The sequence below is a fragment of the Salarias fasciatus genome, chromosome 22 (assembly GCF_902148845.1).
Source record: "Salarias fasciatus chromosome 22, fSalaFa1.1, whole genome shotgun sequence".
In the NCBI taxonomy this organism is placed as follows: Eukaryota; Metazoa; Chordata; class Actinopteri; order Blenniiformes; family Blenniidae; genus Salarias; species Salarias fasciatus.
In genome coordinates, this window is record NC_043765.1 from 15,451,912 (window position 1) to 15,520,449 (window position 68,538).

At 42.6% G+C, this 68,538-nt stretch overlaps 7 protein-coding genes across 9 annotated transcripts; 1 reads left to right on the forward strand and 6 right to left on the reverse strand.

Moving 5' to 3' along the window:
* The first annotated feature begins 7,908 nt into the window (after window positions 1-7,908).
* sp4 (sp4 transcription factor) lies at window positions 7,909-15,242 on the forward strand. 3 transcript variants are annotated; one of them, XM_030120622.1, is made up of 7 exons: window positions 7,909-8,487; window positions 8,768-8,838; window positions 9,768-10,118; window positions 10,221-11,433; window positions 11,761-11,959; window positions 12,234-12,433; window positions 12,821-15,242. In XM_030120622.1, the coding sequence occupies exons 1-7, from the start codon at window positions 8,481-8,483 to the stop codon at window positions 13,090-13,092; spliced, it is 2,313 nt and encodes a 770-aa protein (XP_029976482.1). In that variant the 5' UTR covers window positions 7,909-8,480; the 3' UTR covers window positions 13,093-15,242. The 3 variants fall into 3 exon arrangements, with proteins under 3 accessions (XP_029976482.1, XP_029976483.1, XP_029976484.1); XM_030120623.1 differs by having other exon boundaries at window positions 12,240-12,433; XM_030120624.1 differs by lacking the exons at window positions 7,909-8,487; window positions 8,768-8,838 and adding an exon at window positions 9,188-9,592.
* Window positions 15,243-16,263: 1,021 nt separating this feature from the next.
* LOC115409693 (cell division cycle-associated 7-like protein) lies at window positions 16,264-21,804 on the reverse strand. The gene is made up of 10 exons (XM_030120961.1): window positions 21,670-21,804; window positions 19,115-19,255; window positions 18,875-18,978; window positions 18,315-18,543; window positions 18,167-18,229; window positions 17,267-17,452; window positions 17,027-17,185; window positions 16,799-16,948; window positions 16,566-16,702; window positions 16,264-16,468 (listed from the first exon to the last, which is right to left on the reverse strand). Exons 1-10 carry the CDS (start codon window positions 21,685-21,687, stop codon window positions 16,447-16,449), a joined length of 1,209 nt encoding a protein of 402 aa, XP_029976821.1. The 5' UTR covers window positions 21,688-21,804; the 3' UTR covers window positions 16,264-16,446.
* Window positions 21,805-22,058: 254 nt separating this feature from the next.
* LOC115409781 (galactose-specific lectin nattectin-like) lies at window positions 22,059-24,058 on the reverse strand. The gene is made up of 2 exons (XM_030121057.1): window positions 23,617-24,058; window positions 22,059-22,108 (listed from the first exon to the last, which is right to left on the reverse strand). Exons 1-2 carry the CDS (start codon window positions 24,056-24,058, stop codon window positions 22,059-22,061), a joined length of 492 nt encoding a protein of 163 aa, XP_029976917.1.
* Window positions 24,059-26,187: 2,129 nt separating this feature from the next.
* LOC115409591 (lactose-binding lectin l-2-like) lies at window positions 26,188-26,676 on the reverse strand. Its single transcript, XM_030120830.1, has one exon. The coding sequence runs from the start codon at window positions 26,674-26,676 to the stop codon at window positions 26,188-26,190; it is 489 nt and encodes a 162-aa protein (XP_029976690.1).
* Window positions 26,677-39,665: 12,989 nt separating this feature from the next.
* Window positions 39,666-40,181, reverse strand: LOC115409782 (lactose-binding lectin l-2-like). Its single transcript, XM_030121058.1, has one exon. It carries the CDS (start codon window positions 40,179-40,181, stop codon window positions 39,666-39,668), a length of 516 nt encoding a protein of 171 aa, XP_029976918.1.
* Window positions 40,182-56,724: 16,543 nt separating this feature from the next.
* On the reverse strand, window positions 56,725-57,240 carry LOC115409783 (galactose-specific lectin nattectin-like). The gene has a single exon (XM_030121060.1). The coding sequence runs from the start codon at window positions 57,238-57,240 to the stop codon at window positions 56,725-56,727; it is 516 nt and encodes a 171-aa protein (XP_029976920.1).
* A 10,761-nt stretch (window positions 57,241-68,001) lies between these two features.
* On the reverse strand, window positions 68,002-68,487 carry LOC115409878 (ladderlectin-like). The gene has a single exon (XM_030121172.1). It carries the CDS (start codon window positions 68,485-68,487, stop codon window positions 68,002-68,004), a length of 486 nt encoding a protein of 161 aa, XP_029977032.1.
* Between the last annotated feature and the right edge of the window lie 51 nt (window positions 68,488-68,538).

Here is a 68,538-nt window from a genome sequence, read left to right on the forward strand (position 1 = left end):
AAATGTACAATCTTGTTTACGAAACTTTAGCAAAAAACTAGTTGAACTAATTGTCAATATGAGCTGAACTCACAAAGAAGTACGTTAAAAAAAAAAAAAATCAACTCGTCATTTTTTAAATTATAGACCCGGCAACTTTTGCAAGTTTCTTTGCAAAAAACCAATTAAATTATTAAAAAGCATTTAAAATGAGCAATTTTGTGTCAATGTGCAGTTAAACTAATTACCGCAGGACGGCTGCTCATTAGACGAAAGTGAACGGCTGTGTGTTTTTTGGTCACATGGAAAAATGCAGTAAAATTATACTGAATGAAGCATTTCAATCCATGTAACTCTGAATGAAGTGAAGAAGGTACAGACTTAACGCGGGTCATTCTCTTGTTTGATTCATCACAAATTTTTTAGACTGTTATAATTTCATGAGAATTTGTAAATCAAATGTTTCAAGAATCAGATCCTCATGTTCCATTGTCCTTTTTATGGTTGAAATTGTTAAAAATCTGATCTGTGATCTGGATCCATGTAAGACTGGGGGCTCTGTGAGACATTATCAGTGTTTTCCTGAACAGGCAGCCACAGGTGACATCCCAACGCAGCCCCCTCGTAGTCTTGTTATAACTTTTATTTCAAGTTTCCCCCGTTTCTTTGACTCAGTTTACTATTTTATGCATTATGAAGTTGAAGTGAAGAAAGTGGTTGCAAAGAAGCTCTGAGTTTGTCCCTGAGGGTGTGAAAGCGAGTCAGAGTTGATGCTTGGCCTCTGCTGCTGTCCGGCCTCTGATTGGACGGCTCTCATGTGGTTACCATGACAACTTCGGTTAACATTCCCCTCTGCACGCCAGTGCTGCAAAAGCATTCCTTCAAACACACTTCGGCCCTGAGTTTGGCTTCACACACCTCTCTTTTTGTCTCTGTCTCTCTCTCTCTCTCTCTCTCTCACACACACACACACACACACACACACACACACACACACGCGCACGCACACACACACACACACACACACACACACACACACACACACACACACACACACACACACACACACACACTTTGAATGACAGACGTTCACTTTCTAGGGATCAAATGGTTATTAGTTCAGGTAATTAAAACATATTCAAAAAAATATTGCGTGAGCTGACAGACTGTGTCTACAGCGTGCCAGAACTCCTGTGTCACACATGCACGCCCACACACGCACACACACACACACACACACACACACACACATTCACCTGCAGTAGTTTGTCATTTGCCATGACAAGAGTACACTTCTGTCAGACTTATTAACATTTCTTGTAACATTTCCAGCAGAGACATGCAATTATGAAGGGCGTGACAGCCAGACTCTAATGTCACAAAACTGTTCTCTGTATTTGGACAATGTCAGTCGAGTGAGTTCGCAGCTCATCCATTCATTCTTAATTGCTCGATGTCCGAGAGCCACGACACGCCCCTGTTTCCACCCTGCACTGTGTTTAGAGCTAAATGCATTGTTGTCTGATTGTGGGAGGATAGTTTATTAGGCTATGGCGAGTTTTTCTACAGCTACATACACACCTCACAAAAATGTATTTCTTCTTATAGAAGCCATCCTACCTGAAGATCCATCATATATAAAATATCTTTGGCACACATGTACAGAAGAATCCCAACTTCATGTACATATATGGTAAAAGATGAAGTATAAATATAAGGAACGTGGACACATGTTTTTACACATGCACTGAATATGAAGACTTTTGAAAGGTTTTATTATACTGTGGTGTTGCATGTGTTTAATAGAGATTCCTCTCTTGTGAGAACCAACGTGAAACTGACAGACAAGGACACTGTAATGCTGGAAGGTTGGTGTTGGCAGAAGTTGACGGTGACAGCTTCATTACAGTCTGTTACAAAGAATTTGATACAGAAATAAATCCTCACTGTATAAACTCAACTGTGTATTTACATTATTCTCGTGTGTAGATTAAGGTGATATAATTGTTAGTTAATTTCAGAATATTGTTTCTACTCGGGATGACTTTTTATGCAACATTTAGCGAAGACTATTGCGGTTGTTGTATTCGAATGGCACTTCTTGTTGCCTTTAAGTGTTGCGTCATGATTGACACTGTGGTTTGCTCATATGTGCATGTCCCAAAAAAAAAACAAACAAATAACTGGTTTGCATGTCCCGTCCACACCCTGACCTGGCACCATGCCCACTGAGACACTCCAACTGTGTTCCACTGCTTGATTGAGACACCAGAACAGATCAATCACTCAGCTCCATTTTCACCCAGCGTCGTGCAAGGTTAGCTGTTTGGAAAATAAAGAAGACATCTTGATGCAGATCTCCTTAGATTTCTATGCCCCTTACTAATGTGGCAGAAAATTCACAAAAACTGTGAGTAAAAATCAGTCTGTGGGTGCTGTTGGTTAACTAAGAGGAAAGTTATGAGACGAGTCATTGCACAACAGTGACACAACCTGCTGTCATGCATATTTACAGGCAAGAAAGATGAGTAAGTATCCTTCAATCCATCCTCTCTCTCTCTCTTTTATTTCAACCAGGATATCTATCTATCTATCTATCTATCTATCTATCTATCTATCTATCTATTCACCCATAAATCTATTGTCACAGCTATTATCTCATTATAGTAATTAGGTGAATCATAGCTGTTATCACTTGTCCACAGGTTCTTCAGATCTAGAGAGAGAGAGAGAGAGAGAGAGAGAGAGAGAGAGAGAGAGAGAGAGAGAGAGAGAGAGAGAGAGAGAGAGAGAGAGAGAGTTGGTATGAACAACTGAGTCAACTGCCAAAACATTAACTCATGGCAGAAGTCATAAATCTTTTTGTCTTTACAGCCTAACCTTTGAAAGACGGAGACATCCTGACGCCAAGGCTGCATGTGACAAACGCACACCTACGCATACATGTGTCTGCCCAAACTCTGTGGATATGTAACGCAAAAAAAAACACGACCGCACTCAAGTATGTGCTTACTCACATCTGCAAATTTACTCACGCATAGATGCACCATATCGTAGTCGCATATGAGCCGTTACAAGTTACAACTCAGTGGTCTCGCCACATATCAAATCCTCCAGAGTTGGGTCAGATCTGTTGTCTGATCATTCACTGGGGAAAAACCCTCAACGATTTCCTGCACAGTTATTTGTGCTTTTACAGTACATTAATTAAAGCAATTTGTATGAAGTTCTGAACAATTTTCTTCATGTTGTAAAACTTTTGAAATAAATTACATTTGTATGTTAAGCCTCAAATTTGCTGTTATGTTTTCCTTCAGTTATTTCAAGAGGTGGAAATGCACTTAAAAGACTAGAGTGTGACATTTAGGAAGCAAACTTGAATAACAGCATTACGCTAAATATGTTAAAGTGGTGAATAGTCAGTTGGAAAAAACATTGTTTGCTCAATAGCGTGTTGCCCACAATGACAACAACACCCGTCTGTTTGGTACTTCTGCTTTTAAGCACATGTTATTTTTAAAATCAAAAAAAAAAAAAAAAAAAAAACACCAGATGCTGCTGTGTTATGGAATCCTTCACAAAGATCAAAAAGTGACACATTGCAATTTAAATGGACAAATGAATAATGTTTCACAACTAATGTACTTTAACATCGTGTTTTCTATTTGAAAATAATTAGAAATTGTGACATTTCTGGTTACTCAATACTCAAAGAAGGATGACTTCATGACTGTCAAACATTAGAACTTATGGTAAGATCATAACGTTAAAACAAGTTTAAAGGTTTTACAGCCTGTTTTATCTCATTAACATTAGCACAGTGAAAATAGTTCTGCATTTCTATTCAGAAATAACATCGTCTCTCTCATTTTGAAATGTATAATAACAGCTTTTTACACTGAGATATTTTTCTTCTGCTTTCAATGCAAAATGATTTTATATGTGCCAATTTTTTTATTTCATGAATTAAAGTTCTAATTCATCTTCACTTTCATCTACTTTTTCATTTGCTTTTTTAAGAAAAAATACAGTCTTGGCTTTTTGGGTGAACTGTAAAGCAGTTCAGAACCTCAAAATCAGGGTGAAAATAAACCTCCTTAAAATATATATTTATGCCTTATAAGTAAGACTTCTGTCAGTCAATAACCCAGCACAAACACATATTCACTAACAAACCGCCTGTTTTGATAATTCAACCTTGTCACTGTACTCCGAAGCCATTACATCAGGTCAACTGCAGCATGAAATGATGAATCCACTTGTCTTCGATGACATCTCAAACATTATCCCGGTCCAGTTAACAGGATTCAATCAGTGTGAGACATTTCCTTCTTAGACAAAGGAGACTGTGGCGGTACTTACTTTACCATAGTAGTTACTTTTAAATCAGACTGAGTGGCGTGTAAGACTCAGGCTCAGACACCAAAGAGGTTAAATTATTTTTCAGGAAAAATCAACACAGTCACACGCAAACACAACAGGTTTGTATTAAAAAGCAGCTAAAATATTTGAGTAGCAATGTGTTGCATGTACTCAGACAACACACCTCTTATTTATACAGTCACATCCAGTAGCATAAATCAATCAGTTGATAAATGGATTAAAAAACATGCACAAGCTTGCAACAAAACTATAGTTGATGAATGCATTAGTTGCAACCTTTTGTTTACAATGACATGGTTGCTAATTTTCTGTACCAGTTAAACATGGATTGGAAGCATTTTCTCAAAGATGTATGTTGTTGGACAGATATTGATGAGTCACTGAGCAAACTGATCATTTTGCATGTGGTGGCTAAGAAGATGGCTCCATGCTTTGAAGTGTATGATTGAGAATTAAATCATGCGTTCTGATCTGTGATGGATATGATTACAGTGCAAATACAGACATTTAATTGCTGACTAAAGGTGTACAATCTCCTTAAAATCAGAGAATGATGTTGTGAACGATCAACTAGTTTAGTTAGTTGTTTGAAAAATAAACAATATTTAAAAGTAGAGGGACCTGAATGATGTGCCCATGGCATGGCCGTTCCTCACTGCTGTGTACCTTTATTTATAACACTAAAAGAATGATTTACTGTACAATTTTGAGAGTTGTGGATTATTTATTGATTCACTGAATCCCTACGCATGAGTAATGTAGCATTACAACAAATGTATTGATTATACTTGGAATATACCAATCGGAGATATATGAAACACGGAATGCCACATAATTATTCATATTTTCTCTATTTATGACAGAGCTGAACTTTGAATCAATTATCCTCATTATTTATTTCTCTACTCTCGAGTGATTAACTTTATCCTTCACTAATCTATAAGGACAAATAAGGCAAAAAACAGTACTAATGTGAGAGCTGAGCGTGTAGTTTGACGTGAAGAAGTAAAAGTTCACCTGAAACAGGTGTAGGTGTACTTTATATGGAATCCCAGCTGGTGTGTGGCGCCCTCTAGCGGCTACATCCAGAACTTCTACACCAGCAAACACGTATGCCTCGTGCCCTTTTCTCCTAAAATTGCAGGTACAATAATTTATTCACTGCTCATAATGAGTTGGTTTTACTGAGATATAATGCATGTAGAATTTACCAAGTTTCTAAGACACTCAATATATTGCAAAATGTTTAAGGTGGTTTAATAAAAATTGATGTAAAGGAATCTCACTATAACATACAAACAGGCCAGAATGGGAATTATCTCAATGTTTACAGTTATTCTTCTTTATAAGAGCCTGTTCTCCACCACTCCTCTCCATTCCAGCATGCATACAAACACAGGCTACACCCCTTCAACAGACCAGAGCTCGTTGCCTAGCAACGCGCTGCAGAGTGGCCCAGGGGGCGGGAACCAGGCAGGCGGCTTCCGCAGTAATTACAGCGCGCGAGGGGGTATGTATGTATGTTTCTGGGCCACCTCAGGTGCGTGCGTGCGTGCGTTCGTGTGTGTGTGTGTGTGTTTCATTTTTCATACAGTCTCACGCACATGCTTCTGAAGAGAAATGTGCAAGCATGGAAACACTTCTGAATGAAGTTATGACCTTTTTAAATATATATTGTTAATGTGAAAACTTTTAACCCACTTCATCAGTTTTTGCTTAATAAGACCAAATCAGTGTCTTTTTTAATGCCATCCTGTCTGTGTGTGTGTTTCCCCTCAGTGCATTTGACTGACAGTCTATAAACCTAAATATTCCCCCTGTGTGCTGGAGGCATATCCTCCGTTGGCTGGCTGCTAATGATGTTTTCTACTCGGTGAACTGGGGCTGTCAAGACAGGACTGGAGAAACCCTTCCTGGGACCAAATGTGCATCAACACTTTGCTTGGTTTGCTGAATTTAGAGTATGATCTCCTTTTGGGACACGGAAATAGTTTTTTTGTCACACGAGTGGGAGACCACAATTCTGTTCCAGCTTGTTGCACAAGCAAAACAAAACAAAAAAAAACTTTTGTGCATTTGCCACCACTGCATGAAAAAACAGTTTCAGTTGTGTTACTGGCTGCCCATCTCCTGCTGAACACGGAGTTCATTTCTAATGTCTTTACCACTCATCACTCAGTTATTCTTTAGACAAAATATAGCATGCAGGTTATTTAAGTCATTATTTCATATGCATCGACTTCATGTTCATTTCTTACTTTGACTACAGTCACGTAAAGCAGGATTATGTGGACTGGTGAGGAGATACTGACAATGAATATTAATTGGTAAGTTACAAAGACTTTCCTACAAGTTATAGCTATTATTGAGATAATATTTTTCAAAAGACAAAAACGATTCACCACCATTTTCTCAAGTAAAAGACTGTTAGGTGTTTGCTAACGTGTGATGAAAAGTTCCAAACCAATATGAATTAGATTTATTGTAATAAAACCACAATATTTATCAATTTAAAAGCTGACATTGCCTTTTTTTTTTTGCTCATTATTGAAGAAGGAAACTTGAAATCAAGTTTCTGTGTGCTCCCATATATATATGTATTTTTTTTAAAAACTGAAATTTAAAAACAGTGTTCAAAGTAATGAAGGGACCAACTGTGCATCTGCCATCCTTTGTCCCTCTCAGGGTCAGGGTGTCGGAGCCCAGTGCAGCTGGGATGAGCAAACTATAACACAATTCTACAGTTAACCTCAAGTGCATAGTTTTGGGGAGTCAGAGGACAATGGGCCCCCTGTGGAGAATATGCAAACACAACACAAAACCTTCCCCAACCATACTCAAACTGGTGACCTTCTAGGAGAGGAAGTGCTCACCACTACTTTTCAGATCACAAACCCTCAAAAGGTTTTGACAAGTTTTTGCTTTATTATGTCTCATTACCTATTTATACGGTATTATTTAACAGCACAGAAGTAAATTCTCTTTTCACTGTGCAATGGTGTACATTCACACCTAGATGTAGAGCTTTATGGAGTTTTCATTAAAGTTGACTTGACTAGGAGAGACAAGGACAAGGCAAATTAAGGTATGATATTGTGAAGTACCATTGTTAAGTTGTTTTTTTAAGTTAGTGTTTATTTTCTTGTAATACAAATTAAAAAAAATTAAGTGCTTTCTTTAATAAAAAAAAAGGAACTGCAGTTCTCGAACACGAACACGAACACACACACACACACACACACACACACACACACACACACACACACACACACACACACACACACACACACACACACACACACACACACACACACACACACACACACCGCCCTTTCCCGTTCGCCCAACCCCCCATAACACAGAAGTCACCGCCCCTCCCTCTCGCTCTCACAGCAACATGACTACCACCGCGGCCGCCGCGGAGCATCATGGGAAGTGCAGTTCTGGCCGCCCTAGCGGGCTCGGGAAGGCGAGGCCTCACCAAAATACAACTCCCATCTCGACCCTCGCACGCCGAGCCCCGTCGTCCAATCTGAATAAGTGGGAGGAGCGCGTCCGCCCACAAAAGCCACGGCTATCTCCCGTGTCTCCCCCTTTAAAAAAATCAATTGAGCACGAAAAAAAGGGAATACGCTCAAAATACAAACACTGGTGACGGTTGGGTTTCGGCGCGCGACGGACGGCGACGAGGCGTCCTCGCGACGTGTGGCGACAGGAGCGGCGGTGACAGGCAGGAGCAGCGAGGAGGGTGTTGTCCTGATGCTTAAATGGAAGTGGGTGGGCCTCTACGGTCACACACTGCCAAGTTCTCTGTGGATATCAATCTGACAAGCGCCAATTTGCTCGTTTATGGACTGTCTGTCCGTTAAAAGGAGCGTACAACGGGGCAGAGGAGCGTCCGACGGACCGGGGACGGTCACCGCGCTCTCCGTTGTTTCCGTTATTTGGAGCTGCTTGATTGTGCTGGCGCTTGGCACCGCCCTTCCTGGCCGGTGGGTGGTTTCGTCAAACGGGCAGATCCGCCACGGCCCAGAAGCCGAACATATAGGCCGTCCTCCGCCTCCGTACCCGGCCGGCCTTCTACCGTGAACTACACCCTCTCGGTATATTAATGCGTTATGAGTGGTAGGTACCCTCCCCCCTCTCCCTCTCCGTCTCCACCCCTCTTCCCCTCTCTCTCTCTCTCTGCCAGTCTGACAGATAGGAGGCTCCATGCCCCCTTTGATATTGATGATGAGGTTACTGATTTTTCCTCTGCATTCATTGATCACCTGTGTGGGGACGTGTCTGCTGGATGCTTGGCTTTTCTTGACCGTGCCTGCACGGGACTCCACAGTACTGAGCAACACTCATGAGATATAACAACAGCAGGTGATATTCTAACACTTTGTCCTCCTTTTCACAGACTCGAAGAAGGAATCATCTGGAACTGAAGGAGGGAAAGCATCTAAAAGGGGGAAAAGTTCTGGATCGCAGGTAAAGGGAAAGAAATTAAGAGTTTGTTATAGTTCATTACTTTTTGCTTTGCCTGAAGGCCAAAAATGTGCTCCCTCCCTCGCTCCCTCCCTCCCTGCCAGCCAGCCAGACACCTCTGGGGGCGTTTCTCTTGTGAATTCACTTCCTGCTTCTGTGCAGCCCTGTGGTGAGCCAACCCAGAGTCTCATGAATAGGCTGTCACACTTCAGCCGCAGCACTTTTGAATTGTCTGTCTGCATTATGATCACAATAATTTAATTCTCCGAATGGATTTATTCCAAAGACCTGCAGCACTGTGGTATGGGGCCCTGCAACTATGGACCTTCTATTTTTAGCAGGTTGTATTATTTTTAAGCCAAGCAGTTATTCTGAACCGGATCTTTTGTTGTTAAATGTGTATGACAATCCTTCTTCCTATGTTATGTCCCATGCTTAGTGAGGTTGTTGCAACAATCTAGGCTGTTGAATGTGCTGTCTTGAGAGGTGTTTGGCATTAAAAATTTGCTTGCGACCTAGTTCCTTTGAAAGGGAGGAGAGAGAGAGAGAGAGAAGGCGGCATTTTCTTCCAGTGTTCTCAGAAAAGAGAAATGTGGTTCTCACACGCCCACCCACTCGCTTCCTGTAATACCGCCCACTTCCACTGACAGCTCTCTCTCTTTCCCTCAGCTTTTAGTGTTTCTTTTTTCTGCACCATGTTTTTCTCCACCCCTCGCTGTTTTACTCTTGCTCTTCCTCGCTTTAAATCCTTCCTTGTGTAAGCTGCCTCCTTATTCTTGATCTCCTTTTACTTACATGCACTTATTTTGTTTGTCTGTGTGTGTTTATAATCCTTGATTTCTTCTTTTCCCTTCCCCTTGTCACTCCTTCTCTGACCGTTTTTCTCTCCACCCCTCCCTTTCATTCCTCCCCCACCGTCGTTTGTACTCCAGGATTCCTCTCAGCCCTCTCCGTTAGCTCTGCTAGCGGCTACCTGCAGTAAAATCGGAGGGCAGGGGGGTGCTGAGGGGGCCCAGGCCCAAGCAGGAGCCCAGCAGATCCAGGTTCAAGCCGGTCAGATCCAGTTGCAGGCAGGTCAGCTCCAAGGTCAGATAGTGGTGGACGCAGCTGGGGGTCAGACCCTGGTGCCCCAGCAGCTGGAACTGGTCCCAGCTCAGTTCACGGGGAACGGCTGGCAGATCATCACTGCAGCCCCCACCATGGCCAAGGAGAACACCAGTCAACCTGTTGCTGTGACGGTTGCCACCACTTTAGCGAACGACAGCTCACCTGTTGGACGCAAGGTAAGGAAGTTGGAGGGAGTCTGGAGGAAAACTTTTCTTTTTTTGAAAAGTCACTTTTTTTTGTGCATTTAAATGAATTGCTGCTTCTTTTCTGTTGCACAGGTGAAGGCAGTAGGTGGGACCAACAGCGTTGCAGCCAGTCAGCAGCAGCAGCAGCAGCAGCAGTTCCAGATCATTCAGGTTCAGAACCTGCCCAACGCTGGGGGAGGTGTCCAGTATCAGGTCATACCTCATCTGCAGACCGCAGATGGACAGCAGATCCATATCAGCCCTCAGACTGCCTCCATCGGGGGTCTGCCTGAACAAGTTCAGCTAATACAAACCCCAAGTTCAGGCCAGACCCAGGCTATCCTCCAACCAGCCAACCAGCAGGCCATCTTGACAAGTACAGCCAATCAGACGGTCCCGTTGCAGATCCGTCCTGCACAGTCTTTTCCGCTTCAGCTGCAGACTCTGCAAGGCTCCCAAACGCCTGTTATGACCACAGTTCCCATAAACCTTGGTGGTATGACCCTGGCTTTGCCCGTGATAAACAACGTAGCGGGGAGCGGAGCTGTGCAGCTGATCCAATCGGCGGACGGCACGTTCTCTGTTGCTAACGGCAACCAACTGGTGACAACAGCAGTGCCTGGAGCTACTCCTCCTACACCTGGTTCTGGATCAACAACAGCAGTACCCGAGGGTGAGAGCGTGCCTGACGCGGCTCAAGTGGTCTCTGCCGGATCAGAGGGTGGATCATCGGAAGCCCAGGTGCAGAGCAGCGAGGCAGACTCTCAAAGCCAGAACCAAGCCAACGGTCTGCAGAGTCAGACAGACACAGCGGGAGCCATTCAGCAGGTGATCGTGGGCCAGGTGGGGCACCAGTTGGTGCAACAGATCCAGCTGCAGCCCCAGACTCAGAGTCCGGGTCAGGCTCAGGGCCAGCAGCAACCTCAGCACATTCAGACGCTCCAGCTGGCCCCAGGACAAACCCTGCAGCCCATTCAGGCCTTCCAGAACCCAGCCCAGGTCCTTATCCGTACTCCAACCCTGTCCCCCTCCGGGCAGATCACCTGGCAGACGCTGCAGCTGCCCGGAGGAGTCTCCCTGCAGGGCGGCCTCGGAACAGCTGTGCCACAGCAGCTGACGCTGGCCCCGGTGGCCGGCGGCACAACAGTAGGGAGCGGAGGCCTGGTCTCCCTGAGCGGAGCGCCTCTGACTCTGAGCGCAGCTCAGATCAACCCGGGATCCGGGGTACAGACGGTCAGCATCGCAGGACTGGGCACAGCTGGGGTTCAGGTGCAGGGCGTGCCCCTCACCATCACCGGTCTACAGGGTAAGGATACCTCGACAGGCACAGTGCTGTTATAGCTGTGTTGTGATCACTCACTGACTCCCAAATATGTGCAGACAGAACAGCAGTGTTTATTTCCTGTGGTTTAAGCTTCAAATTTTCTCAGTTTTGTATATCTCTTCATTGATAAATGTCTCAGTCAACTTTGATTAGTATAAATTTGTCCTGCTCTGCTATTTTCACATAATGTGATTGATGCCAGTATTAGAGCCATTTAGCTTTTTCCCCCCAGCATCTTTCACTTTCCTACCATACTTGATTTAAATACAAACATTTACTTAGTGTCAATCATTTTCCATCACCTTTCAGGTCAAACACAGGGTCAGGATGGGGTCAAAGTTCAGTCGTCTCCTGTGACCGTCACTGTAGGCAATGTGGCGTCAGGTTCATCCATGAGTCCGGACCAGCTGGGCTCCGTTCAGAGTTCTTCGGACCAGGAGGGGCCGCCCAGCAAGAGGCTTCGACGTGTCGCCTGCTCGTGTCCAAACTGCAGAGACGGAGAGGGCAGGTATGAAGGCATTACAAACACATAGTGCACTGCATCGGAAAACATGTCGTCAATGGGGAAATGAATGACTCTGCCTTACATTTATAATGTGACTCTTAACCAAAACTGCAGAGGAAACTGTTTCGGTATTGTTCGCTCTGAGCCCACAGCTGTGTCAATTACTCAAAATAAAGAAACTTGAACTGAAATGTACCACATAAAATATTGCAAGCCCATTTGACGCATCCACCCCTCCCCACCTGTCGCTCGCCGCTAATTCTTGCGTGTGCTGCAGGAACAGTGGGGACCCCACAAAGAAAAAACAGCACATCTGCCATATGGAAGGCTGTGGGAAGGTTTATGGCAAGACGTCCCACCTGAGGGCTCACCTGCGCTGGCACACCGGTGAGAGGCCGTTTGTCTGTAACTGGATCTTCTGTGGCAAGAGGTTCACCCGGAGCGACGAGCTGCAGAGACACCGGAGAACGCATACAGGTAGGACGCAACATGGACCGGGGGGGGGGGATATGCACGTTCACTCGTGTTGTGGGTCAGAGTGGTAGGAAATCTCTCTGTGGTTCCAGCTCTGACTGTGAATATTATATCAGCCTCACCACACACTGATGTTTGGCATTGTAATTAAAAAGCTGTGGCGGAGATCAGAATGGAGACGGTAATGTAGGAGACTGGCTCAGGCCTCGGTGTCGTAAAATGTTGTAAACAGACTTAGATCTCTCGTTTAAATATACTTAATTACATAATTGCTTATCTTTCTTTTATTATTTTCCATAACCTGAAGCATTATAAAAGTAATGATTTCTTTTTTTTCCCCTCTAACTCCGGATAATTAATTTCTGCAATTGTCCGTCTTCTCTCCCTCAGGGGAAAAACGCTTCGAGTGTCCCGAATGCTCCAAGCGCTTCATGCGCAGCGACCACCTTTCCAAGCACATCAAGACGCACCAGAACAAGAAGAGCGGCGCCGCGGTGGCAATCATCACCACCGACGACATGGAGGAAGACGCCCCGGAAGGCCTGGAAGCCTCCCCGCAGATCGTGGCCGTCGCCACCCTCTCACGTGACTCTGACCCCGCCACACCCACCACCTCCAATCACCTAGAGGAGGAGGAGGAGGAAGAGGAAGAGTTTGAATAGGTGAATGCCTCGTGCGTGCACGCAGAGGGCCGACTTCCTGTTTTTTTGGAGGTCTTTGCAGGGACTGTTTGGGTGTGTTGTTTTTTTTTTTCTCTCTCTCTCTCTTATTTTGAAATTGCTTATAGAGATGGACTTAAGAGACAAAACGATGGGATGGACAGAAACCGAAGAAAGCTTCACAATCTAGAAAAAAAACTAACATATAACAAAAATTTAGACAGAATGTATAAAAGATTAGTTTGGCATTTATAAAAAAAAAAAACTCGATTATGATAATTCCATATGCGGTGGGGAAATGAAACGTAAGAAGATGAGCACAAGACAGGGACACCTGCTGAATCAAACCATCCGCGATTGAGAGACGTTTTCCTAACTGCAGCAGAATCTAACTCTATGCACAAAGTTGTGTTCCTGTTTCAACCTGTCAGACAGCGCTGAGGGTCAATCATGGTACAAGGCTGTTACCGAGCAGTGACAGCTGGGACAGTCTGGGGACGGCGTGTGCGAATGTGTGTGCGAGTGTGTGCGTATGTATGTAAAAGCAATAGCTGTTGGAATGGCTGTGCGTTCCCCTGCTGTCCCGCGGAGGATCTACCTAATTTGAGTTTTATTTATGGTTCCGGTTTCAGGTTCAGTGCTCAGATCAGATTCAGGGGTTGATTCCTGTGTGACCAGTCGACGAATAAACTATTCTTGAATATGATGATGGATCATTTTAAGGAAATTTAAAAAAAGAAAAAAAGAAAAAATGAGAGTAGAAAAAAAAGCACATATATGGAGATTTATAAATAATGCATTCCTATTGAGGCGAAGTGGCCATTAAAAAAAAAAAAAGGTTTCTATAGAGAAAAACAATCTAGCTTTCTACAACTTTGTTTGTGTTAGTGAAAGCAATACTATAATGACAATCCTAGTGAAACCATGTTTACATTGTCAGGGGGGCGGCGTTTTCTCTGTTAATAGGACAAGCCAGTTCACTCTAACCTTCTAGGGAAGACATTGGAGCACAGTGCTGTCATCTTCACTAACCAGCTTACTGAACAGGCGCCTCACGGTCGCACCGACGTCCCTGCTGCCGCAGCTCCAGCCAGTGCGCCATACGACCCTCTCCAACACTGTGAGGTGGCCGGTTTTGTCGGACGGCACTGTCGTCACTGATGCTGCTCTCCGTCCTCTGGTGACAGCCCCCCCCGTTTCCCCCCCCAACCGCTAATCCCGTAACGTGACCGACGTACCACAATTGCCTTAACACAAGCTGTTGTACGGAGGGAACTTCAGGCCGAGGTGGACGGAGAGGCGGAAGAGGAGGTGGAGGGAGGGAGGGGGGGGGTCATGACCCAGAGAGCAGAGCACGGCGCAGGCAGGCGGGGGTCAGATCAGGGTGAGCAGATCTGCGGGCGGGAGCGGGGTCAGGCCGTTTTGCTATGTGGATATTCCGAGATGTTTCCTGGTGATGTTGCTCTGTGTTAGTTCAGTGCGTACATTCTTTTTAAATTAAGGAAAAAAAAAAATCTTTATTTTGAAGAATTTATCAATCGTTTCAGTCCTACCACCCCCCCCCCCCCCCCCCCCTCCCCGGTATGTTAACACACACAGGACTCCACTGTGTATGGCTAATTTATTATTTATCCTTGATTTGTAAGATTTGCCTTTTACTGGATTCGTATTTGTGTGCGTTGATTCTGAGGTTGTGTACAGCATGTTTCAGTTTTTTGCCGTAGTGCTGCTTCTCTCTTCTTTACTATTTGTGCTTCTCTTTTCTTTTTTCTACGTCCGATCATTGCTGTTAATTTCTTTTTTTTTTCTCTTTGCGCCATAACGTGTTTTTAGAGAAAAATAAATAACAAAAAAAAAAAAAGAGGAAGAAAGCAAAAAAAAAGTTAATATTGTTTAAAAAGGATGATACCAAACAGATTTAGATGTTTTTGGTAATATTTTGTGTGACAACCGACTTTTTGTTTTCTTTGATATTTTGTAGTGACATCTCATTTGTAAATCTTTTTCTAAAAGATGTTTGTCCGTCTCCATGACATTTGATAATGGGTTTTTGCCGGGTTAGCCTCAAAGGCTCCAGTTTATCAATATTTTTAAAACTGGTTTGTACAAATGTGTTATGTCGAAATTGAGAAGAAAAAAAAATTTAAGCATAAAACATGCTTTGCCTGCATAACACTTGACAATAAAGTGATTCTTCAAGTGGGACTTGAGTTTGGATGTCGCAATAACTTGTTGCCGACACACAGTAGTTATTAAAACTTCCTTAAATGCAACCCTCTTATCTTTGATACCTCTTCAAAAAGCTGATCTCAGCTATGAGACTTGATTTTCCACTAAAATGACGAATCCCATACGGACAGTTTATAAACAGATGTGGCTCCCCACAACAGTGACGAACACACACACACTGGAACTCGTCCCGCCTCCTCGTCCCTGGGCTTTCTGTCAGCTGTGTTGTGACTGCAGTGATGGAGCATCGGCCCTCCCTGAGGGAACAATTACAGCTCCCAGTATTTCTCCCTTTTCTCTTCATCTCAGCCGAAGCAGCGGAGATCAGACTTGTGGCCACAAGAGTCACAAGACCCGAGTGTTACTGCTAGCGCTAAGCCGCAACCGAATAAAAATGTCACCAGGCAGCTTCCTCTCCTCACACTGCTGAGTAATAGTACCTGGTGAGGATCCGGCGACCTCTGCTCGACCTCTGACCGTGCTGGGATCTGCCCCGCGGCCGAGGCTCCTGCTCATTATGTAAGACCGGCTGACCTGTCCGCGGTCACCTCGGGGGGGTCAGGGCCCACGACGGCAGACACACAGCAACTGCAAACACACAGTACACGCAGGCTGGCTGTCCTGACGCACGCCGGGCTTCGTTTCCTCTGCGGGAGCGTCGAGAAATACTTAATCGAGCGTCCATTAGCCAACACGCCATGTGGAGCCACGTCTGCCTTCAAGAAATAAACGAGCAGGATCATTTAAACAAAAGTGTGGTTTATTAACATTTACAGTGAACTGACAGGAATGCAGCGAAGTTTCTCAGATTTAGTGAAGAATTTTGTATAAAACCCTCGTTTGTATCTGCAGCACAATTAAAAACATTTTCCCAAGAAAAAAACAAAACAAAAAAAAACACCAACCACCATTCCCAACAAAATACAAAACTTAAAACTACGCATGTCTGCGTCGATGACGCAGCCTAAAAATCAGGATATAATTACATACATAAAACGTTGAACATTTTTAACGGTGACATCAAAACAACCTAAAAATTGGTCTAAACCTAAAAATGTGCGTTAAAACAGTTTCTACAGTACTGTGCAGCAGGGAGCAGCGCCTCCTCTCCGGTCTCTTCTGAGGACTTCACCGCAACTCTTTCTGAATACTGAAAACAAAACAGACGCAAGACGCAGAACATGAGGCCGTGTGGGAGAAATCTGGCTGCTTAACGGACGCCCCCGCAGGTCCAGACAGGTTCCCACCTCTCCAAATACTCGTGGACGTTGTCGTGGCCGTTGAAGCGAGCCAAGCCCACCAGGATGCCGGTGGCGCAGCGGCCCTCCCTCTTACGACACAGGCTGCAGTTACACACGCCTCTGCAGAGCGGACAGGACCAGCTCTGCCGGGAAAAACACAAACGGAATGAATGAAAGAATGAATGAATGGAGGGACGATGGGCGTTCTGAGATCGCCGCGTGACGGCTGGAAGACTGACCGGGTCGAGCAGAACAGTGCGCACGTCCTCTCCGTAGCGGTTCTTCAGGCACGGCCCGCAGAACTGGCCTTTGGACCCGAAGCAGAAGCCGCTGCGACACACCGTCTTGGTGTCCAGAGTCTTCTGCCTGCACTGGTGGCAGGAGCTGCCCTGGAGGACGAGGCACACACGGTGAAGAGACGTCACAGAGGAGGAAACAGCGACGAAACAGCAGCTGGTGAGACTCACATTCTCTTTGTCCCAGATCTTGTCTTTGCTGCGGTAGGCGATGTTCTCCAGGTCTTCTTCTGTGATCTCGTCCACAGACTTCACCACCTGCCGGCTCCTCCTGCCGTAACTCTTCCTCTTCCACGTTTTCTTCTGCTGATCAACCATTTCCTCGTCAATCTGCAAAGTTTCAACCAACAGCTTCACGCCACACGCCTGCAATAATCTTTCCTAAAGAGTTCAACGCGCTGCATCTCGTACCGCCACCAGACGTTTCAGGTCTACGATCCGGGGGCCGGAGGGTTTCCGGGTGGTCTCGCTCTTCTCCTCCACCGCAAAGTTCTCAGGAGGACGGGCTTTGCGGGACGGGTTCCTCCTTTCGGACACGGCGCCGGCGTCGAGCTTGCGTTTGCGTGGCGTCACCTTCTCTGAAGCCCGTCTTTTCTTCTGCGGAGTGAAAACTGAGTCAGCACATCTGACGAGGAAGAGAAGCAATGTGCACGTTGGACTGCTTACAGTGAATTTCTCAGTCAATATAAACAGATGTCTTATTTTAAAAAACAGTGTCTCCACCTTGTGTCTAAGCCACTGAGAAGAACCCAGTACTGCAAAGGTACACCTAATAAAGTGTTTTAGTTTATATAAAAACTGTTAAAAAGGCACTATGGAGATGTTTTGATTCACAGAAGTGCAAAGAAATTCTCTACAACACACATGCTATGTGCAAATAAAGTAATGTCTTTTGGCTTTTTATGCGATCGTCCACCTCAAACATCAGACGACAAACAGGAAAAACTCACTGCATTTATCTCAGAAAAATAAAACATTTCCTCGTTTTGCCAATAGAGGGCAGTGTTTTAGTGTCAATTCAGTCATTTTCTCCATTGAAGCACAGGGAACTCAAGCAAAACCACACTCCCAGTATCTGGTTAACAAAGAGATGATCTTCATCCAACACAAAAAAAAAAAAAACAACTGCAAGTTAAATATCTGTTCAAACCTTTCTGCAGTTTATAAATTCAATATTGCAGTATTAGGAGCAGCGATTTTCCCTACACCTGGATCTGAAGCAGAAAAATGTCAAACAGACAATACTTCAAACAAACAATAAAAAAGAGGCTCTTGTGTGTTGTTGAGAGTTTAGGAGGGAGACGTTCTCACCTGAGGGGTGGACGGCAGCGTCAGGTCAGCCATGGTGTCCAGATCAGCGAACAGCTTCGCCAGCTGAAAGCAAAGAGAGGAAGGAGGTCAGGAATCTGACGAGGAGAAGGTCGAGGTGTGAGAGAGCGGGACTGAAGGGGTTCTTCACCATGGCCTTGTTCTCCTGGATGTTCTTGTCTCGTTTCTTCAAGCTCTGATACAGAACCTCCTCGCCGTCGTCCTCCTCTTCCTCCTTGTCCTCCTCTTCATCCTCCTGCTGCTGCTGCTGCTTCTTCTTCGTCGGCCCCCGACATGCTCTCTTTGAACGAGGGTTTTCTTTTACAGGTTTTTTAGCGTTTTTCTTAGGTGCTTCCTGTTTAGGAGTTTTCATGGGAAACCTAGGATGTGAAAAAAGATTTTAAGTTATTTATGACTGTCATATTTCGACTGATTTGTTTTGGGTGTTTCAATAGTTCCGACTATTTAACCCCTCTAAAAGGAAAAAAAATCACTCAACAGGTGAATAAACAGAGATAATCTGTATCTAGAGCATGTCCGACTGAATTGTCTTTATATTTCTGCTTTGCTGTAATTCAAGATTACCTCCATTAGGACAACGTGAACAGGCAGAAAAAAGTCCTGATTTCACCTCAGTGCATTTTCACCTTTTCAAAACCGAAGCAACTCTTTTCCAGTCAGTTTCTCCTTAAGACACAGAATCCTGCTCACCTTATGGCCACTAGGAGACTCCTCCTCCTCTTCGATGGCGGTCCCGCCTCTCCATCCGAGTAGAAGCCTGTGTCCACGTCGCTGTCGTCCTCCGAGTCCAAAACCTGAAGAATCCAGGGAGAACAAAGCGCCACGTTCACGAGCAGACCGAGCAGAGGACAACAGTCCAATGAAATGGCTTGGTTAGATTTGAATTCCTCGGCACGCTTGGTGAATAACTGATAATAAAGGGCTTCATACCTTGGTTTTGAGCTGCTTGTTTGAACACCTCATGTTTTCTTCTTCATTCTCGCTGAAGCCTTCGAAGTCCTCCTCGCTGTCCGACTGGCTGAACAGACGGGCCAGCTCAGCGGTGATAAACTTCGATTTGAAACATGGAGCCTGTTGGGAGAAGTATAGTTTTAGTGGAATTAATTAGTTCTATCAAAAATGTATACTGCATTTTTTATGCAAGTCGGTACCAAACACAGCGACAGAAACAGTGATAATATGTGACAAGACAAAGACAGGGCAACAGTCAACGCATGAAAACCATTTAAAAAAACATTTGAAAGATAAACCTGAGTCATTATTGGAATTTTGTGTACAAATCATTGAATAGTGTAGTTCAAGATGAATAATAAGAGAAGAAATCAGGAGAAACGACAAATCAAAACAAGATAAAATACTAATATAAGCAAAATAAATGCATAAATTAAATGCATGAAAGCTGTGGATGGTTTCTCGCAAGCTTCTGTCTACACGTCTCAATATTCTACCATGCTCCACAGCTCGTCCTGCATTTCCAAATATTTACATTCGTATTTAATATCTACAGCTATGTGGACAATGATGATAGTGTGGCGAGAGGTAGAGGCATGCCCAACAAGTTTGTGGCTGGAAGGTCAAAGGTCAAGAAGGGCATCAGGCTGCACTTGAACAGTACAATGTGCATTTACAACTCTGGGCCCGACTATAAAGGCGGCAGACAGAAAAAAATACCTTCACACTGATATGTTTTCTACGCCAGAGGGAGCCCCATTCGCTCTTTAGATATCTGTCACAGCTGAGTGAAAGTAGTGAGAGAAATACAGCCTGCTTGAACAGAACTGCAGCTGGTTGTAAATTTATCTTTCTGTGACTAGGGCGACAAACCGAATCGAAGCAGAGCGCGCTGTTATCGCCACAGACCTTCTGAACCCGGCAGAACACAGTCATTTATTAAAAATGACAGGACCAAGTGGAAAAGGAACGGACACTTAACTCCTGCAGTTTACTGATATGGGACGTGCTTCCTCTTTGTTTGGGTTCCCACAGACCCCAATGCTGCATACCAGACCATCGGTATTAACTCTTTAAAGAGCCAACGATGTGCTTGAAATATAATGCGAGACATCATTTCCATTAAACTTCTGGGACCTTTTTAGTGTTAACTTCAAAAATCAAAACCGTAGGTATCCATTAGGTGTACTGATGCACTGACGAGGAGGAATGGATGCTTTCAACATCATTTTATGTGGGAGTTCTATGAATAATAAGGACAATTATTTTAAACCAGCATCAAACTCGTGTACAGTATTGTACAACTGTAATTAGAGTGTAAAAGCGAGTGTTTCAATGAACTCAATCCATGAAAAAGAAGTGTATCTTTAATCATCCTCTTCAGCTTAAGGCACAGATTGAACTCCTTATATACACCTGTTGACATTTATAAAAATGTTTGCATTTCTCTGTTTATATGGCATTTATACACTCACGTAAGTTCATCATTCAATAGTGAGGATGAATCTTGAGACTGGAGACTAACATGAAGCGCATGGTTATGAAGCACATTTGAACAAATACACAAATGCACATCTTTCAACAAAAGAGTTTTTCACTATTTCATCAATTCTGGGATGTTGGTGGGAGTATCTGAAGAACCAAAACACAGAAGGTAGATAACCAAGTCAGCGTTTTTTGAATCCTGCTCCCCTTTCACGGGAAAAGTCTGGATTAAGGCTGGCATTCACACCAATGGGAAACCAACACAAACAAAAATTGGGGTAATATATGTCAGAAAGTCCCATTTCAGCTACTTTTTTTTTTTGGAAATAATACTATATACAGCAGGACAGTTGTACTGAATAGCATGCAGTACATTATTTGCACTAATCCAGAGATAATATGACTAATTTACACATTGTTTTATTAGAAACGTGATAAACTGTTTACTGTTAAGCAGTTCTGTGTACATATTGTGTTATGCATTTACTCTTGAACTGTAAAACGCATATACTGTTATTTATAGTTGATCTACTTATGTATATAACACTTTGATCATATTTAATTGAGTCTTTGTAAATGATTACTAGACTGTGTGGACCAAGGCTGTAAAGAATCACCCACTGGGATGAATAAGTATTCCTTTTCATTCTAGTCTTTTTGTAAGTACCATCTTTTAACATATTTGTGTGTGTAAACGGCACAAGAGGCTGTTTTTCACTGGTTTTGTAAAAGTGGAGTATCCTGAGATGACACTCCTCAACTCCCACCATGTTTCTGTGATGGCTTTGACCCAAATATCCCTGAATGAAGACACGAACCCAACCACGTGTACTGCAACAAGGTCAAAACAAAAGAGAGGAGAAAACTTAATCATCTGGCAGTACAGTCAAAAATGATCTTATTTAGAAAATACAGCATCTTCTTTCAGAGTTGATACATAAAGGTTTGGTTGAAGCAGTGATTGTTAGATGCTGTGGTACATCTTCATTAATAAAACACGACAGGAATAAAGTATTTTCAGGTGTATCTAATTGCTTTTTCCAACTTACCTTCGTCGTCAGGGTCATTTCCCCGAGTTTTGTATTAAATTTCTGTCCCAACAGAAAGTTTTAGCTTGAGGTAAACAGATTTTCCGTCAATGTGTTTGTCCCTGTGTTAAAGAGTACCGTCTCTTTTCATCCCCCCCGGCTCTGTGCACAATGGTACGGCCCAATCTTTCGCGCGAAAATGGCAGATGGGCGTGTCTAAGCAGTCGTTCACCCCACGACGTCACGTACGATTCACCCGCCCACATTCCCTCCCTCCAGGAAGACCGAGGTGTCTCCTCAGAAAGTATAATTCCTGCAATCACAAGAAACTTCTTTTATAGAAAAGTACTTAGGTTAAGTCCAAAAGACTTTAATAAAATGAACACAGGCAACATTATTATGGGATGTGTTCACTGGGGACCAGGGCCGGACTGTCCAGGGTGGCAGGGTACAGGGTACCCTGGACAGAACACCAGTTCAAGGCAGAGTGAAGACTAGTCGCTGGTACTCACCCCATTGTCAGTTCCTATTTGACCTTTTTTGGGGGAATAACAGACTTTTAAGAAGGACATGTAAACAGCAAATTGAACCTTGACTCAGACCCAGGGTCATACACCACTATGAAATCCATAGTATGAGAAAATGTAAAATACAACACAAACTAGGGAGCAATTTCAACAGAAAGTCACTGCTGACAATGGAAAAAGGTTCAAGTCATATGTGTCACCTTTCCAAAAACAAAGAATTATGTATCCAACAACAGTAACTTATAGACATAATTTGAATGACTGAACAATAAAAACATATTATTTTATGCATTGGACTTTAAATATGAAAGAAAGACATAAGTGGCAGACCTAATTTTCATTTTTTGGTGGTTCCCCAACTTTTACAGGTTCTCCAATTCAATAAATGAATGAGGACATTTTGGTTTCTGGAATTGTTTAACACTCCACCTGGAAGAGAAGAATGTATCTCGTCTGGTCATTTTTAAATAAGGCATAGGCTATGTTGAGAGTGAAAGCTAAACGTCATTACTATTTTAACACACCACTTCAGAATTAACTGCTGACAGAAAAAAAAAAAAACATAGAGTAAGAAAGTGAGAAATAAATCATCTACCTGTGGGTTTCAAACCAGTTGTGAATTATTTTAAATATATGAGTACCAATATTGTAATTTCCCACTCGTTCAGTGTAAGATTGATCATTACTCTGCCAATGCGTCCCATCAGGTCTATTGATTCTCCTGTTCATCCTTTTGTGGCCACTCCACCCCTCAGTGTTCTTCATCCTTCACTGTTGTTAAGTTTTCAGAAGCCTGCTTGGGAAAACACACGTCAGAGTGAAGGCAAAATGATGGGGGTAAACAGCATCAGGAAAGCCGAAACAGCGACCATACGACCTCCCATCACAGCTGTTCACACATTGTAAATAAGCACTTTACCCATTTCATCTGTACTTATCTTTCAGTCTGACACAATCCCATGGTGATAATCATATGTCCCTTTGTGAATAAAAGAGGCTAGGAGCTTTGGTAATTCAGACAATACATTTCAGATTTGAAACTATGTAAAGCAAGTATTTTTGGATTGACATGACACTGACAGGCTCTGTGTTACATTAAAGCCACTCAGTGTCCTCATTTTCTTAGCTCCTTCATGTCTACTTCATTAATTTGTGTTAGTTTTGTGCAAGCCTTCATGAAAAAAAGCTTGTTTGGTAGAGACAAAGAATATCTTGTGTTATTAAAAAATAAGTGTACATATTGTTTTGATGTGAACCATTGACATAGTAAAAAAAACAAAATCTAAAAGTGGGCATAAATGAAAACAGATAACACTCTTAAACTTCCAGAATGGTTTTCTTTATTTTGCTTGTATGTTGAATTTCTGTTGCTGAGTTGAAACAGACTTGTTTATTCATGGACAAATATTGCGAGATGCACAAACAAAGGGAAGTTCATGACCGCATCCAGCATCATTCCACATGAAGTCGATGCCAGCGTTGGTGTGCCCACAGTGCTCCACAAAGCCTGCTCCTCCGCCATTGTTTGGCTCTCCCTCGTTCCAAAGCAGAAAGTTGACTTGAGACCCATCGGACCACATCCAGGCTCCTTCTTTAGCAATGTCGCTGAGTCCGTTCCAGGTGTGCTTTCGAGCGGGGTCAAAGTTATGGATTAAGGAGTTGATAAAGCTGTGCTCTTCCAGACTGTGAACAGACACCAGGTTGGCTCCCTGTGCCACACAGTGTAGCTCTGCATCTGCCCAGGTCATGTATGAGGCCACGTACTTGTAGCAGCGGTCTTGAAAGCTGTACCAAAACATAGGACAGTTGCCCCGCTGCAGCTGGACTTCATGATCTGGTGAGGGAGACGCAGCGCCCAGAGCCAGCAGAAAGAAGATGATCATGCCAGAGCTTCAGGATGATGTGTGGAAGACAGTTTTGCTGAAAGTTACCAGGAATCCCACAGAGGGGTTTGGAGGCTGGCTGTGGGCTTTTATGTCTGCCAGAGAGAGGGCGGCTGCTCTGTTGGGGGGATTTCATTGGACGAATGTACACAGCTGGAACTTTCAGGGCAGCAAGACACCACATTGCTGAGAAAAGACCATGAGCATGTTATCAAGCATGAGATAAGGCAGCCTCAATTAAAATGAGTTGGGAGGACAGGAAAACACTGCTGAACCTGATTCGACTGAGGCGCCTCCTACCTGGACAAATGACAAGCTTCATTATGATGTGGCTTTGCCAACAGACACATAACAAAATACCTATTCACTCATCAACACTATTACATTGCATCAACCTTTTACTGTGACCAGTGGCTTCATTCATGACACCAATTTGTGCTTTTACTGCCCTCACGTGGCCACAAATTATAACTACAGGTACTTTCATGAGACGCTGCAAAGTATAAACTTGTTAATCTTCTCTAGTGATGCTCTTCATTTTACCCCCATAATGATGATGAATATCTGAAACGTTATTATGTGTACCGGGATAAAAAGAAGACGATGGAGTGAAGAAGCAGACGGTGTCTGGAGACACTGTTTGAGGACAAAATTGAACAATAAAAGAAAACAAAGAAATCTGAAAGCTGTTTCATCTAATAATTACTCTTATTTGATTTTTTAATTTGCTTAATACAGTCTCACATTGTGTCTCTATTGACAGTAATTCTTTTGACCAAATTCAAAAGAGCCACACTGCTTACTGTGTATCATCTTTTGTAATGGAAGTCTGTGCACATCAACAAGGTGAAGAAACAAACAAACATGTAATTTTATTTCCTTTAATGGATTATTTGTTCTCCTGCAGTGTCATATGGATCAGCATCCTCAACAAACTGTCCTCCAGATTTGTCCAGAATTATTCAAATGATGTAATATTTTTCATGAAATGTTAAATCCAGTTTGAAACAGTTAATCCACAGATTGAACAACACATATGAGTTCTGCTTATCAGTTTACTGAAAGATAAAGAATAACGTTGTAATGGAATGGACTGGTGATATACACAAAGAATATTCAGTAGGAGCATTTATTTGGTGTTGCTGAACTAGAGGTTAATCAGTGTTAAAGTTAGCAAAGTTTATTTGTTGTATGTGAATCCATATATTTAATGAAGTTTGCAGGAATCCACTTCTTTTTTCGCAAACTTTAATTCATTGTTTTTCCAGAAAAAAACAATTACACATTTGAAAAGAAATCCACCATTTCATAATTCTTTTGCTGTTTGAGTCAAGAAAAGGGGGACATTTGATAAATGAATTAGATTTTTATGACGTTTGATAAAGTTTCGAGCTAATTTAATTGTTCATCCAGAGTCTATATTGTTTCATCCAACTCGGGGTTCCTGTGGGCTCCAGCTGAACACAAGACACACAGAAGATCAAAACAGTAGTTAAATGATCGATTAAAGGATTAATAAGCTTGTTTGAAATGGTTAAACTATAAGTATCACAAGTACACATCAATTCTTTTTGTAAAAAAATTAACACGTTTATTTAACAGGTCTATATGTATAATATTTTTAAACTAAAAGCATCAGAAATGATAGTTTTAAAGTAATCAATTATACAATCATATCTTCATCTGTAACTGGCAGTTTGAGGAAGTTAAAAAAGCTGACAGTCATTTTCTACATGAAATTGACACAACACAACACAACAACACAACACAATTTTGAACTCCTTCAAACACTGCAGAAAGCAGGAAAAAGACATTTGAATTTTACAGGTAACTTGTGACAAAACAATAAAAACAAGCATATGAAGGCAAAAGATGAATATAAATATTTTATTTTGTGAATTAGACATGTTCAACACAGAGATACATTTGTGCAGGAAAATTGTTTTTCATTTGTCTCATATTGTCTGAATGTATCTATTTCACTTTTAGATATTAAAACAGAGTCATTCCATCACATAGAAAGATTTATTCAGTCCTAAATAAAGACCTGTCATATATATAGTTCAGGACAAAGATACTTGAGTCTGTACTTTGTGTGAGCATGCAGTCAGGTCAGAGCTTCTCAGCAGCTAAGGGCAGGTTGGACGTAACGCGCAAACAAAGGGAAACAAGAGGGAGCATCTTGCATCATTCCACTTCTTCTTCATGCCGCAAATGGTATCAACACATGCCTCTGATCCTCCACTGTTGTTTGGCTCTCCAGGATTCCAAAAGAGAAAGTCAGCTCTGGATCCATCAGACCACATCCACCTTGATTCCTTATGCTGGTCGGTGAGTCCAATCCAGGTGTGGCCCTCAGCCGGGTCAAAGGTCTGAATCAGTGTATAGACAAAGTTATGTTCCTCCTCACTGTGGATGGACACCAGGTTGGCTCCCAGTGACAAACAGTAGAGTTCTGCATCAGCCCAGGTCATCCTTGTGGCGACGTACCGAAAGCAGCGGCCATTGAAGCTGAACCAGAACGCTGGACAACCGCCACGCTGGAGCTTCATGTTTTTCTCCTCCAAGGGAGTCGCAGCACAAAGAGCGAGGAAACACAAAAAGAGGAAAAACCTCATGTTGAAGCTTCAAAAGTCTCTGAGTGAGAAGGCCTTGATGTCTTGCTGGAGCTGTTCAGAGCCATTTGAGGAGACTGAATCACACAGAGGAGAAAGTCTTTTATATCCCTGAGAGAGGCGGAGCTGCACTGAGAGAGTCTTATCAACACCTGTTCAGGTCAATAAAAATGGATATTTTATTTTTTTTTACTTGTCACCGCCAATTTCTTGCCTGCCAATGATTACTCTGGTGACTGTTCTATGATATTCTTATGGTTGTTGGACTCACAGACACTAATAGGTTGACTGCGACCAGGTAAGGGTGAATCTGGATAGAAAAATTCACGGAATTGCCAATAAAACACTGGTGCTTTTAGCCAAGAAATAAACACAGTCAATTAAGATTTCTTTTCAAATGTCCAAAAAGTAAAAAGCCCCCCAAATCCAACCCAGGACTTTCTTGCTATAACAAAAATGTATGAAGCACAAATCTATTGAACAAGTGCTTCAAAGGTTTCCTCTTGAACATGACAAAGTCTCTCAGTACCTGCACAAATAAAAGTCAGATAAAAATAAAAATCATGAATCCTACCCAATTAGATGTTTTAGGGTTCTCATTCATAGCATTGGTTTCGATGTCTCACAGCGTATGCCTCAGAAGCATTTATCTCACTACGCCAATCCTGATTGGCTGGTGATCGTGACGCCCACCGAGGGTGGAGGCACCTACCCTTTAAGTAGCCTGCGTCATCTACGCAGCATCACTCAAGCACCTCTTCTCGCTTCATGGAGCATATCTCTATCCTCAATGACAGCTAGGGTTGCCAACTCCCAGAGATTGAAATAAGGAACGCCTCTCGCGGACAACTGAAAAAAACTGGGTTTTTGGGGGGTGAAAAATGCATATATAACAGCATTTTGCCACAGTTATACCTATTACAGACTATAAAAACACATTAGGCTACTGCATTACACCTACAGCAGCAAGATTGCAATAACTCATGATCAGCTTGATCTGTTTGTATTTGAGGCCTACAGTGAGACAGTTATCATTCAAGTATCATCATCATCATGGACAGCAGCTCTCAGCCACTGCACCGAACGGTAGAGGAGCTCAGCAGCTCCTTCAGTGGCGACTGAGACCCTCAGAGCAGGAAGGAGCTACCACAGGCCTCTCATCCCCACCGCTGTCAGACTGTACAATTCTACTGTGTAGAATATGTGCAATAATTCTGGACATTATAATATCCTGCACCCGCCCTTTCAGAAATTCAGCGACACTTTATCATCCATTCACTCTGCTAAAACATATTGTACCTATTATATCATACTGCATCATATATTGCATAATGTATTGTATATATATATATATATATATATATATATATATATATATATCCTGTTACATTTTGAAGACTCAGGTTGTACATACAGTCAGATCTTCATTGTCTTTAGCTTCTATTATCAATCCTAGTATGATTTGCACTATAACTTGTTAATTATTGCACCATGCATTACTTTTGCACCCTGCTGTGGGTTCTATGAGCCTATACACCTGTAAATTTCTCCACTGTGAGATTAATAAAGTCTTCTATTCCTATTCTATTCTATATTTATTGCTAAATGTGTAAAATAACATCAAACAGCTGCTGTCTCTTCTGGATTTTAACATGTTCCTTTTTTTTTATTTTCAACTAAAAAAGTGCAAAATCAAAACTGTAAAACCTTCTGAACAAAAAAACCAACAAGGTTCAGTTTCTAAACTGAAAACACACCACAGTCTGCAGCAGCAGACAGAAATCAATGAACTAAACATGATATATCCGACATGGAAACGGCACAAACTTACATGTCTCTGGAAGCCATGCTGCGCTGCTGTAATGTTTTGATTTCCTTCTTCCCGTGCGCTCTGTGACCAAACTGACTACTGGCCAATGAGCTGCCGTAGCCTCCAAGGAACGGTCTTTTTTTGACCAATGAGATAAGAGTGATTCTGTGTTGTCGAGCCATCTCTGTCAGCTCATTGGTCACAGAACGTCAGAGAGCCGGTGAACAATTTACAGTAAGTTTTCAAAAAAAAGCGCAAGTTCCATTGCTCACGTTTTGACTCTCACAAAAATGCGGAACAAAGTGCGTTCCTTTTCAGCTCAATACGGAACGCACACTTTTACATCCAAATACGGAACGATTCCGTTTTTCAAGGAATGGTTGGCAACTCTAATGACAGCTAGCTTAACTGTTCACAGACGGAGCTATTTCTGCTCCATCGCCGAGCGCTAGCTGCTACATTTTCGCGACCCTCCAGCCTTCACCATAGCCTGGAGAGTCCACTGCCTGACCACACCACGGGACGATGGACGCGGTTTTGCACACCAGCTAACTCCGTCCTGCTGAATTAGCACGCCAGCTAATTTCGTGCTGCCTCAGGTTAGCTCCCAGCTAACTACGATGGACACCCACGCTTCTCATACCAGAGGAGATGGAGACTCCGGGGTCCAGCTCTGCACCTGCGGCAATAAGACATCGAGCCGCGACTCACACCAGGTCTGCTCGTTTTGCCTAGGGCTGCAACACGCCTGGCAGACTATCGAGGCCCCAGGCTCCTGCAAGCATTGTGTCCGCTTCACCGCCAAGAGTCTCCGACGACGCCTAGCACGTCAAGCTAGCTCGTCCGGTCAGGACCCCTTCCTTCCTGCTGGTGACATGCCTGTCACCAGCGGGGAGAAGGAAGGTGACGACACGGTTGTCGGCCTGCGTGCTAGCGGCAGCTGGGGCTTCCAGCTGGACCTAGCCGCCCTGACTCCGCTCGCGGAAGACGTTTTGGAGTTGGACTATGAGGATGACTACGAGACAATCTCTGAGCTCCTCATTTCCGAGGAGGAGAGTGAGGACGATGTCCTCATTCCCTCCGCTCAGCTTGCCGCTCAGCCTGCCACGCCAGGCGCTGAGGCTGTCCTCGGGGACGAGGAGGGAAGCGCGCCCGCTCCCTCCGCTGTCAGCATGGACATGCAGGCCGTGTGCAAACGCGCTGCATCCCGGCTGAACATCTCCTGGCCTGAAGCAATAACGGAGACCACCAGGTCCCGTTATGAAGGGAAGAAATTCCCACAGGCTGCGAGGACAGCTAAGCAGCTGCTCCCCGTCTTCCCTGAGCTGCTCGACGACTTGTCCTCCTCATGGAAGGATCACCCGTTCAGCGGCAGAAGCTTCATACACGGAGCTTCCCTCCTCGATTGCGAGGGCATGGAGAAGCTCGGTATTCTCCATATGCCCCCCATGGAGCCGCTAGTCGCTGGGCATTTGTACCCGCGGCTAGCCGCTTCATCCAGGGAGCCCAAGCTGCCCTCCAAAGCAGACCGCGTCCAGTCCGCCATGACTGAGCGGGCTTACAGGGCAGCAGCGCTGGCTGTCAGGGCGCTTAATGTCTCCTCCATGCTCTCCGCTTACCAAGCGGAGCTGTTTGAGGACATGGCGACCAAACCTGACACAGCGCTGTGGGACGAGATTACCGTGATAACGGACATCTGCCTCCGCATGCAGCGCTGTGCGGTCCAGGCCACGGGTAAGTCTCTGGGGACGATGGTGTTACAGGAGCGAGCCAGATGGCTCAACCTGTCTAACCTGTCGGACAGAGAGAAGGAGGACATATTGGACATGCCGATCACACCAGGTGGCATTTTTGGCTCCGCTCTCGCCTCAATGCAGCAGTGCTGTGAGGCAAAGAAGAGGGAGGATGAAGCTCTCCAGCTCTGCCTCCTTTGCAAAGCTGAGCGTCCACCTGCCCCAGCCCCGCGGCAGAGCGCCGCGCAGGCAACGGCAAGTCCTTCCTTCCCTCAGTTTAAAATCCCCACACAGCCGAAAGCCCGTCCTGCCCCTGCTGGTCCACCCAGACAGGAGGCGAGGTCCGGCTGGCCCAGAAAGGCCACTGCAGTGACAGCAGCTCTGCCGTCACAGAACGAGCAGACTGCCGGTCCGCAGGCCAGAAAGAAGAAGAAGTCGACCTGATGGTCTCCTTCCTCAGACCGGTGTCGGCACTGCACGTTCAGCAGTCCCACCCGTCTTTCTTCCTCAGCGTGCTTGGTTCAATTTCCGGAGCCCACGAGTCCCTGCTACTGCGTGCGCTCCCCGAAATCACACAAGCACTCTTCACTGTTCTTGTTCAATAAAGTGTTTCACTGTCACATCCAGACCGCAGGTCGAGGGCGCAGTCACGAGTAACAAACAAGAACATAAACAGTTCGCCATCGGTCCCGGTTCTGGAGCGGGTGATGTCCCGTCTCCGGTCCTGGAGCTGCACCGGGCTTGTCAATGCACTAACGCCCGGCGCATGCGCAGTGGTGCATGCCGGTCGCAGCTGCATATTGTTACTAGGGGGCGCCATAACACCGTTAATGTAGTCTCCAGTGACAGGCGGTCTGACAGACACTGTCACATCTCTCTGCCTGAGGACAGAGAGATGGGCTGCGCTTCCCAGCTCAGCCTGGGCTCTGAGAACGACATCGTGGGGCTACAGGCTTCAGTTTGCAGCCGTCCCCCCTCGTTTCTCTGGTATAGTGCATTTTCAGGCGCGCGGAGAGTCAGCTCGTGTTCTCCAGGAGGAAATTCACTCGTTATTGGAAAAGAGAGCAATATGCGTGGTGCCTCCCGGACAATGTCAGAGCTGCTTTTATTCCAGGTATTTCCTGGTCCCCAAACGAGGAGGGACCGGGATTCGCCCAATCCTGGATCTCCGGGCTCTGAACAAATACCTCAGAACATACCAGTTCAGGATGCTCACACACGCATCCCTGTTGCGTATGGTGCGTCGGGACGACTGGTTCATGTCAGTCCACCTCAAAGACGCATATTTCCATATCCCGATATATCCTCCTCACAGGAAATATCTGAGGTTCGCTTTTCAGGGTGTTTGTTACGATTAGCTCCTCCTGGCATGGTCCAGAGAGGATGCCGTGGTGCAAACACACACCCTTATAAAACACCTGATTGACCTGGGTTTTATGATAAACTCAGAAAAGAGTGTGTTATCTCCAGGGCAGAAAAGAATCTTCCTGGGGTTATGACTCGACTCGGTGTCTTTCACAGCCCGTCTGTCAGCGGCGGGGGCAAACACTTTCAGAGCCTACCTCTCGCGCTTCCCCCTGCGCAATCTGGTCCCCTTCAGATTATGCCTTCGACTACTGGGCCTGATGGCTTCGGCCATCCTTGTAGTCTGGCTTGGCTGTCTGTACATGAGGGATTTTCAGCTGTGGGTGTCCTCCCTCGAGCTGAATCCTGTGCGACGTGGCGCACGGAGGGTGACGGTCAGTGTGCAATGCGTAATGGCATTGCGCCGCTGGCGCCACCCGGCTTTTCTGGTGATGGGGTGCCTATGGGTCCCGTCCTGTACCGGAAAGGGATCACCGCAGACGCGACCATGTTGGGCTGGAGTGGTATATGCGAGGATCGTTACGTGAGGGGCGTCTGGAGCGAGGATCTCCAGCGCACTCACATAAACTACCTCAAGCTCTTGGCAGTGTTTCTCATGCCGGGACGCTTTCTCCCATTTCTCAGGGGACATCATGTCCTGGTGAGAACGGAGAATACGACGACGGTGGCATATATGAACCGTCACGGGGGTCTGCGCTTCTGGCAGTTACACATGCTGGCACACAGACCGATCCCGTGGAGCAGCGTGCACCTCCGGTCTCTGAGAGTTACCCATGTCCCGGTGGCTCTAAACCGGGGGGCGGACCTGTTGTCCAAGGGCGGGCCGCTCTATGGGGACTGGATATTACATTCGGCCATCGTGGAGCAGGTGTGGGCCCAAGCTTGGTTGCGACTCAAAGAGCTCAGTTGTAAAAGTTGGTCACCAAATGATCCTTTGTTCTTTAAAGTTGATGCTTTGAGTTAAAACAGCTTAGTGTGATACATTATCCTTGTCAGAGAACTAACATAACATAAATTCATCAACATTTAGTTTAATTGCCAACACACGCATGAGTTAGATTCATGTTTTTAACCTGAACAAATGCCAAGACGAATAACTATAAGTTAAACTTCTGCTAACAAAGACGCTTAAGTTCAGTATCTTATTTAACTATTTAGTGAGCTATTTCATGCTCAAAATTATGTACTTGCCAGAATTTGTGAGTTATCACAAGTTATACTGTTTTTGTGAGAATCATGCTGGTCTAACTGATCCTGCTCTTTATGTCCAGCAGGCCTATTACTTTTGATAGAAACTCACTGCTGTTATTTCAAACTAGCAACATATTGCCATCTTAGTTATTGAAATGTCATTTAGAGACTTCTTTTTAAATATTAATTATTATTATTATTATTATTATTATTATTATTATTATTATTATTATTATTATTAACAAATGCAATAAGCTAAGTGTGCTCAGAGTATTTGACTCACCCAAGATAACAAGGAAAAAAAGAAGTTAATGTGTCCATGTTTATTAATGGTTGTTGAACTTTAATGCATGAAGGAAAGTTGTCATGTTTCAATTTTTTACATCTTTGTTGTAGGATAAAATGTGTTATCAGTGTACTTGAAGAAACTATTAAAGTCAAAATAAAACTCTTGAACGTGTGTATTTACTATTGTAAAAACATCATACAATCTGTTACTATACCAGAACGTTAACCAGTCTGATACAGTCAGCAGGTTTAGTGTTATTAACTCTGGCAATGATCTCTAATGTCTGTGAGGAACGTGACTTTAATGGAGTTTTGAGATGAACTTTGACTGAGTGATTTGCCTACGCTACGTAGTTCAATCAACAAACAAAAATTTAAAACATCCCATCTGGTCTGATTCTTTCTAGAATCATGAAAATGCAAATTTGTCAAATAGATTATTAAAATATAAGAAAACTCTGTAATCATAAACTAATATCGAGAGTTTTCTGTGCAAACACCTGAGTATTTGCACGCTTGCTTGAGGGTCTGACCTTTTCTGTAGAACGATGCAAACCTTCTCTTTTAAAAGTCTGCAGAGTGACAAAGACTGAATCTTTAAACTGTGATTTGAAGATCGTCTTCTTGCTGTTTGCTCTGGTTGTGCTGCTCCTGTATGAACCTCAGAGAGTGAAGCGCAGACTGACAGACTGATTGTCACATATTCTGAAACAGCTTCAGCCACACGAGCTAGAATAAAATGAAAACCTGACACATGAACACAGTCTGAATGAACAGTGTTTATACAAACTGATCAAGTGTTTTGATCCTGCTATATGAGAAGCCTTCTACACACTAAAAAATGTTGCGTTACTTTATTAACCCAATCGCTGGGTTATAAAATCGGTAACCCAATTTGGGCTATTATGATGATTTGGAGTTATTTATTGCAACTCATGTGTTGGGTTAGAGTCCATCAGACCCAACACAGATTTTTAAACTCACCACATGGGTTGTTTTGACCACTGTTGGGTCATCAACGGGTCCAAAGAAATTCAAAATAAATACTTTAAACATTGTTTGCAAGTGTGTCATTGCATATTGTATTATTTGCATCACCAAGTATAGATTGAATTTCAAAAAAGTTTGAAAATTAGCTGTTAACAAGATATGTATATTATATAAATGTCTCTAAGAATCAACATGGCTGCACGGTGACACAGTGGTTAGCGGTCTTGCCTCACAGCAAGAATGTCCTGGGTTCAAGTACCGGCTGGGACTCGGGGCCTTTCTGTGTGGAGTTTGCATGTTCTCCATATGTGTGCATGCGCTTCCTCCCACGGACCAAAAACATGCAATTGGTCACCCTAAATCGCCCCTAGGTGTGAGTGGCTGTTTGTCTATATGTGTCAGATTGATGACCTGTCCAGGTCGTACCCCATCCTTGCCTGCAGCAGCTGGAATTGGCGCCTGCAACATGCAACCCTAAAAATGAGAAGAGGCATAGAAAATGGATAAATCAACACTTTTTGGAAGATTGTGTAGTTGAATTAACACAGAACTGTGGTTAACTTTACCCAGAATTTGGGCATTCAACCAGCGTATATGGTAAAATTGACCCAGGGCTGAATTAATTTGATGCAACATTTGGGTTGAATATGAGAACAATATTAAACCCAATCACATGGTAGAATCGACCCGGGGCTGAAACTGATTTGACCCAATGATTGGATTAAGTTTGTTAACCCATCTGTTATGTTAAAAAGACCAACCCATTTTGTTGGGTAAAAATAACTACTGTTGGGCTGGTCCAATATTGATTAACTGTTGGGTTAAAAAATAAACCAATTTGGGTTGTTTTTTACCATTCATTTTTTAGGGTGTAGTCTTCCACTTTGCGATCATTAAGTGACTATTTAACTACATTTAACATCCCTTTAAACTATTTCCAGTTTATGACCACAACAAATAACAGGGGAAAACAAAGGATTATGTTGTGTTGAACAATGATGTGCACTTCAATGAAGCAACAAATTATACACATGAATCTAACACCATTCCAGTATGCCATCTGAGTTGCTAAAATATATGTAGAATTACAGTAATGCGTTTTAACTGTGTACTGTGGCATAATATTATGAGAGGTGTTTTCCTGGTATTTCGGCTAGATAACAGCTAGATAACGCTTCAAAAGGACAACCAGGAGCTAAATAGTCACTTCTGTTTAATAAAAGCAACGATTTACTGGGAAGACTGGAAGACTTCTCGTATTATACATCTTTATGGCCAATGTGTGATATATACAGCTCACGTGTCTTTTATTGGTTAGTTTGTTGTGTGTGTTCCAGCAATTTTTACAGTCAGTGATAAAGTTATCCAGACTAGGATTTGAGGCTTGTTGAGTTTTCTTGTTCATGCTCCAACACTCCAACAACAGAAACTTCACAGAAGATCAGTCTGGAGGATTGCAACTGGGAGAGAAGTAAAACAAGCAGGACACCAGACCTGGAGGGCTGGGATTGAGAAGCCTTGCTATAATTCAATATGTACCTATGGAAGTAAATGTCTGTACATTTATGTATTACCGTACTTCGTAAACACACAGACACAAATGATATTCATATGAAAGGCTACTGATATTTTAGTGTTATTACAGGGAAGTTACAAATGTAGTAAGAGGTGTGGAAAATAAGATTATAAATGAAGATAAAACTCACATATATTTGTTAAAATGAGCTCCTGGGTGGTGAGACTGCTGACATCAGATGTGTAAGTGGGACAGTAAATGTATAATGACAGTAACAGTTGGTAAGTTGGTAATTTCTGGGGCTAACAATTGAAATTCCATAGAAAATGCCTGGCGTCATTTTTGACCACACTTATGGAAAAGTGGGGTAGTGATATAAAAACTGCAATTTCTTAAAATGTATGAAACATTTAAAAAAAAAAAAAATACAAATGGGTTTATGTAACAAACATGTTTTATGAGGAATACCTGGAATATGAAAGTATAAAAACCTTTACTGTCAAAGATATTGAAGAATAATGACCCTTGGGCTCATTTTTGACCCCACTTATGCATCCAAGAGTTAAGACCAAACACACTCTTTAAAACCTCAATTTCTCAGGGCAATCAAGCAATGAGGATAGTTGAAATTTAAATGGCCTTCCTTTAACAATTTGGCAAAGTTGGATATTTTCATATGGAGACATGTGGCAGGATATTTTCATATCTTTCAGAGTCGAATTTTGAAGTATTGGATTGATGTCATTGGTCAAATGATGTCTGCATGAATCAATAACTGTACACTGTGGTGTACATTGGAGGGAAGCAGTTCTCACATTTGAAGGAGCGGGGAGGTAACGGTGGGTGTTGTACGGGTGAAAGTGATCCGTCAAATGTGGGCTTCATGTGATGACAGCTGTCAGTTTTGTGCACGGAAATAAACGACCATGGACTCCACTCCCTCAGTCTCCTCTTTTGCTACCTCCACAACACAACAACATAGTCTGACCATTAGACAACAAACAACCGAAGTAGCTCAGTGGGACATAAAACATGTAATTCAAAATATGAAGTCCAATTTGATCAAGCTAAATCTGGGTTTGAAAAAGACATGATGTCTCCTCTCAGCAAGCCGGCAGTGAAGGAGTGAATCACTGAGAAGATTCACACGTAAAGCTTCTCATCGTGCTGGAATCTTTCCCTCCTGACTAAAAGTGAAGCGATAGTGAATCTGGACAAGTTACCAGTTTACTGATGGATAAAGAATGAAGCTGTAATGGAATCAACTAAGGATGTATTGAGTAGGAGCTGGAGCAAGAGCTTCATGTGTTGTTACATAACCAGTCCTGAAGTTAACAAAGTCTGTGTTCATATGAGTCACCGTGTTCATATGTATTCATTATATTTAGTGATCGTTAAAATGGACTTTGATCCAATGAAGCTTGTAGGAATCTACCTTTTAAAGTAATTTGTTGTTGGAGATAAGAAAAGAAGAGTGTTTATTTAATTTTTATGAATTTATGAAAAGGTTTCCAGTTAATTTGCTGATATTTCATGCTGCAATGTTTCATCTAACTCTTCTGTACCGCTTACCGTGTTCAGGGTCACGGGGCGCTTGAGTGACAATACAATGCAATCACTTGTTCATACATATGAGTTAACACAAGTGTTTTTACTGTTACAGTTCTTTGTGGATAGTATCATCATATAGTCTGTTATTATCCCAGAACATGAACCAGTCTCATACGGTCAGTTTAGTGTTGTTAACTCTGGCAATGATCTCTAATGTCTGTGAGGAACGTGACTTTTATGGAGTCATGAGATGAACCTTGACTGAGTGATTTTCCTGTGTAGTTCAATCAAAAAAAAAAAAAAAATGTACAAAACACCCCATCTGGTCTGCTTCTTTCAAGAATGATGAAAATGCAAATTTGTCAAGGAGATTATTAAGATATAACAAAACTCTGTAAATATAAACTAATATCCAGAGTTGTAAATTTGTCATAAAATCACACAGATAAGACGAAAAGACTGAAAGACAAGAGAAGACTGGAAACAGAGCAGTGTTAAGCTTGTTGACGAGAAGAGAGAAAATATGCTGTATGGATGACAGTTGGCAGTTCTTGAGTAAAGCTGAACGAAACTTAAATTGATCGCCTGGATATATATATATTTTTTTTACAACGTGTGTTACAGCTGAATCCACAACATTCCCTGTGTGACTTTACAATGGATATGAAAAGGATGATTAAAAATAGTGAAATAAGTTCTGGACAAACAACTCAAGGTCCACAATTGTGTCATTTAGTCTTCAGCAGGAGTGCTATCAGTGTAATTAATACAAAGTAGAATCTGACTTTCCATCATCTCAGGAGGATTTGCATGTTGCACAAATCTACTAGTTGAAGAAAATGACGAGGAATAAACCATTTATTATTCTATTAGTGACAGGAAGGTTTTGGGTTTTCTCTGGAATGACAGCGTTTTTCATTATACTTGTAATCTGAAACCAAAGGTCTGAGTGATAATGAAGTTGAAAAAAAAAAACGTTCTTTCAATATTTTTTCCTCTTAATCTTTTACCTTTACATTTGGGAAGGAGTTTATCAAAACGTAGCAAAACACAAAAGAAACTCTGTGTGTATCAATTGCAAATTAAATCAGTCTCTGAGAAAACACCTGACACACACATGCATGCACACACAGCCAATTTAAAGTCAGCCGTGCCAAGAGACAATATAATACGCAGAAAGCCTCAGCCAAGTCAAGACTTGAACCCGGGACCACCTTATGAGGGGACGCTGCGAACCACTACATCACTGTGCAGTCCTCCAATAAATGTTCTATAATCAGAAACTGCTGATGCTGTCTGTTTCACAAAGGTTTTTCCATCTGTTGTTGTCCTTGTTGTTAAATGCATTTTTCCTCACTCCTCTGATTGATGCAGTTATGGGTAAGATTTTTTAAAAACTGAACTGTTGCACAATTTTATAGAAATTTCTGGGTTTTTTTAGACTCCAATCTGTTTCCTGTTATATTCATGTTCCTGCAAAGGCGGAGCGTGGGTTTCAGTACAGAGGGGGCGGAGCATTCTCGACAGACCCTTAAGATAGTAATTTTACCATTCAAACAATACCTCATGCTACCATCAAACAACACACTAATGCTCACTTTTATTGAGCCAAGCAAAACTATATGCCTCAGAAAGCAGAATAAAGTCACAAACCAGTTCTTACAGCTCTGATGCATTCATGGACAGTCCTAATGTAAGAATTGACAAATTGGAGCCCACAATCATATGCATATACCTTCTTGCACACACTGCACATTTTATTATAATAATCTATTTACGAGTAAATGTGAACACATCACATGCAGCGGGGACCTGTGACCTTGTGGGCCCTGGGGCAACCGCCCCCTTGCCCCCACTCTGGCTCCGCGACAGTGTTCCTGATTTGTTCTCTGGTTCAGTAATTTGGTGGCAAAATTATTCTCCAGCTGTTCTTAATTGAAGATGGTAATTTGCTCAAACCAAGCAGTGCCGGTACGTTACGGGTATTTTGGAAAATTCATTACTTTTTCAATGTAAAATGCTGATTTTGTGTTTTTAAATCAAAGCAGGTGCATGCGGCAGATCTAAGCTGACTGTGAGTGAGGACACACCCTGAACATGTCATTAGAACATCACAGGAAAAACACAAAATGAAGGAGAATCACACACATTTCCATCCATTTTTAATTTCATTGTTGAAAGTTGTTCACATCTTGTTCAATAGAAAACAGTTTTCTGAGGTTCAGTGTTGGAAATATATATTTTAAAGTAATTCAAACGGATGAACATCAGTGAAAGACTACATAACTTCGAGCACTCATGCTGTTATTTTACCTGCAGCATGTGATTTTTATCATTGATGATTTTAACAGTAGACTGAAGTCCTCATTGGACTCAGCAGCTTCACTCTTAACCAATCAAAGAACAACTTGAATCTGATAAGGGTTTAAGGTTTGCAGCAGTAGTACTCTGTAAAATTGATAAATTTATAAAAAATCAATGTAAAATAAATGGACATCAATGAAAGACTTACACACAAATTCTGTTGGGTGAATTAATTCTTGCAGAATTACTCAGATAAAGTCAGAAAGCTGTCCCTTGACAGAATGTCCAATGATGCACAAACAAAGCGCAAGAGTGTAGAACACGGAAAATCATTCCATCGGAACTGTTCACCAGCGTTGGTATGGCCACAGTTTTCAATTTGCCCGGCATTATCAGGCTGTCCAATCCTCCAAATTGCAAAGTCAAACCTGGATCCGTCAGACCACATCCAGGCTCCTTCTTTATGAACGTCACTGAGTCCAATCCAGGTATAGCTCTGCTCAGGATTCAAAGTCTTAATCAACCAGTTGACAAAGTTGTGTTCCTCCTCACTGTGGATGGACACCAGGTTGGCTCCCTGAGACACACAGTAGAGTTCTGCATCAGCCCAGGTCTTGTCTGCGGCGACGTACCGATAGCAGCGGTCTTTGAAGCTGAACCAGAACGGTGGACAACCGCCGCGCTGGAGCTTCATGTTTTTCTCCTCCAAGGGAGTCGCAGCACAAAGAGCGAGGAAACACAAAAAGAGGAAAAACATCATGTTGACGTCTCAAAAGTTCTCTGAGTGAGAAGGCCTTGATGTCTTGCTGGAGCTGTTCAGAGCCGTTTGAGGAGACTGAATCACACAGAGGAGAAAGTCTTTTATATCCCTGAGAGAGGCGGAGCTGCACTGAGAGAATCTTAACAACATTGTTCAGGTCAATAATTTTCTTCTTTTAACTTGTCACCGCCAATTTCTTGCCTGCCACTGACACCCCGAGGAGTCTGATAAGATTATGGTGATTTGACTCAGATGAAAGTCAAATCTGGCACAGTTGCTGCCCTCTGCTCCAGGAGCAGTTGCTGAAACCAGCTCAGGTGTGATTTGAATGAAATCACTGTCAAAAAAATACTGCTGCTTTTAGCCAACAAATCAATAGAGTCAATTCTGATTTCCTTCCCAATGTGTGAGTGATATGACTATACATGTGTCTGCCTCGAGATTGAATCAGGTCAATAGCATTTAGCAAAAAGAGCTAATGTCTCCTTATGGTGGAGAAGAAGCCAAAAGAAAGTGGGGGCTGACCTGAAGACAAAGTGGGGGCTCAACATGCTGTGGGTGAAGTTCACAAGTTAAACATCTGTCTGTGCAACCAACCATTAGAACAAGTGACAGAGCTTTCACTGTTAGGTGTCACTTTAGAGCAAACTGTGAACATCGCGCAAGAGACACCAAACTAATCAGTTGCAATGTCCATTTTAATGTCAACAGAAACATTTACTACACTCTCTAGTATAGATGTGATTTGAACTGTTGTCCCATTGTGTGGTGGAGTACTGCTAATAAAGCTCTTCACAAACTCCAAACTGTCCCTTTAGAACCAACATTAATGCAACGCATCAAAAACTGGTTGATTTGTTGATCTGTGTTGTCTTTACATAAGATCTGGACCTCACACAAAACATTTAGCCAGTTCTCTGTACTCCAGTCCACCAGGTAACAGACAACGGTTTAACATGAGACAAGCCTCTTTTGCTACTTTTGCTTTGTTTCTGCCAAGAACTAGTGCAAAAACTTAGACTCCAAACTTACCTAAACAACTGAGTAATCAGTAATGAAATTCTGCTGAATTAAAGCAACTACCGTATTGGCCCAAATATAAGATGATGTTTTTTTCCAGAAATTGCATCCTCAAAAGTGGGGTCGTTTTATAATCGGAGTCATCTTATATTCCGGCCAAGATGGTATATCAATGGAATGGTTCATGTTGTATGTTTCTTCTTCTTGTGCCTTAAACCTCCTCATGCCTGAACTTTATCACTAAGGTGGGCTTGAATCTGAATGTTAAGAACTGTTTGTGTTATGCATAAAAATAATACTTTTATTTTGATGGAGAATGAACTCCAGTACTAACTCGTAGTTAGTCCAGTCGTAGAATGGACTACTAATACTAACACTGGTCAAAGTCAATATGATTGAATTTTCACAGTCATTCAGCCAACATATACATTTGTACATAAGGTTGCGTAGTACTGCATGAAATGTTTGAAATCCAGCTGTAACAAACAAATGCCTGGCACTCTCCCAATGAAGTTTTTTCAACAGAATCAGTCATTGCACACCACATTGAGTTTCCGAATGCTCGACTGTTTACAGTTACACCAAAGGTGGGCTGTATATAATGGTGTAGAATAGGGATGCAAACAATTAATCGATTATCGATTAATTGTTGATAAGAAATTACTCGATTAAAATAAATTACTTGCAAATTATTGCATTTTGAACCTGTAATTCCCTTCAAGCCCGCATAAGGGCGCGCTTGACGCCAAACGTCTTTGACACACAGGAAGACGAGACAGACGAGAAGCGGTAAGCTGGCAGGATGAAGCCACTGGATGGAGCCACTTTAAGTTGGTTAATGACGACAAAGACGCCAAATGCACAATCTGTGGAAGTATTTTAAAGTACAACTCCACCACCACTTCGCTAAATTATCACCTCAATACGTCACATTCAGCTGTGCTGCGAGGAGCGAGCTGCACAGCCTGCAGTCACCGCAGCGTTGGGACGACAAGTGCTCATATATTAAAAAAAATTAGATAAGTCTCACGCTTTGCAGTGAGGACCACCATGGCTTGGATGTTTCACTTTTGTTTATGGGCACATCCGTTATTCTCAGGGATGTTTTCAATTGTTTACAGGCAGCCTGTATTTTAATGTAAAGGAGGATTATAAATGGTGCTAATAGTCCAATTGTGACTTAATTTCTTTTCAGATTTATGCATTTTATTAAACTGCTAAATAAGAGACAGTGCACTAATTTATTTTCAAGTTACAGTTACCTTCATTCTTGTTCTATTTGTTTTGCTTCTAACAGACAGTGCACTTATTTATTTTCATGTTTCAACGAGCCTTAAATTAGCCTTGTTAATGCATTGTTCCATTTGTGAATGTGTTGTTCCCTGCTGTTAAGAATAAATCTTTTGTTAAGTAACATGATTTGCATTTTCTCTTTCATAAGAAAGACAGTATTTTCGTAGAAATGAACAGATTGATTCAGAGGGAAATTCAGCTTTGCAGAAAAATTGCTGCTTATCAATTAATCGATAATCGATCGATAAGATGAAAAAACTGTCGATTAATGAATTACTCGATAATTTGCATCCCTAGTGTACAATATACTTTAAATGGTGTCTTCATTTGTACATGCCCCAAACCTGCGCATGAGCACATTAGCCTGTGCATACATAATGCGACACAGCCGCTGCATGTCTTCATCATCTGTCAGTTCATCAGTGATAAAATGTCCCAGATATTTATATTTATTGACCACAGTAAGAGTATTCCCACATAATCTGAAGTGTGGAAAACTCAGAGATTTATCACCTTGTGTTCTACAGATCATCATCAAACTTTTTCCAGCATTATATTTAATGTCATAGTCAAGTCCATACTTGGTGCACATATTAAGCAGGTCCTGGAGTCCAGCGCTGCTTGGGCTCAGTACAACAAGATCAGCACAGCAGAGAGGATTCCACCCTGCCTCACTCCATTAGTTACACCAAATGAAGATGAGACGCAAGTGCCCCACCTCACCTGCATCACCTTGTGATAAAATTCTTGAACGCAATATGTAATAAAGTTTGCTGCATTTTGTAATAAGTTGTTACATATTGCACCGGTTATTACAAAATGCGGGTGTTAATTTTTTTTTTTAAGAAAATGTAACAATTTGGTGCATTATGCAATAAACCACCAAAATTGATGTCTTAATTTGAAAAAAAAAAACATGATAACATCAGAACAACATTGATTTTAAGCATTCTGGCATGACTCATAACTAAGAATTACTTTTACAAACTAGTAAGATGTTTCATTAGTCAACACTTATTTAAATATGACTGTTTATTATAATCATAGAGAATGTGTTTGATAGCTCAGCGACAAAAACTGCACTTACCTAAAGCACGAGGAAGGAGTTCCCCTCTTCCATGCACGTACATGGACGCAAGCCAAAGACATGAGTGATTCACTAAGCTGCAGTTACGCCCAAGGCCTGCAGGGGCCGTTGTTTTGCATAAAACGTGAAAACTCCTTAATGCATCTTTAATATTAGCCAGTGGCAGTTTTTGATATGGGCAACATGGGCAATTGCCCAGGGCGGCATTCTCTAGGGGGCGCCATGGGAATGAAGGAAAAAAAAACAAAAAAACATTTGAAGCCGGGATAAAGTAGGCACACAACTTCAAATAGCAAAATGTAGGTCTTTCAATTAATCCCCAAATTTGTTTGTGTGTCTAAAAAATGAAACAAGGATGCAGTACAAAAAAAAAATCACCGTTTCAATACGGCAGTGGCCACTTTTCCAGAGGAAAAAGAAGAAATGAAACATTTACACACAGTCACATTGTGCAAGTGGCCACTACACAACATTTGAGCTTAGCTAACGCAGCTAACACAGCTATTTCACATTACACTCGAACATAGATGCGCACAATGGCGCACACTATCAATCACATACATTATAAATGTTAAACAGTCTCAGAAAATCAACAATTTCTTACTGACGTCATGGAATATGAGTTTAAAAATCATGAACGTCCACAGCACTCCTCTCAAGCATCTAGCAACAGCAGCAGAGAGCAACACCTTCCAAGTCGGAATTTTCCCAGCATCCTCTGCTGGTTTCACACTCACCAAAAATGGTTCTCTCACACTCCCTGCTGTCCACAGGCAGCAACTACACTTGCAGAGATCTTTTACACAGTGTATTCCCTTTTCCACCTGGTTACACATTTATTTGTGCTCAGTGCTCATTTTCTCATCAGGTCATGTTATGGGTGACTGAGCGCCTTCTAAAGGCGGGAAGTCGCCGCTCACAAAAGTGGATGAAACCAAACCAAGAAGGTAGGGAGGGACGGTGGATGAGTTCGCTGGTGGGCCTCACTCTTCAGGTTAATTAGAAGTCAAATTACAATACAAACTGCTTATAAATAAAGCACATATAGCTCGCTCAACATGTCTCAGTCCAAACTGTGCACTCAAAAATACAGAGAGGAATGGGAATCAAACCCTGAAATGAAAGGCTGGTTGAAGCCATTTATTGGAAATGATACACAGTCATACCGCCTGTACTGTGAGGTTGACTTCTATGCCAAACTTTGTGATATAAAAAAAAAAACATATGACAACCAAAGAACATACTTAAAAGGCAAAGCCTTATAACAGTTTCACCCAAAGCAAGCTGTCATTAAAGCTAGGGTAGACAATGTTGTCCAAAAGCACTTTTTGTCATACTGACTGAAATGCTCCTTTCCCCCTGGGAGAAGTCAATACATTATGTGTATGGAAAAAGGTGTGGAAAAAATCTGACAACTGTAGCGGCCAAAGGACAGTAAAAACTCCGACCAATTGTAAGGCGCGGACCGCTCTTAAGAAACCAATCAAATCCCTTCGCCGTTCTACCAGCCCCCTGCGCGTACATTTCAATGGTGTGTACTGGCCCTGGTTCAGTGCGCACGTGCGTTGCCAAGGCGCTCTCAGCGCTCGCGGCTCGCGTGAAAAATAGAACGAAGCAGAGCGGGCGCGCTGTGCTCCTATATGCGTTGTGTGCGGGCAGTCAGAAAGGTTAATAACATTGGAGGTGATCACAAACTCCGTGCGTGTGGCCGCGCGGCGCTTCTGCATCCAGTGCATTCGCTCCCAATGGGAGCTCCTCCAATGGGAGCTCCTCCAATGGGGTGGGAGCTGGGCGGAGCCTTGGGGAGATGCTACATTCGTGCTACATGCTAGTTTTCCAAGATTGCCGACCCTAGCTTTAATGAGTGAAAAAATTGACTCTGCAAGAAAGGCAGAAGCCACCATGGCATTAGCTATTGCTGAACACTGTTCCATGCTGGCATGTGATCACATTGAGGAAGCATGTAAAACTGCTTTCTCAGATTGCTACTACTCACAAAATGCACAGGACAAAGTGCACAGAAATGATTAATGATGTTCTAGCTCCATGCTTTCTAAAAAGTTTCACTGGTGATTCCCCCTTCTCCAGCAGAGTAGAGCTCGAGCAGACCGAACTCCTGCATGCACAGCTGCAGAGTGCATGGACGGCAGCGGTATATCCTTCCGCGGAGCACTGCGCATGCGCAGGTCTGTGTGTATCAAAACGTTATTTTAACGGATTGAAAAGCTAACACGTCTTTTAAAATGTTTTATAACCAGTCGGATTTACTTCACGTGCTAATATGCCATCCCCTGGACCACTGGAAGGAGTATTTTGTCCACTTTCGTCAGTCTTGCTTTGTTTCCTATTGACTTTCAGTAATTGAGCTAAGCTAACTACGATGCTAACAGCTGGGAACCAGCCACTGGACGCAGAGACACGAAAAAGGTATTTATGAGCTTGTCTAACTTTGTCAATGATAGGGATAGGGTGTGGGTCAAAAATCTTCAGAGTATTCCTTTAACAATACAGACCAAGACTGATTTATATAATGTGGGTATAGACCAGGGGTGCCAACACTTTTTCGACTTCCAAGCTACTTTTTAAATAACCGAGCCAAAATGATCTACCCACAATAAAAATGCGAAATATATCCTGAGTATGCTTCATATTAGTGCTGTCAATCAATTTAACAATATAATCAGATAAATAAAGGTTAAAAACCAGGGGGGACAGAGCCTTTTCTGTTACTGCCCCGAGGCTGTGGAACTCCCTTCCCCCCCACATCCGCACGGCCGAATCTGTGGGAATTTTTAAATCACTGCTGAAGACCCACCTCTTTGCCTTGGCCTTCAGCTAGGTCTTTCCTTGGTGTTCGAGTTTGAGATGTGCTTTAATTGTTTGTGTAGTTTTGTCTTTTCACCGTTTTTTGATTGCTTCTATTCTCTGCACTTGTGTGAAGCACTTTGGCACGGCTATGCCGCTCGTAAATGTGCTATATAAATAAACTCTGACTTGAATGACTTGAGATAAATCACAGTTTTAGGCTATGATTAATCATGATTAATCGCATTTTCAAAATCTTACAAATTCATGCAAACTAGTTACTTCACTATGACGTTATTGAATTATTTTATCATTTACTGAATATAAAAGTGATTAATACTATGAAAAACATATGCGTAACTTTAAGTATTTGCTTCCATTTTATTATTAATGTACATAAGCTTATATTATTTTTGTGAACATGCACTGTCTTTTTCTTGAATTTGCATTTGAACACACATGATGATTTTTTGTTTATCATCACCTAATCATCATTTTTCTGATTTGACATTAAATACATCATAATATAAACTCATTTAGTATGCTAATAAACTTTTATTCTGCAGATTTCAACATGAGATTTCATTACATTGGATTACTACTTTTAATTTTCGGGTCTTGCTACAATGTTTGAGTGGTCTTATTTACATATCAACACTATTACATGGCATCAATGCTTATGTGACCATGTGGCTACATTCATGACACCAATTTGTGCTTTTACTGCCCTCACGTGGTCACAAATTATTACTACAGGTACTTTCATGAGAGGTTGCAAAGTATCAACTTGTTAATCTTCTCTAGTGATGCTCTTCATTTTACCCCCATAATGATGATGAAAATCTACGATCTGTACCAGGATAAAAAGAAGACCATGGACTGAAGAAGCAGACGTGTCTGGAGCCACTGTTTGAGGACAAAACTGAACAATAACAGAATGCAAAGAAATCTTAAAGGTGTTACATCTGATAATTACTCTTATTTGTTAACTTTTTCATATACAGTCTCACATTGTCTCTATTGACAGTAAATCTTTTGACCAAATTCAAAAGAGCCATACTGATTACTGTGTATCATCTTTTTTAATGGCAATCTGTGTACATAAACAAGGTGAAGAAACAAAAATACATCTAAGATTATTTCCTTTAATGGATTGTTATTTGTTTTCCTGCAGTGTCATATGGATCAGAACGTATCGATAGCAGCGGCCATTGAAGCTGTACCAGAACAGTGGACAACCGCCACGTGTTTTTCTCCTCCAAGGGAGTCGCAGCACAAAGAGCGAGGAAACACAAAAAGAGGAAAAACATCATGTTGAAGCTTCAAAAGTCTCTGAGTGAGAAGGCCTTGATGTCTTGCTGGAGCTGTTCAGAGCCATTTGAGGAGACTGAATCTCACAGAGGAGAAAGTCTTTTATATCCCTGAGAGAGGCGGAGCTGCACTGAGAGAGTCTTATCAACAGCTTTGTTCAGGTCAGTAGAAACTGCCAATAAAATAACTGTTTTGACTTGTTGCCGCCAATGTCTTGCCTGCCACTGATCACTCCGAGGAGTCTGATAAGATGACTCACAGACAAAACCAAAAAATAGATCAAATAAATATGAGTCCAATCTGGCACAGTTGCTGCCCTCTGATCCAGGAGCAGTGACTGAAACCAGCAACAAACCTGTTTTTCATATAAGTATTTCACATGTTAAAGGTGCATTAAGGAGGTTGCACGTTTTATGCAAAACAGCGGCCCCTGCAGGCCTTGGGCATAATGCAGCTTAGTGAAATACTCGTGCCTGTGGCTTGCGTGCACGGAAGAGGGGAACTCCTTCCTTGCTCATGTAGTAGCGCTCAAGTAAAATTTAAGTTTCTTTTACCTGGTGGAGTCTGTGCTGGAGTTGTGGCAGTGCTAGAAGCCAGTCTTTTCTTACTTTCTGGAAGATCCTGCTCAGTTGTTGCTCACTAAGCATCTGGCAGAGTAATGGCGGACAAAACGAAACCTAACCAGCTGGAGTGCGCATTATGTCATTCCTTTTAAATTCTCCCCCAAAAAATGCTGGTGCCAGATCGGCACTGCAACTTTCAAGTGACAATTTAACGCTGTTAGAGGTACTTGTAATGAAATATGTCGGGGCACATTGTACACATCACTAAAAATGTGTAACATATTTATGGTGGAAAATAAGTATTTTTAAGGTTGTAAAACTCCTTAATGCACCTTTAAAGTGATTCCATTTTTTTTCCCAATAAATGTTGATTTCTTTAACCATGTACCTTTGATTGAAATGTACTAAAACAGAAATAATCTCCAGGTTTTAGAAATCACAGTGCGTATGCTATTTCAATCTATTTACATTTTCTCCTTCCAGTATTGTCTATAATAGTGTATAAACACCGTATCTTGCATATTCCTTGCTACAAAGTTATTAACTGATAAGGGCTATTTTGTATATTTGAAAGTGTCTTCTCAAAAAGGACTGACGCTTCAAACTGATGTCTACAGAAGAGCATTAGGGCTGGGGAAAAAAATGGAATTTATAGTCCTCACCAACTTTTAGTCCTCACATCTCTCCAAAAAATAATGAACCAGAATTTTAAAAAATATATATTTCTAATTAAAAGTTCTTTAAAAGGCATGACAGAAATTATTTACATCAATTGCTGTATTCAAAATATTTTTATACAGTGCTTTAGTATATCCGGCCCAAACAGTCCAATACTCCTGGCCCGGCCCCTCTGTCAAATTTTAGAACTCATTGTGGCCCGCGAATCAAAAAGTTTGCCCACCCCTGATGTATTGAGTAGGAACTGGAGCAAGAGCCTCGTGTGTTGTTGCATAACCAGTCTTGATTGCTAAAAAGGAATGACTGTGATCCTGTGGAGTTTGCAGGAATACAATTTCTAGGATTCTAGGGGCCCATCATTAATAGGGGCCCAGAAAGGCCCCTGATAAAATTATAATACTGACAAAATTAAAATGGCACTATCTTTTCTTTTCTTTTCATGGGGCCCAAACTCCCTGGTGGCTCCCCTAATTGAGACCACCAAGAAATCACCGTTTGATGCCCTTTGCTAAATAAAATTGCCATAGCATTAGTTTAATGGTATTTCCACGTTTATCCAGTGTCTATATCGTTGCATCCAAATCAGGGTGACTGTGGGCTCCAGCTGGACACAACGCATCCAGAAGATCAAAACGGCATTTAGATTATGACTTCTGAAAGCTTTTCTTAAAAGATTAATGAACAAGTTTGAAATGAATGAACTATATAAATATCACAGTGAAATAAAGCTGACAGCACAGAGGCTTGGAAATATATAATTGTACAGTCCCGGTTTTATTTATACAACAGTCAAACAGTTACCTGAGAAGACAAAAGATATTCTACTGTTGTCCTCACTAGATTGACTGTGCAAAGGGACGTGAAACTAAAACACAGAAAGCTGAATCAGCTAGCTTGATTTAACATGTAGCCTAAATATATATTCAATACAAAACAATCCCACACATTCCAACCAGTTTTTTATGCATATTAACACTGATGATGCTACTGTTACAGGTCTTTATGTATAAGTTTTTTAAATACAAAATAGAATGAATGACATTGTTTCAAAAGCAATCAAATCTATAAACATGAATCCATCTTGAGGAACTTCAAAAAATCACATTGAACTGACCACAACACAATTCTGAGTGTCAAAACCTCAGCAGGCATGCGTGTATGGCAACGAACGGTGGCAACTTCACCTGGACCAAGATCAACTTTCCCTCCTCCCGTTTTTACGCAAGTCTTTACGTTGGCGGTTTGACTGGCGTGCATCAGCTGGACAAAAGCTTTAGCAGAAACAATGTCAATATCAAAAGCATGACTCACAATATTCGTAGCACAAGCATCGTCTTTTCCATTCTGTTGCTCATTAAGGATTGCCTCTATCACATTATATCCTATGATAGGATCTTGAGCTACATGAAGGTCACTTGACAGCAATACAGGCACTAAAAGACTGGAGCTGGACACATCCGCACCTGCCAATTTAAACTCGACTGGGACCCACCCAATGAAAGGTATTTCTGTGTTAGCAGCTAGCCCATTTAAAGGTTCTGGTCCTAAGAGGTCCTCTATCCCTCTAATAGTTGTATGAGGTAAGTGCTCAGCTCTCCATTTGTCATTTATTACAGTCGCCTGTGCACCTGTGTCCCACAGCCCTGTCACTGGAATATGATCAAAAGTACACCGGACCATCTTACGCTTACCAATGAGTCTGATAAGTTTTCTCCCTTGCTTATTCCTCAGCATGTCGACACGCCCAATGTGTGATGACCACCTGTTTTCCTCTTTCTCATCTAAATACTGTTCAACTACCTTCACTGCTTTGCATTTGTGTTTATGTTCCTGCCAATGATGTGTCTGACATGTTTTGGAACAGTATCTTGCTGTAGAGCACCCTTTACAAGTCTGAAGCGGGGTCTCACGTTGCTCCTCCTGTTGGCAGTTGCAGCAATGACGGGACTCCTGATGAGGCGATTGGGTCACTGCTGCGCCCGTGACAGTGGCCCGGTCCGTCTTCGTGTTCTCCTTGGTTGGGGCTGCGGTGTTTTTTAAGTTGCTGCGTGGTTTCATCGGGCGTCAGCAGTTCATTGATCTTGGGTGCTTTATTATTGTTCCTCCTTAACTTCATCAGCCTTTCTGTTTCCAGGTCGTATACAGGTTGTGCCGGTATACGCATGTGCCAGAGCTCCACAGGAAACAAAACATGACGGTAAAAGTGAGAGCAGACAGAGCTACAGCCTGATGGCTCCACTCAAAGACAGCCAGAGAGAGAAAAACTCGTGGACGGAGACAGCAGACTCTGTCTGGAGGGAGGAGAAGGTCTGCCAACAGAAGTGAAAGTATTTCTTTTTTTTTTTTTTTTTTTTTTTCCCTTGTCCTGTTCGGCAGCTGGGGCGTGCAATATTGTATGATTGTAGCCTTTTACTATCCGAACAGATTTTAATGTTAGCAGCAGGACGAGACTGAGTCTCCTCCTGCTGCTGCCTTTATTTAAAGCTGGCATCCGGCATGGCTGTCGGACAGGACCGGGACGGAAACGTTCAGAGAGCAGGGACAGAAAGAGAGAAAGATAAAGACAGGGAGAACGGGGGGGGGGGGGGGGGGGGGGGGGGGGGGGGGGCACAACCTATGTACAAAGTCACAATACAAAACAGTGTTGTCGACGCACCACACGCAACCTAGAACAATCCCAAACCCCCAATCTAGACAACACCAAAACAGAGCCGACAACCAACACAGAAAATTACAGAACCATACATACATTTTTTTTTTTTTTTCCCGAACCATATTAGTGAACAGACCAGGCCACAAAAATAAAAGGAGGTGTAGGGAAGGAAGGAAATGCAAGGACACCACAAACCCTTTTGTTTTTTTTTTTCAATATAGCTAGTCGTAACTAGTAGTAAACTAGGGGCGTGCATCAAGAGAGGGCTACTACAGATCACCATTAGTCGAACCACCACAAGAGGACAAGGTAACCGAGTATGTGAAGAGTGATTAAAGATCAACGTGATCATGTGAATATGATGGTGACAGTGATGGTGATAGTGATCATGCATATATGACCTCTGACCTCTGAGAAGGCCAGAAGCAGGCCAGAGAGGCCCTCAGAGCCCAGACAGCCGGTGGTCATCACAGAGCCCGGATCCTAGCCGCCCCCCCAGGCAGACGCCCACGCTCCGGTCCAGAAACGGGGCAGAGGAAAGCCCCGGCCGGGGACCCCAGCAGCCCCGGGGACCGGGCCCGCCGGGGACCCCGGCAGCCCCGGGGACCGGGCCCCGCGGAGCCACGACCGGCAGGAGCCGGTCCACCCCGGGCGCCCGGGGCGGGCAGGGCCGAGAGCCCAAGGCCCAAGAGCCCAGGAGCCAACCCCCCACCCAGGCAGAGGGCCATGACCCACCCGGGAGAACCAGCCCACACGGGCGGCTACCCACCCCAGGCCAGTACACCCCCCAGCTCTCCGGCCACGCACCCCGAGATCCAGGGCATCGACCCCCCCCCAGAAAGTATTTCATCGCTTGGGCGCCGACTGGTGATTCAGAAACAGAAAAAAGGGCTAAATAAGCTTTAATATTAAATGACAGTGTACTGACAATGTATGTGCTTAATTTTCTCTAAATAATCTGTAATAAAGGGGCAGATAAACAGTCTGTAGTGCCAGAAAAGCTTCTCCAGAATGCGTGGATCAGTGCGCCTGCATGGAACGCGCACAGCTGAGCCCAGCCCAGAATGTAGCATGGGAGAAAGAGCATGCTCATTGGTGGAGCGCCAAGGCTCCAAAGTGGACGCGGATATTGGAAGCATGGACGAGCCTTTAAATGCCCTGTTGAGTGGTTACATGCTGCCACTCCGCCATTCTGACGCACCACCATTTAGACATATCACCATTCCGAAATACCGCTACTCTGACACGCAAACGTCTCACCATTCCGACACGTAAATGTGCGCTCCGAATGAGTGACTGACTCGGCGCTGTCCGGTGCTTAACTGTGGATTTACAATGACAGCAGATGCTCATCTAAAAAGTAAAAAAGCTTCAAGATTTAGATTTAATTAACAGTACTGTAGGCTTCAGTCATCTATTGCAGGGGTCCTCAAATACAAATCTTGAAGGTCCACATTTGTTTTTTATATACAAGCAAGATTTTTTTTCTTTTCTTTTTTTTTTTCCCATACATTTGCCCTGGGTCCGCAGCGAGGTGTGCCGCAGTCCGGTCGTGGACTGAGGAACCCGGATCTATTGCTTTTTAAATTACCGTATTGGCCCAAATATAAGACAATGTTTTTTCCCAGAAATTGCATCCTAAAAAGTGGGGTCGTGTTATAATCGCGGACTTACGGTAGATGGTCAATACGCATCCGCGCCGCTAGATGGAGCCAAAGTATCACTGACCAGAGAGCGAGTGGCGTGATGAAATGAGATCAAATGATCTGATGAAAAATGGCGGATCATCTGGAACAAAGGGGCTCGAACACTGGACAACTGAGCAAACAACAGAGGCGAAGTTATGATACCAACTTTAAACTGATGGTGATCAACGCAGCAGAGTCATCAAACAACTGCCAAGCCGCCAAGAGATATGGTGTAGCAGAGCGCCTCATTTGATATTGGAAAGCACAGAAAAAAACGGTAACGCTTCCTTTTACAGTACGGTAATTACCATGTATTAACGTGGTAATTGCAAGGTAAGTACCATGTAATAAGGAGAAGTTACTGTAAAATTACCATGTAATTACAGGGTAACTATGTTGCTAATTACCTAGTACTTTTAGAGTAATTACCAAACCAATTCCAGGCAAATACCAAGTAACTACCTGGTATCAAGTATTAATTACTGGGTAATTATAATGTATATAGCAACTATGTCGGTAATTGCCAAGTACTTACTAAGTAATTGCTAAGTAATTACCATGTAATCATTGGGAAATGTAGACTTTTTACTAGGTATTACTAGGTACTGCTAGGTGTGTACGCTATGTATTTCCCTATTAGTCAAGTGTTTTTTACTACTTACCTGGTAACTTCTTAGTATTTCCCAGTAACTACAACATTTACCTGGTAATTACGGTTGAACTGTAGACTACTGCAAAAGGAAGTGAGGCCTGTTTCCACACTATTACCTGGTAACTACTTATTCGTTACCCAGGAACTGCAAAAATACCTACCTCGAAATTACATAGTTATTAAAGTGGATTTGTACTGTAAAAGGAAGTGAGGTCTGTTTCCATGTTAATTCATGGTAATTGCTTATTTGTTACCTAGTAAATAGAAAAATATTTACCTGGAAATTACATAGTTATTAAAGTGGATTTGTACTGTAAAAGGAAGCAAGGTCTGTTTCCATGTTATTACATGGTAATTACTCATTTATTACCCAGTAAATAGAAAAATATTTACCTGGAAATTACATAGTTATTAAAGTGGATTTGTACTGTTAAAGGAAGTGAGGTCTGTTTCCATGTTATTACCTGGTAATTACTCAGTATTTAGCCTGTTACTCGGAAACTTTCACATACCCCACAAACTTGCACCAAAAATGCAGCAAACCCCATCAGTGTCAGTGATCCAGTCTCTGAACAGCACACTGTATCTGTCAGGAGATCAGAGTTTCCATCAAAACCACCATCACCAGCCATCACATTACATTAAGATGAACGCATTATTATTACACTTCCTCACTCCAAACACCTCACTGTGACAGACATGCAAAAACAAGAGAGCTGCCAAAGATAAACATTTTAATCAAATGGAGTTCAACTTCTTATAAAACAATTTACAAAACAGTGCACATTTTTAGCAGTCAGGCACCTTTTTTTTTAAAGAAACAGAACAGATTTCTTTTGCAAAAAACAAAATACACCTCACTGGCTGCATCACATTGTAAAGGAGGTAAGCCGTTTGTTTTTGCTCTTTTGGTGTAATGATTACATGGTAATTACTTAGCAATTACTTAGTAAGTACTTGGCAATTACCGACATAGTTGCTATATACATTATAATTACCCAGTAATTAATACTTGATACCAGGTAGTTACTTGGTATTTGCCTGGAATTGGCTTGGTAATTACTCTAAAAGTACTAGGTAATTAGCAACATAGTTACCCTGTAATTACATGGTAATATTACAGTAACTTCTCCTTATTACATGGTACTTACCTTGCAATTACCATGTTAATACATGGTAATTACCGTACTGTAAATGAAGCGTTACCAAAAAAATGCCTACAGAATCCTAACACTATCAGAAAAGCTTTCCGTGGTCCCAAGAGCGACGCTTCAGAGACTGATAGAAGGGTGAGGGAATACGTCACTGAAAAACGAAAAGACGGAATGCCCACCACCAGAGCCGTGATTCAGCTAAAGGCACTGGACAGTTATTTACATCATTTATGCAGTTTTGACCCCTTGAGGCTTCTTTTTTGTTGCTTATTGTTTCTTGTTTTGAGAAAGAGAATATATTTTTTATTCAATACTGTAGTAATATTTTTTCATTTTATATCTCGTGAAATGTTATCTCAGTTGTGAGTTTTTGAGTTGATAATTGCATAATAAAAAGTTGTTTTATGAGTGACCTTACTGTCTTCAGCATTTTTTTTTTTCCCACAAAATGATCTTTGAAAAATAGGGGTCGCGTTATAATCGGAGTCATCTTATATTCGGGCCAATATGGTATGTTGAGAGTGAGCGCACTGGTGATTTCTTTGTGTGTTCTGATTAATTTCCAAAACAAAGTTTTAGCTTCTGAAATCCGATTTTTAAACAGTTCTGATGGACGTTCTTAATGTTTATCTGGACGATGCGGCTTCACACCGAACCATTTCACTGTAAATCTCGACGACCCGCGGCGTCTCTGGAGATAAAAAATGATATTCAATGTAATGCCGCTTTGTGCCACAAGCGTAAATGCGCACAAAGATACACACCCTCCCCTACTGTACAACATGAAGGCAACAAATTAATCAGTGACTGAAGGTGTCATCTGCAGCGCTGTCATTGATATCTGTAATATAATGCCAGTGTGCATGAAGACGCACGGGCTCTGTGGAGAGCTCCGCTCCAGCTGGAGCTTAGAAAAAATAAAATAACCGATAGTATTAATCGGTCAAAGTTCCTGTTATCGGTTAACGGTTAAACGGTTAACCATGTGCATCCCTACCTGTAACACATGCAGCAGATCTAAGTTGACTGTGAGTGAGGACACAACCTTAACATGTCATTTCTCCATCATAGAGAAAACACAAGTGAAGAAGGAGAATCACACACATTCACACTCAATTTTAATTTCATTGTTGAAAGTGGTTCACATCTTTTCCAATAAAAACAATATTCTAAGGTTCATTGTTGAAAATATATATTCTGAAGTCATTTAAACGGATGAATATCAGTGAAAGACTACATAACGTCTGAAGTGGCTGCAAAATTTATTGAGATTTTACCGAGCACTCCTGCTATTATTTTACCTTTTTATTGTTGATGTGATGATTTTAACAGTAGACTGAAGTCCATCCTGGACTCAGCAGCTTCACTCTTAACAAAAACAATCAAAGGACCACCTAAATCTGGTAAGGGTTTACATTTACGTTTGACAGAAATGCTCTGTAAAATTGATAAATCATTAAAATTGAAGGGACAGGGAAGTCTGGGCATCTCTGCCAAGACTGCTGGCCCTGCGACCTGGTCCCGGATAAGCGGTTGAAAATGGATGGATGGATGAATGCATTAAAATTGATGTAAAATACATGAACATCAGTGAAAGGCTGACACACAAAATTTGTTGTGTGAATTAATTCTTGCAAAATTACTCAGATAAAGTCAGAAAGCTGTCCCTTGACAGAATGTCCAATGATGCACAGACAAAGCGCAAGAGTGTAGAACACGGAAAATCATTCCATCGGAACCGTTCACCAGCGTTGGTATGGCCACAGTTTTCAATTTGCCTGGCATTATCAGGCTGTGCAATCCTCCAAATTGCAAAGTTGAACCTGGATCCATCAGACCACATCCAGGCTCCTTCTTTATGAACGTCACTGAGTCCAATCCAGGTATAGCTCTGCTCAGGATTCAAAGTCTTAATCAACCAGTTGACAAAGTTATGTTCCTCCTCACTGTGGATGGACACCAGGTTGGCTCCCTGAGACACACAGTAGAGTTCTGCATCAGCCCAGGTCATCTCTGAGGCGACGTACAGATAGCAGCGACGATTGAAGTTGTACCAGAACAGTGGACAACCGCCACGCTGGAGCTTCATGTTTTTCTCCTCCAAGGGAGCCGCAGCACAAAGAGCGAGGAAACACGAAAAGAGGAAAAACATCATGTTGACGTCTCAAAAGTCTCTGAGTGAGAAGGCCTTGATGTCTTGCTGGAGCTGTTCAGAGCCGTTTGAGGAGACTGAATCACACAGAGGAGAAAGTCTTTTATATCCCTGAGAGAGGCGGAGCTGCACTGAGAGAGTCTTGTGCAGGTCAAACAAAATTGGCAATAAAATCATTGTTTTGACTTGTCGCTGCCAATTTCTTGCCTGCCACTGATCACTCCAAAGAGTCTGATAAGGTTATGGTGATTGGACTAACAGATGAAAGGTGAAAATAGGTCAAATAAATATAAGTCAAATATGGCACAGTTGCTGCTCCAAGAGCAGTTACTGAAACCACCTCAGGTATAATTTGGATTAAATCACTGTCAACAAAATACTGCTGCTTTTAGCTAAGAAATCAACAGAGTCAATTCTGATTTCTTTTCCAATGTGTGGGTGATACGACCATACATGTGTCTAGATTGGATCAGGTCAATAGCGTGCGACAAAAAGAGCTAATGTCTACTTATGAGTGGGTGGTGCAGAAGAAGCCAAAAGACAGTGGGGGCTCAACATGCTGTGGGAGAAGCTCCAAAGTTAAACATCTGTCTGTGCAACCAACCATTAGTACAAGTAACAGAGATTAGGTTTGTCACGGTTAGGTGTCACTTCAGAGCAAACTGTGAACAACACACAAGAGACACTTAACTGATTTGTGAATAGGACTTGATCTTACAATCCCTAAGTTTCAGCACACTTCTTGCCAGAGACTGCTTTCGATCGTGGTAACAGACTGAGGCCAACCCTTGAGTCTTGACACATCTTCAGTTTGACACGTCGACAGTTTGATTCCTCCCTCTGTCACCTTGGGGCCCAGACAGGATCCTTCCTCTTCATCCACAGCCAATCACTGCTTCTTTCTGCTGTATTGGCCAGGGCTTTGATGGTTTTCCTCTGTATTGGCCCACTAATGCCAAAGTCTTTGAGGAGTTTTATGATGGAGTGGTCTACGAAGCCTCTGCAGCCTCCTCTCCTTCACAAGCTTTTCCAGTTCCTGCTACCTCTGGGACTTTGGCCTGTCTGATGGCTTAATCAGCCTTACATGGTTCTTAGTGATGAGTCCTATCTGTCTGCCTCATAGTTGTGTATGATATCTGCCATCCTGTTCAGTTTTTGCTCTGCACATCCTTTCTGTACCTCCAAGAGACAGACTCGGTCTGCATTGATAGTGTGCCACTCTCTCTTCCGACTGGAATTGGGCCATGCGACCTGAGGTTTTCTCTCCCCTTTCCCCCTTTCTGCTCCTGGCTGTGGATGGCTGTGTTCTGGATTCTTGTTGGTTGACTGGTCCGTGCTTGGTTCGATTTCGACCAAGGTATTGATACCCTGTGGACTGTGGTGGTTGACCTGCTGCTGGGCTTCATTCGACTGGTCTGGCCGCCCTCTCAACAAGTAACGGTCAATGTGAGGCCCCTTGTCCAGCTCGACCAGACACTTTTTCCTGCCTTGATGAATCCTCAGGCCCTTCTCTGATGTCACTTTAGTCCACCCACACTGGCAGTGTCGAAGTTGGTGTCCAGTCAGTATTGCTGCTCTGTCGATTGATGTGCTGATTATTGGTTTCATTGCCGCTTTCGGTCCTGGGTCATTTGCCATGTTGTCCATCAGTGAGTCATCTTGCACCCCCGCTCTCGCAGACTCAGAGGGTGATACGGAATATTGCTTTGTTTTCAAGGTCTCAGAAAGTAAATGTATTAAAGCAAAAAACAAGTTTTGAGAAAACTGTAAAACAGCAGTAAATTTATTGATAGATTTGATTAACAGAAGACTGAACAGTTTCTAACTTCTTCAATGACAGACAGCCTTTCATATTTTTTTCTGTAATTGTGGAAACTAAAACCAATCAATGAGGCAAAATATCCACTGTATTCCCGTCATTTGACAGGACTTGGTGGTGCAAAGGGTGGGGGAGACAGCTGAAGAAGATCGCCGAATTAAAGCAGCAGGGCTGGGTTCCCAGGCTTGCTGGATGCAGTGGGAGGGGGTGCTCGAGAGACCACTGTCTTGGAAGGAGCTCTGGGGTACTGACCAAGGCAAGCTGAACTTCCTTCCTCACGCTGTGGCTGATCTCCTACCCACACCAAGCAATTTGAAGATCTGGGGCAAGGAGAAAGAGGCATCGTGTAGTCAGTGCGGTGCCAGCCTCTGCATACTGAACCACATTCTGACCAGCTGCCCAAAAGCTCTTGCAAATGGGCGCTACAGGTGGAGACATGACAAAGTCCTCACCGAGGTCGCCAAGTGGGTTGAACTACAAAGAAGCAACATCAACAAACAGCCACCAGCGCCACCAAGGTTCACAAGCTTCCATCTGGAAGGCAGCAAGGTTCAGAAGGAAAGAAGATCGGACAGCCTACCATCAATGCTACACCACGCAACAGATTGGGAGCTGCGCGTAGACCTTAAGAAGAAGTTGGTCTTTCCTCAGGAGGTAGTGGCAACTACCCTCTGACCGGATATGATCCTTCTGTCCAGGAGTTCAAAGTCCATCATTCTAGCCGAACTCACTGTTCTCTGGGAAGACAGGCTAGCCATATCTCACCAAGGAAAGAGGGCAAAGTACCAGGATATAGTAGAAGAGGCAACCCTTGCTGGGTGGCATGCCACCCTCTATCCAATCGAGGTCGGCGCTTAGCCTGGCACGCCAGACTGTCTCTCCATGCTCAGGGATACATGGGGAAAGAGTCTGGTACCGCGCCAATTGAATCTGACTTCTGCCTGGCAAACTTCTGGAAGTTTTGAACGAACTGAATTTGGCGTTGAAAACCCAGCAAGAATCTGCTCTGAAGGCTTTTCTTTCCAACCCCCAAATTCCACCGAACGCAAAAGTGCCGCGTCCCAGAAGCACTGCGCGCGCCACGGCACTGGTGATTCGCTTCAGGTCGCCGCTTCTAAACGGCGCGGCGCGGCGCGGCGCTGCGCTGCGCTCCCGGTGTGCGTTGACTTCAGGAACAAGATGCGACGCGTCGCTTAAGCATCCGGTGGAATTTGGGGGTAAAACAGATGTAAAACTCCATGCCATGATCCCATGTTTTGGACTACAAAACTACTACAACGGAGTGCTGCGTACGTCGCATTGTCGTTGCGTCACAGCCTTGTTTCTTGGATTGGTACTCTCCGCTCAATAGTCCCGCCTCTCGTCAGCCTGTCTGAAATGATGCCCCAATGGCACGGTACCAGACTCTCTTGTGTGTAACACATAAAATCAGTTTGGCATGCCAGGCTAGTCAGCGCTAGGGGTTTCCCCACCACATCTATGTGCTGTTTCCTGCAGAAGATTGGGCTTAATCCAAAGCAACTGCAGAAAGCCAAAAGGGAGTTTGCCACAGTAACCAAAACCAGTTCCAGATGGCTGTGGCTGTCAAGAAATCGAAGCTGGACCCCTTCTGCAGGTGAAGGTTAACTCAGCCTTTGCTGCTCCACTCAGGAGAGGTGTACAGGTTAAGGGGCGAAACACCTGTGGCCCTGTGATACCTGCAGGAGGATGCAGAAGGGGTCCCTAGGAACACCACTACACTCCACCAACTCCAACCTCAACATCCACATCCTAGGTTGCTCCTGCAGTCTCTGCTTGTAGCAAAGCACCTTCCCCCATCCTTCACACCCTGCACTGGCTTCCTGTTCACCTTCGCATTCAGTTCAAAATCCTTCTTCACACCCACCACTGTCTGCACGGTGCAGACCCCACCTATCTCACTGAACTCCTCCACCCACACATTTCAGCCAGAACCCAGTCAGGCCAACTGCACCGTCTGCGCCCGCCCAGGACTCGGCTTAGGACAATGGGCAACAGGGCCTTTGAGGCTGCTGCTCCCCGTCTGTGGAATGCCCTCCCCGACTAACTCAGGGCTCCACAGACCGTGGATTCTTTCAAAAGAGGGCTGAAAACCTTTTTATTTCATATCGCCTTCCCTGATTGATTTTACTGCTGTTTGTTTTTACTGTATTTACTGTTTATACTGTCCCACTGCTTTTTATTGTCTTTATCATTGCTTTTATTGTCTTCCTGACTGTGCACATTGAGATTTGCCTACAAATGTAATGTGCGTTATAAATAAAAAACATTATTATTATTATCATTACATATTGTTACCCTAAATCTTAATTGTTGAAATATCATTCATAAACTTACCTTTTAATAATAATTTATAATAGTAATAACTTATTATTACTGTTAACAAATGTAATAAGCAAACTGTGCTCAGAGTATTTGACTCACCCAAGATAACAAGGAAAATAAGTTAATGTGTTCACGTCTTTTTAATGGTTGTTGAACTTTAATGCATGAAGGAAAGTTGTCACGTTTCAGTTTTTACATATTTGCTAGGAAAAAAAACATCTCATCAGTGTACTTGAGGAAACTATACAAATTAAAATAAAACATGAACGTGTCCAGCCAATCATTTTAAAAACATCATATAATCTGTTATTATACCAGAACATTAACAGTCAGTCTGATACGGTCAGTAGGTTTAGTGTCATTAACTCTGGCAATGATCTCTAATGTCTGTGAGGAACGTGACTTTTATAGAGTTATGAGATGAACTTTGACTGAGTGATTTGCCAAGTAGTTCAGTCAAACAAAAACATAAAACATCCCATCTGGTCTGATTCTTTCAAGAATGATGAAAATGCAAATTTGTCAAATAGATTATTAAGACATAAGAAAACTCTAATTATAAACTAATATGCAGAGTTTTCTGTGCAAACACCTGAGCATTCACACGCTTGCTCTTGAGGGTCTGACCTTTTCTGTAGAATAATGCAAACCTTCTCTTTTAAAAGTCTGCAGAGTGACCAAGACTGAATCTGTGATTTGAAGATCGACCTCTTGCTGTTTGCTCTGGTTGTGCTGCTCCTGTATGAACCTCAGACCATGAAGTGAAGCGCAGACAGACTGATCGTCACATATTCTGAAACAACTTCAGCCTGACACATGAACACAGTCTGAATGAACAGTGCTTATCCAAACTCTGATCAAGTGCTTTGATCCTGCATTGTAACCTGTGTATGTCACACAATGGCCATAAAGATAAAATAAGATGAGAAGCCTTCCAGTCTTCCAGTAAAACTTTGCTTTCATTAAACAGAAGTGACTATTTAACTACATTTAACTTCCTTGTTCTCCTTTTGAAGTGTTATCTATCAACACAAACAAAACAATCTTCCTTTATTGTTTTTCCCTGTAATTTGCTCTGGTCATAAACTGGAAAGATTTTAAAAACAATCTACTTCTCTTCTTGAACTCACTGAAGTAGATATGATTAATCATTAGAATGAATTTCAAGTAAGTGTGGATACTTACTGTCAATTTAACACAACTGTGCAAGTGAAGGACAAATATGTCTAAATATAATACTGCACATTAGGCTGTAAAAAGTAAATGACTGTCCTAAATGTTAGCGAGCAGCAGTGAAGTCTATCAAAGGCAGGAGAGGTAAGAACAATTTAATTGTTTTTTTTTTTTCTTTTATCATTCTTGTGGTTTGCTTTTTTTTTACTTCATCAACTAAATGAACATTACTGATGGGGACACTTAAGTGTGCACATCAAAAAGAAGTGCATAACACTAGTACGGATACAAACAGTGGTATTTGATATAAAATATCATTGACATAAAAGGTAAGCGGAATATAATTATTATGCAATTGTTTATCCATCACCTATACTGCATAATTCTTCAGTTCTCACTTAAACCCCTTTCACACTGGCCAAAAAACCCGTTTAAACCCGCTAATTAATTGGCTCCTCATGGCAGTGTGAAAGGGACTCGGCATTAGACCCGGGTTTTTCAACCCTGCAACCGGTGTGGGTTTTTAGCGGGTCGCTACTATCGGCTTTTTAGTGGGAGGGGCGAAAGGGAATGTGAAAGGCAGACGCGAGTCGACGCGGTAATTTACGCGATGACGTCGACACAGCGTGACTACGTTAGCGCGCTAGTTGTTGTTTCTGGACACAGCGTAAGATTTCCTTCGTCAAGATGACCCAGTATTGGCAAGATAGCGAGACCAGAGAGCTCCTCTGGATCCGTGGGGAAGAGGAGACTCGTCTACAGGTAACGGGGACTGTGTTCCACTGCATTGTTTACTTTCGCTTTGCTCTGTCGCGCTGATGATGTCATCAACGTGGGACACTGTCAGCACGGGAAAGCGCAGCGACGCGGCTTGCCAGCAGGCGGTTCAGACTCGGGTCTGCAGGCAGTGTGAAAGGACACAAAAGGCGATTATTAGGGGGTTGAAAACACAGGTCGACCGTAGATAGTCTAGATAGTCTGGCCTTGAGTTGGAGGAAGCAGAGGAGAAAGACATTCCTGGATCTCTATCCATATCAAACCCTCTATAAGGAAGTGGATGAAGAAAAGGCCATAAGATCAATCATAATCTGGATCACATGCTACTCTAAAGGAAAAGAGGATAATATAAAGAGAAACCAAAGAGTTTCCATAACAAATAAATTGATGGATGGGTTCTTACCTTTATTTTCTTCTTCTACTTTTCAGGTTACCTGAATTTTTTTTAGTTTTATCACAATGGTATTGTCCTAGTAGATGTTAACAATGTTGATTTGTAGAATTTAATTAATTCAAGCAAAAAAACACAGCAGTGGTTTCTCTCCTCATCCGAGTTTCCTAAATGTACAGCACAACAGCACAGCTGTGAACAAGATGAAGGCCGAACTAATATCTGCTTGAACACTAATGTTATATTTGACTATAAGAAGGTTGAACAAAAGCAAGAGAGCTCGCACTTTGTTGGGATGAACAACCTAAACTTGCCCACAATGGTATGGCCCAAACTCTTACTATTTATTGATGTTTGGGATTTCAACAAAATGTATTAATTGTTTAGATTAGATCTGCTGCATGCATCTGCCTTAATTCCAAAACACATCAGTATTTCACATGGAAAAATTGACACATTACTTACTGACGAGTTTGAACAAATTACCATCTTCCATTCATAACAGCTGGAAAATCATTTTGTAACCAAATTTTGAGCATTATATTAAAGCGTATTTGTCCTTCAGATGCATAATTGTGTTAAGGTGACAGACATCAAGCAATAACACTTCCTGACTTAAAAGTAATTCCAGTAAAGAATAATATCTCCTCTAGTGAGTTCAAGAAGATAAAGAATATTTTTAACTCTTTCCAGTTTATGACCACAGCAAATAACAGGAGAAAACAACTAGAATTTGGCACTCAGAGAGCGCAGACCTCCGCCACAGCTCAAATCACTCACCAACAACAATAAGAACACCATATATAATAAAACAACATTGTGATCGGGGGTGTGATCGGAGAGGAGCGGTGCGGCATGGTGCCTGTATGCGGTGTTGGACCAGGGGGTGCGGAGGCGCAGAGCGGTGCGGAGCAGCGTGGTGCCTGCATGCTGTGTCGGGAGCCGTGAGTGGGGTGCTGGATGGGCCCCCCCACCTTTAATTCTGGGCCCACCCCCAACCCTGGGCCTGGGACAACAGACCCGTTTGTCCCCCCCCTGTCGGCGGGCCTGCCCAACTATGTCAAAGACTGCCCTATCTCTCAATGATAAAAAAATCCTTTAAAAAATTCCTGGATCCAGACAGTGATCCGGATCATCACCGAAATTTAATGGATTCTAAGTCAGCCCAAGACCCACCTTTCCACAAAGTTTCATTGCAATCCGTCCATAACTTTTTCCGTAATGTTGCTAACCAACAAACCAACAAACTGACGTGATTACATAACCTCCTTGGCGGAGGTAATAAAGGAAAATTGTTTGACAATCAATTACAATTGATGACAGTTACAATTGTTTTACAATTTGTTGTTGAACAAAGGTTTGCACTTCAATGAAGTAACAAAGTATACACACGAATCTGACACCATTCCAAAATACAATCTGATTTGATGAAATATAATATGAAATAAAGTGGCAGCTGGTGGTGAAATTTGTTGGATGGGGCTAACAAATGCTTGCACAATACAGATTAAATAGTTAACAGAGTTGCAAAAGCAACATCACCTATGATACACACAGTTACATCAACTACAGGTACACTATGCTTTTTCAGTGCTATACATCAACTCACTCTCTCTCTCTCTCTCTCTCCCTATCTCTCTCTCTGTCACACGCACACATTTACGCCTTACAGACACGTTCCAACCCAATTTCAACGACTGCCCACAGATAGCCTGCTGCAACTGTTTGGTGACATGTAGTGCCAAACACGCCTTCAGTACAGCAGATAACCTCAGCAAAAACAAGGTGTCACAGTCCTTTAACAGGTCAACATGGGCCTACCTCATTCGAAAAGAAGCTCACATCGACATGACACCTGTCAAGTCAATCACTTTCAAGAACGAAATGAATGTATCTGCTGGGGCTGTAAAAAATCAGCCCATTTTAGAGATATTCTGTTTTCCTTTTGACTGATTGGTGCTGTTGCTACCTTTGGTTTTACCTAAACTTCAAACAATCTGTTGTAAGTTATTTAAAAAATAGTTTTCTCATCTTTTATGTATTAGCTGTCTTTTGTGCTGGGAGGCCTTTGCCCTGTTAGCCCATTTATAAAAGCCGTCCCTGATGAAATATATATGAAATATATAGAACCAGGAAGTAAATGTTACAGAACGTGAAATGGAGGCTCAGGTGCAGAAGGCAGCCAGACACAGGAAGTAGAGATTTATCAAGTTTATTTTTGAAACTGGAAAGGACGAGTCCGAGGGCCAAGATGCTGCACGCCAGCAGCCGTGGAGGCGAGGTGCTGCTTCTGTTGCAGCCAGGTGAGCAGGTGGCAGGCGAGGGAAGGACAAGGGTGGTCCAGGCTGAAGCAAAAGAAGAAACAGGATGAGTCGCAGCATGGACAGGGGGCTTACACGAAGACACCTGATAGAACTAACTGAGGGAGTGCAACAACCCAGCTTTGGAGAGTGAACTGCAGCCAGCTTAAATAGACAGCAGAGCAGGTGGAACAGACGAGGCGACTCTCCGGACAGGTGACTCCAATTAGCTGATGAGCCGCCCACGCTGCCTGCTCACTGACCGACAGAAGAGGAGAGGGAGAGAGCAGCAAAGCAGGCCTGCTCCATAGTGCCAGAGGAGCGGGCATGACAGTAAAATGTAGTTAGTCACTTCTGTTTAGTTAAAGCAATGATTTACTGGAACTTGAAGACTTCTCATCTTATACATCTTTATGGCCATTGTGCGATACACACAGCTCACGTGTCTTTTATTTGTTAGTTTGTTTTGTGCGTTCCAGCAATTTTTACAGTCAGTTATAAAGTTATCCAGACTGGGATTTGAGGCATGTCGAGTTTTGTTGTTTATGTTCCAACACTCCAACAGCAGAAACCTCAGAGAAGATCAGTCTGGAGGGTTCAACAGACTCAAGACATTCATTCATTCATTCACGCTCACTGATGCTGATGGTGATCATTCCCATGTAAAGTACTTCACCTCTGCTCAGTGTAGTCAGTTTTCAACATGTCATCTCTTGCATTGTGAATGTTGTTGTTTTTTCTCTCTCATCATGCAAATGGCCTCATGTGTTGTTGCATAACCAGTCCTGAAGTTGGCAAACTTTATGTCATGACTAACAGTCACTGTGTCCATATGTATTCTATATATTTAATTATTGCTAAAATGGAATGACTGTGATCCAGTGGATTTTGCAGGAATACAATTTTTAATGTAATTCGGTATTGGAGGCAAGAAAGGGAGGAAGTTTTGATAAATTATTTGCCTTTTATGACTTTTGATAAAGTTTCTAGTTAGTTTAATGGTATTTCCACATGTTCATCCAGTGTTTATATCGTTGTATACAAATCAGGGTGACTGTGGGCTCCAGCTGGACAGAACGCACCCAGAAGATCAAAACTGCATTTAGATTATGAGTTCAAAAAAGCTTTCCATAAATGATGTATGAACAACTTTGAATTGAATGAACCATGAATATCACAGTGAAATAAAGCTGACAGCACAGAGGCTTGGAAATATATAATTGTACTGTCCTGGTTTTATTTATACAACAGACAAACAGTTTCCTGAGAAGACAAAAGATGTTCTACTGTTGTCCACTGGATTGACTGTGCAAAAGGAGGTGAAACCAAAACACAGAAAGATGAATTAACTAGCCTGATTTAACATGTAAATTCATTCTTTACAAAACAATCCGACACATTCCAATCAGTTTTAATGCATATTAACACTGATGAATTTACTGTTACAGGTCTTTATGTATAGGTTTTTTAAATACAAAATGGAATGAATGACATTGTTTCAAAAGCAATCAAATCTATAAACATGAATCCATCTTGAGGAACTTGAAAAAATCACATTGAACTGACCACAACACAATTCTGAATGTCAAAAACTACAGAAAGCAGGAAAAACACCTTCAAATTGAACATTCTACCCAATCTGTGACAAAACAGTAAAGACAAGTATAAGAAAGTAAAAGATGAATATAAACATTTTTTTTGTCAGTAAGAGATGTTTAACATACAAATACATTCGTGCAGGAAAAGTTTTGGTGAATTCTCTTGATACAGTCTCAAAATGAATTAATCTTTAAGTTAATTTTTCAACACAGACTGATTTGATCACTCGGAATTATTTATTCAGTCTTGAAGAGAGACCTTTCATATATTGATGTCAGGACAAAGACTAAGAGTCTTAATTTCATATGTGAGATTTAAAATCATGGAAGAAAACATCAAGTCAGGTCAGATCTTCTCAGCAGCTAGGGGTAGGCTGTGCGTAATGCACAAACAAATGGACGTACACCAGAGCATGCTGTATCGTTCCACTTCTTACTCGTCCTGAAGTTAGTTACAACACATGCCTCTCCACTAGCATTGCTTGGCTCTCCAGGACTCCAAAAGACAAAGTCGACCCTGGATCCATCAGACCACATCCATCTTGAATTCATATGAAGGTCGGTGAGTCCAATCCAGGTGAATCCCTGAGCTGGGTCGAAGTTCTGAATCAGTGTATTGACAAAGTTGTGTTCCTCCACACTGTGGATGGACACCAGGTTGGCTTCCAGTGACACACAGTGGAGTTCTGCCTCAGCCCACCTTACGCCAGTGGAGAAGTACCGAAAGCAGCGGCCATTGAAGTTGAACCAAAACGGTGGACAACCGCCACGCTGGAGCTTTGTGTTTTTCTCCTCCAAGGGAGCCGCAGCACAAAGAGCGAGGAAACACAAAAAGAGGAAAAACATCATGTTGAAGCTTCAAAAATGTCTCTGAGTGAGAAGGCCTTGATGTCTTGCTGG

Bases quoted from the DNA above. Each gene is read 5' to 3' on its own strand.
- LOC115409591 (XM_030120830.1), bottom strand. From the start codon at position 26,676: ATGAGGTTTTTCCTCTTTTTGTGTTTCCTCGCTCTTTGTGCTGCGACT.
- LOC115409693 (XM_030120961.1), bottom strand. The intron at 18,230-18,314 runs GTGAAGAACCCC...CTTTGCTTTCAG, and splicing joins TCCAGGAGAACAAGGCCATG to CTGGCGAAGCTGTTCGCTGA. The intron at 16,469-16,565 runs GTGGGAACCTGT...TTTTGTTTTCAG, and splicing joins GTCCACGAGTATTTGGAGAG to TATTCAGAAAGAGTTGCGGT.
- LOC115409782 (XM_030121058.1), bottom strand. From the start codon at position 40,181: ATGATGTTTTTCCTCTTTTTGTGTTTCCTCGCTCTTTGTGCTGCGACT.
- LOC115409781 (XM_030121057.1), bottom strand. From the start codon at position 24,058: ATGATCATCTTCTTTCTGCTGGCTCTGGGCGCTGCGTCTCCCTCACCA. The intron at 22,109-23,616 runs GTCATGAACTTC...TGTTCTGTCCAG, and splicing joins GTGGAATGATGCTGGATGCG to GGTACCCTGTACCCTGCCAC.
- sp4 (XM_030120622.1), top strand. The intron at 10,119-10,220 runs GTAAGGAAGTTG...TCTGTTGCACAG, and splicing joins GCTCACCTGTTGGACGCAAG to GTGAAGGCAGTAGGTGGGAC. The intron at 11,434-11,760 runs GTAAGGATACCT...ATCACCTTTCAG, and splicing joins CACCATCACCGGTCTACAGG to GTCAAACACAGGGTCAGGAT.
- LOC115409878 (XM_030121172.1), bottom strand. From the start codon at position 68,487: ATGATGTTTTTCCTCTTTTTGTGTTTCCTCGCTCTTTGTGCTGCGGCT.
- LOC115409783 (XM_030121060.1), bottom strand. From the start codon at position 57,240: ATGATGTTTTTCCTCTTTTCGTGTTTCCTCGCTCTTTGTGCTGCGGCT.